Source organism: Tachysurus vachellii, chromosome 2 (genome assembly GCF_030014155.1).
Source record: "Tachysurus vachellii isolate PV-2020 chromosome 2, HZAU_Pvac_v1, whole genome shotgun sequence".
NCBI classification, from domain to species: Eukaryota; Metazoa; Chordata; class Actinopteri; order Siluriformes; family Bagridae; genus Tachysurus; species Tachysurus vachellii.
Window position 1 is genome coordinate 29,129,979 of NC_083461.1, and position 66,561 is coordinate 29,196,539.

The 66,561-nt window shown below is 37.3% G+C and overlaps 3 protein-coding genes across 3 annotated transcripts; all 3 read left to right on the top strand.

The window, feature by feature from the left end:
• The first annotated feature begins 8,259 nt into the window (after positions 1 to 8,259).
• LOC132858152 (mucin-2-like) lies at positions 8,260 to 15,865 on the top strand. Its single transcript, XM_060888378.1, has 8 exons — positions 8,260 to 8,383; positions 9,662 to 9,717; positions 9,885 to 13,727; positions 13,887 to 14,011; positions 14,253 to 14,314; positions 14,420 to 14,538; positions 14,795 to 15,705; positions 15,827 to 15,865. Exons 2-8 carry the CDS (start codon positions 9,678 to 9,680, stop codon positions 15,863 to 15,865), a joined length of 5,139 nt encoding a protein of 1,712 aa, XP_060744361.1. The 5' UTR covers positions 8,260 to 8,383; positions 9,662 to 9,677.
• Positions 15,866 to 17,156: 1,291 nt separating this feature from the next.
• Positions 17,157 to 31,061, top strand: LOC132858159 (mucin-2-like). The gene is made up of 15 exons (XM_060888391.1): positions 17,157 to 17,326; positions 17,518 to 17,648; positions 17,915 to 17,976; positions 18,081 to 18,199; positions 18,477 to 22,355; positions 22,528 to 22,658; positions 23,188 to 23,249; positions 23,361 to 23,485; positions 23,602 to 27,827; positions 28,056 to 28,120; positions 28,236 to 28,411; positions 28,531 to 28,643; positions 29,425 to 29,489; positions 29,603 to 29,787; positions 30,177 to 31,061. The coding sequence occupies exons 2-15, from the start codon at positions 17,550 to 17,552 to the stop codon at positions 30,266 to 30,268; spliced, it is 9,399 nt and encodes a 3,132-aa protein (XP_060744374.1). The 5' UTR covers positions 17,157 to 17,326; positions 17,518 to 17,549; the 3' UTR covers positions 30,269 to 31,061.
• A 19,964-nt stretch (positions 31,062 to 51,025) lies between these two features.
• On the top strand, positions 51,026 to 59,915 carry LOC132841721 (mucin-2-like). The gene is made up of 9 exons (XM_060864195.1): positions 51,026 to 51,151; positions 52,192 to 52,251; positions 52,381 to 56,411; positions 56,630 to 56,694; positions 56,976 to 57,151; positions 57,328 to 57,440; positions 58,269 to 58,333; positions 58,452 to 58,627; positions 59,168 to 59,915. Exons 2-9 carry the CDS (start codon positions 52,215 to 52,217, stop codon positions 59,257 to 59,259), a joined length of 4,755 nt encoding a protein of 1,584 aa, XP_060720178.1. The 5' UTR covers positions 51,026 to 51,151; positions 52,192 to 52,214; the 3' UTR covers positions 59,260 to 59,915.
• The last annotated feature ends 6,646 nt before the right edge of the window (positions 59,916 to 66,561 follow it).

Here is a 66,561-nt window from a genome sequence, read left to right on the forward strand (position 1 = left end):
CTTAAGATACTTTTATATGTAGACAGAGTTTCGGTCTGCCGCTTTTGTTTTTAGTTCCTTTAGCGTGACAGTTTCAATGGAGTTCCTCAGGGATTCAAAGAACACTGCTATTAATATGTATAAATGCTATTGTATGTGATAGTGCAATGTGCAAGGCAACGATGTTTTAACTAAAATGGTGGCATTATTAGTATTATAGTAAGGTTCTTTTTTCAATTCTTCTTTTTCGCCTTCTTATCTAGAATTGTCATCAGTAATGCATGGAATCTGAAGAAAACAGCTTTGCTTATAATATATGTACTTGTTTACTTTATTTATTTTACTTAATTACTTACTTTCTTACTTACATACTTCTATAGTTGAGCAGGTAAGGATTGCGTAAGAGTTACCTAAAGCATTTCTGATAAAATATGACACAAAATGGTATTAAAAATATATATGCTGTGACGTCTTCCGATGAGTCGCAAAGCGTTAAAAATGCTGTAAAACCGCCTCACTGAAAATGCCCAAGAGTGAACTAGCATTATGAATATTACTAGCTGAACTACGACATTAACATTAATACTATATCACTGTTAAATGATTGAATCTGAATTGTCCGATAGTGTTGTTATATTTTCTGTAACAGGATGCCATAATAGTATCTATAGTTACAAGCCTTTGTCAAGGACTGATATAGAAGACGAATGATATAATCTAAGCCTAATAATAACTATTTGATATTTATTAATGGTGCTTGCAAAGCAACATTAATACTATTGTGCCCGGACAAAACTTCGGCGTGTAACTTGTCCCGCATCTTTTGTCCTAGACCCATGAATGATGTGTCAAATCGACCGGCTCATTGAGGAGAGGTGTGCTATTACTTTTATAAGCGACCCGAGTACCGGTACGTCCGCTACCGGGTCTCAAATTGGCCTTTTTTCCCATAAACTCCCATTATAAATTTTGGAGGTTTATAACTTGGCAAGCTTTCGAACTATCTACACCAAACTCAGCCAGCTCCTTTAGGGTGATACTCTGAACAAAGTTTTAAATTGGTGTACCGACTGGCCTTCCGGTTGCGCCGCAGCCCCGCCCCCAAAATATGCAAAATCAAAAAACTTTTTAAAACATGGACATGTGACATATCAATACACTCACAACAATAAGGGGAACTTCCTCACGTGTATTTTGATGACGTCATGTGATGTGACGTGATGTCACTTGAAAATACAAAATTAGCACAACATGGACATGTGACATATCAAAACACTCAGCACAATGAGGAAAACTTCCTCAAGAGTATTCAGATGACGTCACATGCTTATCTCGACTAGCCTCTGGGATTTGCCACGTGCAAGCACCATTCACATTTTCTTCAGGAAATGTACGTTCTAGTTTTAGGATGTTATTTAACAATGAAATATGTAATCCTTGATTTAATACATTTGTTTGTACTCTTTGCACTTTGCAACAGTCAGTACTTTTCCCTCCACAGGAAAGTCTTCACAACAGAGGAATTTGTGTAGCCAGTCTCAGGCTAACCGCTGCTACCCTTATCCTCGTTGTGTTCAAAGAAGGCTCAGGACGCTTTCGCTCAGTTCACCAGAGAAGGTTTATTAACGCCTTGGCTACTCATTAACACTCCTGTGGATTAATGTCGATAAAGAAAATTAATCACTCGTGGGCACCTTGTGACAATGTGTCCCTCTCTCCGGTACATGCAATACAGACTGAAGAGGTCTGCTGCTCAATGAAAAGTGCCGTCCGCGTAACACCGAGAGTGTCAAAACAAAAGTCTCCCAACAGCAAACACCAAAATGAATATTTAATACCCAATGTCAGTTGGGTATTAAATACCCAATAGGTAAAATAGGTGAAATAGGTGATCTAAATAGGTGTCAATGTCAGTATGAGTGTCAGTTGGAGCTTGTATATATGTCTCTGTGTCACAGTCAAGTTTAACGTCAAGAGATATTGAACTGGATAGTTTCTCTGCGATTTGCTCAGGGTCTTACTTGCAAACGCGATTGGGCGAGCTCGTTTTTCGTCTGCAGGCACTTGGGATAATACAGCTCCCAAACCATCAATACTGCCAGTATTAAGGGTCGAGAAAAGTCGGGGTGGGCTAATACCACACTTTGTAATAGGCTCTCCTTTAAGCTACGTAATGCATAATCACATTCCATAGTCCAATCTGTGGGCTTAAGTTTCCTGTACGTTCCTGCTTTAACATCACCCTTGTTTCCCCTCTTCCTCCTTTGCCCAGCTGTGAGAGCAAAAAGTGGCTTTGCCAAGGAAGAACATCCAGGAATGAAATGTTGGTAATAGAAGATCATACCAAGGACTGATTTAATCCTCCGCACTGATGGGGTGCATCTGTCGCCCTCCATCAGTTCGAACTTGGACAATTTCGAGATGACTTCAACTTTATCAGGATCTACAGAAACTCCATTCCTGTCTATGATGTGACCCAGGAACTTTACAGAGGATCTCATCAGGTGGCATTTCTTAGGGCTTAACTTAAGATTGTACTGCCTCAGACGACTAAACACAACCTCCAGCCTTTCTAATGCTTCCGACTCACTTGGAGCAAACACCAACAGGTCGTCAAGGTAGCACAACAAACTGCTGAAGTTCAAGTCTCCGAAGATGCTGACCATCATTCTCATAAAGGAGGCGGGGCTATTACATAGTCCTTGCGGCATCCTGTTATATTCGTGCAGCCCTACTGGAGTTGTGAACGCAGTATATTTTTTGTCCTCTTCAGCCATAGGGTTGTTATAAAATCCTGATGTCAGGTCCATGGTGCTGAAGAGTGTATTCCCGCCTAGAGCAGCTAAACTGGTGTGGAAGTGGGTGTGCATCCTTTATTGTTCTTGCATTTAACCATCTGAAATCTGTGCATACTCTAAGACTGCCATCCTTCTTCCACACTAGGACTAACGGGGAAGCATACTCACTTACAGACTTCCTAATTATCCCCTGTTCTTCCATCTTGGACAAAACTTGCCGTAGCTTTTGGTAATGTGCAGGTGGCACTCGTCGATAAGGGAGTCTGAAAGGACGCTCATCCATCAGCCGAATGCGGTGAACGAACCCTTTTACTTCTCCACAGTCCAATGTGTGTTTGGAAAACACGTCATGATATCTCTCCAATAACTGCACTAACTTCTCCTTTGCCTCATGGCTGATGGAGCAAGACCGGAGATTAAGATCGTTAAGATCGGAGAGGCCAACAGTTTCCATCCTTTGTTTGAAGTCAACTGATGAATTAGGTATACTCTGACTCTCTTTTACAACCATTTCAGCATGACTCAGCCCTTGTAAAAGTTCAAAATCCTCCACTGCGACACATGGGAAAACATCTGCTAATTTGCGATTTCTCCTTAGAGTGACTGGCTTGTCAGAGATGTTGGTGACTTTTACAGGAACCCAGTGATCACCCCATAATGGCGTGATAACTCGTCCAACCATGACGTCTCGGGATACAGACTTTGAAGTCGTTGGTTCAACTACAACTGTGCTCCCTGGTGACATTGGAACATCTTTGGGCAATCTCCCCCAGACGAGGTGCTCTTGCCTTGCTAGGAGAGTGACTCATTGCTGTAGCTTAATAGTTCCCACCTTATTTGGTGGCTCTGAACCTTTCCAGCGACATGTGTTGGCCATGACATCCAGGAAATGCTCACAATTTGCCATTGGCATGATTAGTAACAAGTCTCCAGTAGTCACTGATACTTTTCATATGATGTGCAAGGAATTTGATTACATTTGTGCCAATGATCAAATCATCCCGCTGGCCGGGTACAACGAGAATGGGTACTAAGCAGCTTTCTCCATAAATTTTCAATTCAACTTCGTACATACATTTGGGTTTTGTAACCTTCCCGCCACATCCTACTAAGATGACTTCCTCCTGAAGCGGAGTGGGTGTAGACAGCACATTTTCACATAACATCCTCTTCTCTGTTTCTTCACTAAAATTGCAGGCCATGGAACCTGTATCTAGCATTCCCTTCAATGGAAACATGCTATTTACACTAACTGGTGCATAGAACAACTCATCGAATGCCTCAACTGCCTGAATATTTTGTGCTATCACCTTGGTCCCAATGGGGGCCTGTGTGCATGCGCTTTCATAGAAATGTGTAAGATTAATACTCTCTAGGGGTTTTTTGCCTACACACTCACGCATCCCCCTTCCAAACGTGAGCCATCTAGTTTAAAGTTGATGGGCCGCGGAATGCTGCCGGACTAGGCCTGGGCCTGTCACTTGTACAATCTTGTACTATGCCCTGGTTGAAAGCATGCAAAACACAGATGCTCTCGTCGGCAATGTGCCACGGTGGAGTGTTCGTGAGATCCACACACTCTACAGAACTTGCTCTGTGGCGGACGAATAGGCATTTGGACATTTTGGACATCTGTGGCTGACGAATAGGCATTTGGACAAAGCACGGTCAAGAAGGCTAATCAAAGTTCTCATGCAATTGTCGTCACTCTGTGCAGTACTGACTTTGCTACAATCACCTGGCTCTATAGGAGGGTCAACATCCACTTCATCGCTCTCATAGGACATCTGAACGTGAGCAGTGGCATGTCTGGGAGCATTATGATGTTTCAGTTTGGTTGACATCTCCTTTAAATCTTTCTGGTAGCGGTCAAGCTGCTCCTGGATTTCCTGTGCGGTCCATTTTTCTGGGGATTTAAAACGGAACACCGCAGCAAGATTTGAATCGGGGCAGTACTTCACAAACATCATAGCCACTTCTTGACATGGGTCCTCTGACTAAATCTTTAGCTTTACCCATCAATCTGCTTAAAATCTCTTGATGATGTTCTTCTAATGGTATGCCTCTCTTTCGCAAATATGTATCCATCAGCTCCTCCCACTCACGAACTCCAAGCTTGTCTGATGAATCACCACGGTAAACTGGTGGCTCTTTTGCATCGGATTGCATGACTAACCTCACTCCAGTCAAGTTAAGTGAGGGTATGTCTGAGGATGTATTACTGGTACTCAACCCTTGTGTTTGTGCACCTCTACTCTCATTTACCCCATTACTAGCCTCTTTTTGGGAAGCTAACATTGTCTGTCCTACTTGTTGAGCGATATGTGCTATCAAACCTGCCAATTTGGATCATTTATATCTGGGGCAAAGTATCATCTAAAGGCAAAGTATCAGCTGCCGGATTGGAGCCATAACTGGTTACACGTGTGGAGCATAAGACAGGAGATGCTCCTTTAGTTCTACTCCCCTTAACAATTGGAGTAAGTGGAACTTCACCGAAAACCCTAACCCTACCCCTTCCAAAACCCGAGCCAGTCATGGTGTCATTTACATCAATTTCGTCTGCTTTTAAACTAAATGCCATGTTCAGAATCAAACAAACAAAAAAAATATATAACTTGATAAATTTTTAGATACAATTATCACGTTAGAAATATCTATAACTCTGAGACAAAGAATAACTAATGTGAGAGAATGCTTCAGTCAATATTATCCAAAATCAAGAAGCTCAAATGTCCATTTATATTATCACAGTTCTCCACTAAGAAACAAGTGAACCTTAATTCAGCATCCTTCGGTGACCCAGCTGATGTAGTTCCTGAAGCAAATCTTCATCCGGGTCACGGTACCAATGTAGCCGGTCTCAGGCTAACTGCTGCTACCCTTATCCGCGTTGTGTTCAAAGAAGGCTCAGGACGCTTTCGCTCAGTTCACCAGAGAAGGTTTATTAACGCAATGGCCACTCATTAACACTCCTGTGGATTAATGTCGATAAAGAAAATTAATCACTCGTGGGCACCTTGTGACAATGTATCCCTCTCTCCAGTACATGCAATACAGACTGAAGAGGTCTGCTGCTCAATGAAAAGTGCCGTCCGCGTAACACCGAGAGTGTCAAAACAAAAGTCTCCCAACAGCAAACACCAAAATGAATATTTAATACCCAAAAAAAGAAAATGAAAACAATACGGTAATATAATAAGGATTTTTGTGAAAAAAAAGAAAATAATGTATTACATTTATAACTCGTTACATTTGCACTGATTTCCTTGCAAGATGACAAGATGAATTTATTTTGCTGCCTTCTACGTACTGTACTGGAACATTCTGGCACGTCACATAACAGAAGAGAAATCTGTTGCCTAGTTACGCACAATGTGAAAGTAAAGTAAATCCTAATTGCATTTGAACTTTTCTTCAGTTGTTATGGCTTAGATAATTTTTATATTATTTAATTTACTCTTCCCTTGATGTATTTTTGCACTCAAAAAATACGGATTGCACTCAATTTTATTTACTCTACCCTAACCTTCTCAAAACTCATCCTCCCTCCCCCTAGGTATTATGGGAAATATTGGCTGTAAATGCATCTAAGGATAAACACATAGTAGACCTGTGGGACATTTCAACATACTACATTTCATGATACATTAATTCTAATCTTGGTTGCTATTTAGGAAGAATTGTATTGAACTGTGATGCAGCACTTGTCCTTTTTTAACTTTATGACCGAAAAAAGGCTAATAAGGGCTAATAATTTAGGTATACAGTTGTACAATTATATGCTATAACAAGTGATTAATAGGAACTATATTATTTCACAGATGTTCTTCAAGATTAACTCAATTTATAAATGGAATAAAATACATGGTTTCTCATTATGTCATTAACAAATTTCAACTGTAAGCAAATTGCTTATGATAAATACTCCAGGTTGGCTGAATCACTCAAGCATTTTAATTTAAGCATTTTTTTTACTATTATTAAAAGCCTTTCCTGTGGGACATATTCTGTCCCCAAGTGAGTAATTCATTTAAAACATTAAAGATTCATCAAACTCATAAAATTAGCTTGGGCTCAGAAACAAAGACCCACTAAATCACAGGTTATATAAGTATTTATTTGCATACATGGTGAAATATTTAGATGTACTGACGTATGACTTAGTCAAACCAGCATGTTTATCACCACACCTATCAGTCGCTGCATGTACTAAGGATAGAATGCAAATAGGTGTTTAATCAATTTTTTTCAATTAATGTAATGCCAGATCCACCTAACCCCAATAAGGAGCAAGTACGCAGATTTGAAAAAAGTTATTTGAGGAAAAAAAACTTTTTCAGTTCTGATAGTCAGGTTTTTTTACAGACTGCCCATCTGATGTCACATGCACAGAGAATTGTACAAATTTTATTGTTATATCAGTAATTTCAGTGGTCATTTCATTACCACGATCAACATGAAAACACATACCTACATGCAAATTATTAAGAATCAAAACAAACTGTACCTACCCTATTGTTTCTTGCTCACATGCTTCAGGCAAAAAATTGAGCTAATAATAGTCATGTAGAACATTGCTCAATACAACAACAATGGTGGAAAAGAAAACAACAGAAACCAAAATGTATCAGTGATGGATATCATGGCCTCCACAGGTAATCATCTGTTATCATCACAGATAATCTTATTTCTTTCCTTTATAAAATAATGCAATCCTGTTACAGCTTACAGTGAGATTCACTAATGAATCAAAGAAAATTCTCATTCTCATAGGCACAAAAAATACATTCATTTATTATTAGTTAAAATAAAACATTTTATAAAAGCTGGAAAAACCTGTTTAAAGTTTTCCGCCATCTTTTTCACCACCTTCATGCTTCAAACAGTCGCCTCAGTCAATTCAGGCTTGCTCATAGGGGATAAATACAAACATGTTTAAATATATCTAATATAAATCTTTTAATTAATTAATTAATTATTTTGTATTTATTAATCTTTATGTTAACTTTTTGTTTTATGTTCATGTTCTCTTTGAGACACTGTCCAAATCTAAAAATGAATGCAATATTGATGGGTATAAAACTTAGATAAAATTCTTAGATAAAATCGTTTTAGATTCTTAGATAAAATCCTTTTAAAAAAGGTATCAGAGAATTCTTAAAAAATGCCCTGGAAGATTATCATTTGGAATGCTTTTTAGTTTGTGACAAAATCTCATTTGCAGCAAAGTTGGAAGCTAGTGCTTTTGTTCAGTCTACTTGAATAAGACAACAGAGGAATGCAGTTTCCAAAGGTGATTTCAAACAATACAAAAAGCAAACATGAAAGTGTCAGTATGTGTGCAACATGGTGAAAGGTATCATGATGACAGGCATCATTCCTTAATCTGCATCATCGGTGGAAAAAAAGGTTATTCACCGTCATGACCCAGAGCCTATAAATTCGCAGTCAAGACATACATTACTTTAGAAGGCTATATATTGGGACTATGACAATGACCTGAAAGAGGGAACTTTAATTTCTAATCCCTTTATAATAGAACTGTGCCTTATCTATTACTGAATTTACAGAGAGACTATTACTAAAGATTACAGAGCAACTGGGTGAGTCTGACTTATACTGATCATTTATACTCATCATAGATAAATGTAAAACAAGTATATAATTTTTATTATTTATTGTATTATCACATACTGTTTCACATACTGTTGTAGACCTATACATTTAATCTTATTTTCGCTCTCTAATATTTTGGGGTAAAAACTGATCAGCCAAAAAACAACATGTGCCAAAAACCAAAAGCAAACATATCAAAAATAACTCCTGCTTAGATTTATATCTAATTTAAAAAAAAGGAAAAAGATATTTTATCCTGTATCAATTTAAACTATGCAAAAAAAGTGGGTAAACTTGTGAGAAAAGTATTTATTTTCTATTTCTTGCTTTCTTTCTTTCTTTCTTTCTTTCTTTCTTTCTTTCTTTCTTACTCCTTAACTTTCTTCTTTTTCTTTACATTTTAAAACACAAATTTCATTTTAATATTGCTATCTTATGAGCATGTTGCAAGAAAATCCATTTCGACAAGTCCCTTCACTACCAGCAAAAGAAATACTAAACATGGAATGAGATGCTCGACCAGCACATGTAGGTGTGATGGTTAGGCTTTCCAAACCTTTGGCCATTCACTGTATCTGAAAATTGTCAAAATATGAGCATGTATAGGGTTTTCCAGCACTGTTACTAAAATGCACTATACAATGTTTTCTGGATCTGCAGATTTTTTTTTTTACTAGTACAATAGAATCACAATTAAGGCTCACATGTGTAGCAGAAAAAAAAAGAACAAACCAACCAAACTTGTTTAGATGTGGAAATAAGTTTAGTGTTCTGAGAATCTGAGAGATTTAAAAAAACTCTTCAATTTAAATTGCTGTCCCATTAAATAAATTTAACGTAAATTGTATTGTTAATATACTCAGTTATTTAAATATATGATATGTTTTTATATGTCAAATTTTATGCATATTTTAGTCTAAATCTGCTATTTCCTTATTACTAATCAGATTTAACTTTAAGTAATGCTGATATATATCTTTATAACTAAGGGCAGGGAGTTTCTAAAGCATTGTGAAAAACTTCCCAGACTGGTTTATATGTTTAACCTTTTGAAGAAGAAAAGGGTTCAAGAGGTTTCAGGAAATACTAAGACAATAGATACCAATGTATAAAACTCTGATGAATGAAGACTATGAAAGGAATGTTACTATGTGACTGAGAGGGAAAAATGTGACAGGGAAAAAATGTTAAAATAATCATTTTATTCAGTTTTATAAAAATCACATTAATGATGTATAGTAATAATAATACAATTTTATTTAAAGGTATTATTTGAAAGCAATGAGGATGAAGAGAAAAGAACTGATTATGTTGATGATAGGTAAGTTGATCGGCCGTCATTCACCTACCATTGATTATTGCAGATTTTGTATGATAAATAACATCACAAACAAGAACAAAAACAACAACAATCAACAAAAACAATTATTATTAACAATGATAATAATAATAATAATAATAATAATAATAATAAAGCTTGTACTATAGGTATCATTCTGAGAGCTGTAAGTGGACAAAGCACAGTCTACACATCAGAATCCACAGATGTCACATCTTCTGCATCACCGACTTCTGATGGAACAACTGCAGGAACAACACAAGGAACCCCAACTAGTCTTAGTGAAACATCAGAATCCACAATTGTCACATCTTTAACATCACCAACTACTTCTGTGGGAACAACTGCAGGAACAACACTGGGAACCCCAACTAGTCTTAGTGAAACATCAGAATCCACAGTTGTCACATCTTCTGCATCACCAACGTCTGATGGAACAACTGCAGGAACAACACTAGGAACCCCAACTAGTCTTAGTGAAACATCAGAATCCACAGTTGTCACATCTTCTGCATCACCAACTTCTGATGGAACAACTGCAGGAACAACACTGGAAACCACAACTAGTCTTGTTGAAACTTTAGAATCCACAATTATCACATCTTCAACATCACCAACTTCTTCTGTGACAACAACTACAGGAATAACACCTGGGACCACAACTAGTCTTGTTGAATCATCAGAATCCACAGTTGTAACATCTTCAACATCACCATCTTCTCCTGCTGCAACAACTGCAGGAACAACAATGGAAACCACAACTAGTATTATTGAAACATCAGAATCTACAGTTGTAACGTCTTCAACATCAGCAACTTCTTCTGTGATAACAACTAGCGGAACAACACCTTTGACCACAACTAGTCTTGTTGAAACATCAGAATCCACAGTTGTCACATCTACAACATCACCAACTTCTTCTGTGACAACAACTACAGGAACAACGCCTGGGACAACAACTAGTCTTGTTGAAACATCAGAATCCACAGTTGTCACATCTTCAACATCACCATCTTCTCCTGCTGCAACAACTGCAGGAACAACAATGGAAACCACAACTAGTATTATTGAAACATCAGAATCTTCAGTTGTCACGTCTTCAACATCACCAACTTCTTCTGTGACAACAACTAGCGGAACAACACCTGGGACCACAACTAGTCTTGTTGAAACATCAGAATCCACAGTTGTCACATCAACATCACCAACTTCTCCTGCTGCAACAACTGCAGAAACAACACTGGGAACCACAACTAGTCTTGTTGAAACTTCAGAATCCACAATTGTCACATCTTCAACATCACCAACTTCTCCTGCTGCAACAACTGCAGGAACAACAATGGAAACCACAACTAGTATTATTGAAACATCAGAATCCACAGTTGTCACATCTTCTGCATCACCAACGTCTGATGGAACAACTGCAGGAACAACACTGGGAACCCCAACTAGTCTTAGTGAAACATCAGAATCCACAGTTGTCACATCTTCTGCATCACCAACTTCTGATGGAACAACTGCAGGAACAAAACTGGAAACCACAACTAGTCTTGTTGAAACTTTAGAATCCACAATTATCACATCTTCAACATCACCAACTTCTTCTGTGACAACAAATACAGGAACAACACCTGGGACAACAACTAGTCTTGTTGAAACATCAGAATCCACAGCTGTCACATCTTCAACATCACCATTTTCTCCCAGTGCAACAACTGCAGGAACAACAATGGAAACCACAACTAGTATTATTGAAACATCAGAATCTACAGTTGTCACGTCTTCAACATCACCAACTTCTTCTGTGACAACAACTACAGGAACAACACCTGGGACCACAACTAGTCTTGTTGAAACATCAGAATCCACAGTTGTCACATCTTCAACATCACCATCTTCTCCTGCTGCAACAACTGCAGAAACAACAATGGAAACCACAACTAGTATTATTGAAACATCAGAATCTTCAGTTGTCACGTCTTCAACATCACCAACTTCTTCTGTGACAACAACTAGCGGAACAACACCTGGGACCACAACTAGTCTTGTTGAAACATCAGAATCCACAGTTGTCACATCAACATCACCAACTTCTCCTGCTGCAACAACTGCAGAAACAACACTGGGAACCACAACTAGTCTTGTTGAAACTTCAGAATCCACAATTGTCACATCTTCAACATCACCAACTTCTCCTGCTGCAACAACTGCAGGAACAACAATGGAAACCACAACTAGTATTATTGAAACATCAGAATCTTCAGTTGTCACGTCTTCAACATCACCAACTTCTTCTGTGACAACAACTAGCGGAACAACACCTGGGACAACAACTAGTCTTGTTGAAACATCAGAATCCACAGTTGTCACATCTTCAACATCACCAACTTCTTCTGTGACAACAACTACAGGAACAACGCCTGGGACAACAACTAGTCTTGTTGAAACATCAGAATCCACAGTTGTCACATCTTCAACATCACCATCTTCTCCTGCTGCAACAACTGCAGGAACAACAATGGAAACCACAACTAGTATTATTGAAACATCAGAATCTTCAGTTGTCACGTCTTCAACATCACCAACTTCTTCTGTGACAACAACTAGCGGAACAACACCTGGGACCACAACTAGTCTTGTTGAAACATCAGAATCCACAGTTGTCACATCAACATCACCAACTTCTCCTGCTGCAACAACTGCAGAAACAACACTGGGAACCACAACTAGTCTTGTTGAAACTTCAGAATCCACAATTGTCACATCTTCAACATCACCAACTTCTCCTGCTGCAACAACTGCAGGAACAACAATGGAAACCACAACTAGTATTATTGAAACATCAGAATCTACAGTTGTAACGTCTTCAACATCAGCAACTTCTTCTGTGATAACAACTAGCGGAACAACACCTTTGACCACAACTAGTCTTGTTGAAACATCAGAATCCACAGTTGTCACATCAACATCACCAACTTCTGATGGAACAACTGCAGGAACAACACTGGGAACCCCAACTAGTCTTAGTGAAACATCAGAATCCACAGTTGTCACATCTTCTGCATCACCATCTTCTGATGGAACAACTGCAGGAACAACACTGGAAACCACAACTAGTCTTGTTGAAACTTTAGAATCCACAATTATCACATCTTCAACATCACCAACTTCTTCTGTGACAACAACTGCAGGAACTACAGTTGTCATGTCTTCAACATCACCAACTTCTTCTGTGACAACAACTAGCGGAACAACACCTGGGACCACAACTAGTCTTGTTGAAACATCAGAATCCACAGTTGTCACATCTTCAACATCACCAACTTCTTCTGCGACAACAACTACAGAAACAACACTTGGAATCACAACTAGTCTTATTGAAACATCAGAATCCATAGTTATCATGTCTTCAACATCACCAACTTCTCCTGCTGCAACAACTGCAGAAACAACACTGGAAACCACAACTAGTCTTGTTGAAACTTTAGAATCCACAATTATCACATCTTCAACATCACCAACTTCTCCTGCTGCAACAACTGCAGGAACAACAATGGAAACCACAACTAGTATTATTGAAACATCAGAATCTACAGTTGTAACGTCTTCAACATCAGCAACTTCTTCTGTGATAACAACTAGCGGAACAACACCTTTGACCACAACTAGTCTTGTTGAAACATCAGAATCCACAGTTGTCACATCAACATCACCAACTTCTCCTGCTGCAACAACTGCAGAAACAACACTGGGAACCACAACTAGTCTTGTTGAAACTTCAGAATCCACAATTGTCATATCTTCAACATCACCAACTTCTTCTGCAACGACAACTACAGGAACAACACCTAGGACCACAACTAGTGTTATTGAAACAACAGAATCCACAGTCATTGCATCTTCAACATCATCAATGTCTTCTGCTGCAACAACTGCAGGAACAACACTGGGAACCACAACAAGTTCTGCCTTGGTAACATCAACCACTGCAGGTACTGTCACAATCTTTTACTTCAGGTATCACAATGGAAACATTCTTCAGATTCTTCAAGTATTTTACTCATCATACACCTTAAACTTTTCATGTGACTATAAAAATAACATTGCTGTGAAATTTATATGTGGTTTTCTATCTAACCTTTTTTTTATAGGTGCCCCAGCTGAGTCAGATGTTACAATGCAAATTAGCTTTACCACAGCAGAACCATTTAATGACAACTTACTAAACAAAGGTTCACCCGAGTTCACTGAGCGTGCAAATAAGATCATAGTTGAGGTCTGTATAATATATAACCTATAATTTCAGTGCTACAATATATTGCTTTCTAATTATTTCATGTTACTATATTTCAGCTCAAATAAAATATGTTTATATAAAGAAAAGTTCCAAATGCTTTATCCATACATTGTTATATCTTCAGATTAGTGGCAGTGATTTTGCACCTGTTGTAATCCCTGATAAGGACCGTGCTTTATTATTTGTTACATTAATATTAATTATGGCATTTATTTTTCAGTTTGGACAAATTTTTCAAGCGATATTCCAGACATTCAGGAAGCTGACAGTAATTGGTTTCAGGTGTGTATCAAGTTCACTCATGTGCCATTTATGTTAAATGTAATTTATGAGTGAATGTAACATGGACAGTAAATAACATTTTCAGATCTGTTTTTGTCTACATAGATCTGGATCAACTGTTTCAAATGTTGGAGTAACATTCAATGGCAGTCTGCCTAATGATTCTTTAGTCACTGAGACAATGGTGAATGCAAATACAAGCTTTGTAATAACAAACATCAGCGGTAAGCAGTGGGGGAAAAAACATTATTTTACATTTGAATGTCAAAGTTGTGATTTAAGCTCTTGAATTGTAAACAGGGGATGCCTTAGTGTATGGATTATGATCATAGCATTTAAATAATAGTCAGTTTGCATATGTGACTCACATAGTGGTGACTGTAAAGCTGTTTTATCCCAAAAATCCATTTTATCTGAAAAAAAATCTTTTATATACATACATACGTATCATTTGTTTTCTCTTAATTACAATAATTGCAGTTTCAACTGAATCACCAGAAATGACCTCAACACAGATTACAACAACTACAGCAACAGATATCACAACAGACTTTTCATCTAGCACTGGCTCTACTACAGCTGCTACCTCAGAAACTTCAACAAGTGCTACTACACTGTTGTCTACAATACAAAGTTCAACAAGTGTAAGATCAACAAGTGTAAGATCTGAAACAGAATCCACCACAGCTATCAGACAAGAAACCTCAACTGATGTTCCATCAGAAGCAGCATCTAGCACTCTTTCAGTACCAACTACAGTAACCATACCAGAAACCTCCACAACTGTTACAACAGAAGCAGCATCTAGCACTCCTTCAGTACCAACTACAGTCATCACAACAGAAACCTCTACAACTGTTACAACAGAAGCAGGATCTAGCACTCCTTCATTACCAACTACAGTAATCACAACAGAAACCTCTACAACTGTTACAACAGAAGCAGCATCTAGCACTCCTTCAGTACCAACTACAGTAATCATACCAGAAACCTCCACAACTGTAACAACAGAAGCAGCATCTAGTACTCCTTCAGTACCAACTACAATAATCATACCAGAAACCTCCGCAATTGTTACAATAGAAGCAGCATCTAGCACTCTTTCAGTACCAACTACAGTAATCACATCAGAGACCTCCACAACTGTTACAACAGAAGCAGCATCTAGCACTCCTTCAGTAACAACTACAGTAATCATACCAGAAACCTCCACAACTGTTACAACAGAAGCAGCATCTAGCACTCCTTCAGTAACTACAGTAACCATACCAGAAACCTCCACAACTGTTACAACAGAAGCAGCATCTAGCACTCCTTCAGTACCAATTACAGTCATCACAACAGAAACCTCCACAACTGTTACAACAGAAGCAGCATCTAGCACTCCTTCAGTATCAACTACAGTAATCATACCAGAAACCTCCACAACTGTTACAACAGAAGCAGCATCTAGCACTCCTTCAGTACCAACTACAGTAATCATACCAGAAACCTCCACAATTGTTACAACAGAAGGAGCATCTAGCACTCTTTCAGTACCAACTACAGTAATCATACCAGAAACCTCCACAATTGTTACAACAGAAGCAGCATCTAGCACTCTTTCAGTACCAACTACAGTAATCACACCAGAAACCTTCACAACTGTTACAACAGAAGCAGCATCTAGCACTCCTTCAGTAACAACTACAGTAACCATACCAGAAACCTCCACAACTGTTACAACAGAAGCAGCATCTAGCACTCCTTCAGTAACAACTACAGTAATCACATCAGAAACCTCCACAACTGTTACAACAGAAGCAGCATCTAGCACTCCTTCAGTACCAACTACAGTAACCATACCAGAAACCTCCACAACTGTTACAACAGAAGCAGCATCTAGCACTCCTTCAGTACCAACTACAGTAATCATACCAGAAACCTCCACAACTGTTACAACAGAAGCAGCATCTAGCACTCTTTCAGTACCAACTACAGTAATCATACCAGAAACCTCAACAACTGTTACAACAGAAGCAGCATCTAGCACTCCTTCAGTACCAACTACAGTCATCACAACAGAAACTCCTACAACTGTTACAACAGAAGCAGCATCTAGCACTCCTTCAGTAACAACTACAGTAATCACATCAGAAACCTCCACAACTGTTACAACAGAAGCAGCATCTAGCACTCCTTCAGTACCAACTACAGTCATCACAACAGAAACCTCTACAACTGTTACAACAGAAGCAGCATCTAGCACTCCTTCAGTAACAACTACAGTAATCATACCAGAAACCTCCACAACTGTTACAACAGAAGCAGCATCTAGCACTTCTTCAGTACCAACTACAGTAATTATACCAGAAACCTCTACAACTGTTACAACAGAAGCAGCATCTAGCACTCCTTCAGTAACAACTACAGTAACCATACCAGAAACCTCCACAACTGTTACAACAGAAGCAGCATCTAGCACTCCTTCAGTACCAACTACAGTAATCATACCAGAAACCTCCACAACTGTTACAACAGAAGCAGCATCTAGCACTCCTTCAGTAACAACTACAGTAACCATACCAGAAACCTCCACAACTGTTACAACAGAAGCAGCATCTAGCACTCCTTCAGTACCAACTACAGTAATCATACCAGAAACCTCCACAATTGTTACAACAGAAGCAGCATCTAGCACTCTTTCAGTACCAACTACAGTAATCATACCAGAAACCTCAACAACTGTTACAACAGAAGCAGCATCTAGCACTCCTTCAGTACCAACTACAGTCATCACAACAGAAACTCCTACAACTGTTACAACAGAAGCAGCATCTAGCAGTCCTTCAGTACCAACTACAGTAATCACACAAGAAACCTCCACAACTGTTACAACAGAAGCAGCATCTAGCACTCCTTCAGTACCAAATACAGTAATCACAACAGAGTCCTCTACAACTGTTACAACAGAAGCAGCATCTAGCACTATTTCAGGACCAACTACAGAAGTCACCCCTGAAACATCAACAGGTATATCTACTTCAGGTATCACAAAGGAAACATTGTCAATAGTCTTCAAGTATTTTAGTTCACCAAGTTCACTAAGTATGTAACTTAGACTGCTTGTAACTTAGACTGCTTGTGTGACTATGAAATATTAAACATTGATCTGTTGTAATGACAACATTATCTGTCATTTTCTATCTAACCTTTTTTCACAGATGCCACTACAAGCTTTAGTTCAGGTCTTACAATGCAAATTAGGTTTATCACAACAGAAACATTTGATGGTGACTTATTAATCCCATCTTCAGCAGCCTACAATAACCGCTCAACTCGTATAAAATCTGAGGTCTGTACAATATATAATCTCTAGTTTCAGTGCTGGACTATATTGCTTTCTCATTATGTAAATGTGCACTTTGATGATCATAATCACATTCATACCATTTATCTTGTCCAACAAAAAGGGAATATTTTATATAAACAAATCCTAAGTTCTTTGTGCATATATGTTTATATCTTTAGAGTAGCAGTGTTTTTGCAGCTGTTACAAGCTCTGATAAAGACCTTAATTGATTTTTTACTGTGATATTAATTATGGCATTTATTATTCAGTTTGAACCAGTTCTTAGGTACAGATTCAGTAACTTCAAGATGCTGACAGCAATTGGTTACAGGTGTGTACCAAGTTCACTCAGCATTTCTGTAAAATGTCATTTACAGTTTTTCATACATAACTTGGCAAAAAATAACATTTTCAGATGTGTTTTTGTTTACATAGTCGTGGGTCAACTGTTTCAGATGTTGAATTAACATTCAATGGCAGTCTTCCTAATGATTCTTCAGTCACTGAGACAATGCTGAATGCAAATACAAGCTTCCTGATTACGAACATCAGCGGTAAGCAGTGGGGGAAAAAACATTATTTTACATTTGAATGTCAAAGCTGTCATCTAAGCTACTGAATTGTAAAAGAGGATGGCTTTATTATATGCATTATGATCATAGCATTCAAATAATAGTCTGTCTGGATATATGACCCACTTACAGTTACTGTATAGTGGTTACTGTCTACATAAAGCTGTTCTATCCCAAAAATGTATTTAAAAAAAATAATATTTTACATAACTACATAGCTTTCTTAATGAAATCTGTTTCCTTTTTTTCTTAATTACAGTAATTGTATCTTCAACTGAATCACCAGCAATAACTTCAACGCAGGTTGCAACAACCGCAGCTACAACAGATATAACAACAGAAGTTTCATCTAGCACTGGCTCTACTACAGCTGCTGCATCAGTAACATTAACAAGTGCTACTACACTATTGTCTACAGAGAGTACAATACAAAGTTCAACAAGTGTAAAATCTGAAACAGAATCCACCACAGCTACCACACTGGAAAGCTCATCTGGTGTCACATCAGAAGTAGCATCTAGCACTCTTTCAATAACAACTACAGGCGTCACAACAGAAACTTCCATAGTTGTTACATCAGCACCAGCATCTAGCACTCTTTCAATACAAACTACAGGCATTACAATAGAAACATTGCCTGGTGTCACATCAGAACCAGCATCTAGCACTCTTTCAATAACAACTACAGTAATCACACCAGAAACCTCCACAGTTGTTACAACAGAAGCAGCATCTAGCACTCCTTCAGTATCAACTACAGTAATCATACCAGAAACCTCCACAACTGCTACAACAGAAGCAGCATCTAGCACTCCTTCAGTACCAACTACAGTAATCATACCAGAAACCTCCACAATTGTTACAACAGAAGGAGCATCTAGCACTCTTTCAGTACCAACTACAGTAATCATACCAGAAACCTCCACAATTGTTACAACAGAAGCAGCATCTAGCACTCTTTCAGTACCAACTACAGTAATCACACCAGAAACCTTCACAACTGTTACAACAGAAGCAGCATCTAGCACTTCTTCAGTACCAACTACAGTAATCACACCAGAAACCTCCACAACTGTTACAACAGAAGCAGCATCTAGCACTTCTTCAGTACCAACTACAGTAATCACACCAGAAACCTCCACAACTGTTACATCAGAAGCAGCATCTAGCACTCTTTCAGTACCAACTACAGTAATCATACCAGAAACCTCCACAACTGTTACATCAGAAGCAGCATTTAGCACTCCTTCAGTAACAACTACAGTAATCATACCAGAAACCTCCACAACTGTTATAACAGAAGCAGCATCTAGCACTTCTTCAGTACCAACTACAGTAATCACACCAGAAACCTCCACAACTGTTACAACAGAAGCAGCATCTAGCACTTCTTCAGTACCAACTACAGTAATCACACCAGAAACCTCCACAACTGTTACATCAGAAGCAGCATCTAGCACTCTTTCAGTACCAACTACAGTAACCATACCAGAAACCTCCACAACTGTTACAACAGAAGCAGCATCTAGCACTCCTTCAGTACCAACTACAGTAATCACACCAGAAACCTTCACAACTGTTACAACAGAAGCAGCATCTAGCACTTCTTCAGTACCAACTACAGTAATCACACCAGAAACCTCCACAACTGTTACAACAGAAGCAGCATCTAGCACTTCTTCAGTACCAACTACAGTAATCACACCAGAAACCTCCACAACTGTTACATCAGAAGCAGCATCTAGCACTCTTTCAGTACCAACTACAGTAATCATACCAGAAACCTCCACAACTGTTACATCAGAAGCAGCATTTAGCACTCCTTCAATAACAACTACAGTAATCATACCAGAAACCTCCACAACTGTTACAACAGAAGCAGCATCTAGCACTCCTTCAGTACCAACTACAGTAATCATACCAGAAACTTCCACAACTGTTACAACAGAAGCAGCATCTAGCACTCCTTCAGTACCAACTACAGTCATCACAACAGAAACCTCTACTACTGTTACAACAGAAGCAGCATCTAGCACTCTTTCAGTACCAACTACAGTAATCATACCAGAAACCTCCACAATTGTTACAACAGAAGTAGCATCTAGCACTCTTTCAGTACCAACTACAGTAATCATACCAGAAACCTCCACAACTGTTACAACAGAAGCAGCATCTAGCACTCTTTCAGTACCAACTACAGTAATCACAACAGAAACCTCCACAACTGTTACAACAGAAGCAGCATCTAGCACGTCTTCAGTACCAACTACAGTAATCACACCAGAAACCTCCACAACTGTTACATCAGAAGCAGCATCTAGCACTCTTTCAGTACCAACTACAGTAATCATACCAGAAACCTCCACAACTGTTACATCAGAAGCAGCATTTAGCACTCCTTCAGTAACAACTACAGTAATCATACCAGAAACCTCCACAACTGTTATAACAGAAGCAGCATCTAGCACTTCTTCAGTACCAACTACAGTAATCACACCAGAAACCTCCACAACTGTTACAACAGAAGCAGCATCTAGCACTTCTTCAGTACCAACTACAGTAATCACACCAGAAACCTCCACAACTGTTACATCAGAAGCAGCATCTAGCACTCTTTCAGTACCAACTACAGTAACCATACCAGAAACCTCCACAACTGTTACAACAGAAGCAGCATCTAGCACTCCTTCAGTACCAACTACAGTAATCATACCAGAAACTTCCACAACTGTTACAACAGAAGCAGCATCTAGCACTCCTTCAGTACCAACTACAGTCATCACAACAGAAACCTCTACTACTGTTACAACAGAAGCAGCATCTAGCACTCTTTCAGTACCAACTACAGTAATCATACCAGAAACCTCCACAATTGTTACAACAGAAGTAGCATCTAGCACTCTTTCAGTACCAACTACAGTAATCATACCAGAAACCTCCACAACTGTTACAACAGAAGCAGCATCTAGCACTCTTTCAGTACCAACTACAGTAATCACAACAGAAACCTCCACAACTGTTACAACAGAAGCAGCATCTAGCACTCCTTCAGTCCCAACTACAGTAATCACACCAGAAACCTCCACAACTGTTACAACAGAAGCAGCATCTAGCACTTCTTCAGTACCAACTACAGTAATCACACCAGAAACCTCCACAACTGTTACATCAGAAGCAGCATTTAGCACTCCTTCAGTAACAACTACAGTAATCATACCAGAAACCTCCACAATTGTTACAACAGAAGGAGCATCTAGCACTCTTTCAGTACCAACTACAGTAATCACATCCGAAACCTCTACAACTGTTACAACAGAAGCAGCATCTAGCACTCCTTCAGTACCAACTACAGTAATCACACCAGAAACCTCCACAACTGTTACATCAGAAGCAGCATCTAGCACTCTTTCAGTACCAACTACAGTAATCATACCAGAAACCTCCACAACTGTTACAACAGAAGCAGCATCTAACACTCCTTCAGTACCAACTACAGTAATCACATTAGAAACCTCTACAACTGTTATAACAGAAGCAGTATCTAGCACTCCTTCAGTACCAACTACAGTAATCATACCAGAAACCTCCACAACTGTTACAACAGAATCACCAGCAATAACTTCAAGACAGAGTGCATCTGCAGCCACAATAGACATCACAACAGATGTTTCAGCTAGCACTGGCTCTACTTCAGCTGGTCCATCAGAAACATCAACAATCGCTACTACCCTGTTGTCTACAGACAGTACAACAGTAGTTACACCAGAAACCTCGCCTAATGTTCCATCACAACCATCATCTAGCACTCTTTCAATACCAACTACAAGCATCACACCAGAAATCTCAACTGTTGTTACATCAGAACCATCATCTAGCACTCTTTTAATACCAACTACAGGCATCACACCAGAAACCTCAACTATTTTTACCTCACAAACCTCACCTGTTTTTACATCAGTACCAGCCTCTAGCACTCTTTCCATACCAACTACAGTAATCACACCAGAAGCTTCAACTGTTGTCACATCAGAACCAGCATCTAGCACTCTTTCAATACCGACTACAAGCATCACACCAGAAACATCACCAGTAGTCACATCGCAATCGGTGCCAATTTCTCCTTCCACAACAACTACAGGTACTACACTGGAATATGGTCTAGCATTACATTGTTTTATTAAACAAATCTTATATACTAGCATTCCTAAACCTAATATGTATTTTACAATTAAATTTATTTTTTTTGCTTTCATGTATACTTTTTCCTTATATATTTACTTTTAGATACTTTTGCCTATCTGTTTTTACAGATCTATCTACAACATCAAGTGCACCTGATATTCGGTACATTAGCTTTACCACAAATGATACATTTTTTACTGAGCTTTCAAACCAGTCTTCACCTGCCTTTGCTGCCAGAGAAGCCGATGTCAATTCAAAGGTATGTCTTATGTATAAAATTGTAAGTGTATTTGATCTGTACATATATTAATTTAACATTCAAGTTAAAAATTATTATATAATATAATATCTATTCCATCTTTTCTCTAAAATAATTTATAATAATAGGTTATTTTGTAAACTAAATTTAACGATATGTAGTTGTCAAGCATATTTTTGGGTATGAAACAACTGAATGTCTACAACATATTGAGATTTTCATGATTTTTAAATGAGCAATATTATACATAACCAGTACTTTGTAAGGGTGCTGTATAAGTAAATGATGTATATAAGATCAGTGGACCACAATCTTAGCATGTCAAATCAGCACAGTCATTGGTTTGGTTATTATGTAATCTTTTCATAAAAACAAATATGTTAAGTGCCTTTTGGAAGTTCTAAAATCCTTGTGGCAGTAATTTGGAGAATTGATGTTGATTGTGATTCTTTAAGGAATCGATGGCCTGTAAGGGTTTGCTATCATATAGTTTCTAACAATAATTGCTTTGGCATTCATTTCTTTATAGATTGGAACAGTCTTCAGGATAAAATATGGTAACTTCCGAAATCTAAAGGTGCTTAGCTGCAGGTATGTAATGATCTTGTTTCTGGCTATAGATTTCTTTAATATTCTATATGACTTTTGCATAAGCCATGTGTAACTAATAAATTGTTTGCTTTTATTTGCTTGTCTGGATAGGCCTGGATCAATCATCACAGATATGATTTTAAAGTTTACATATTTTGAGGGTCTTCCCACTAATGATAATATCACTATGACACTAGAAACAGCAGATACAGGTTTTAACATTACAAATGCTTTTGGTAAGTATGAATCACATGTTTGTTTACATAATTTTTTTACATAAAGTTGCATTCAAATGAATATTTTCAGTGTAAAGTCTTTAATAAGATAGCTCAAAACATATTTACTTCTGTAGTAACTACAACAACCACCACAGTAGCACAACCAACAAACGATACTGCCACCACAGCAGCACAACCAACAAACAATACTAGCACCACAGCAGCACAACCAATGAACGATACTAGCACCACAGCAGCACAACCAACGAATGATACTAGCACCACAGCAGCACAACCAACAAATGCTACAACAACCACCACAGTAGCACAACCAACAAACGATACTGCCACCACAGCAGCACAACCAACGAACGATACTAGCACCACAGCAGCACAACCAACAAATGCTACAACAACAACCACAGTAGCACAACCAACAAACGATACTGCCACCACAGCAGCACAACCAACAAATGCTACAACAACCACCACAGTAGAACAACCAACGAACGATACTGCCACCACAGCAGCACAACCAACGAACGATACTAGCACCACAGCAGCACAACCAACGAACGATACTAGCACCACAGCAGCACAACCAACAAATGCTACAACAACCACCACAGTAGCACAACCAACAAATGATACAACCAGAGCAGCACAACCAACGAACGATACTGCCACCACAGCATCACCACCAACAAATGCTACAACAACCACCACAGTAGCACAACCAACAAACGATACTGCCACCACAGCAGCACAACCAACAAACGATACTAGCACCACAGCAGCACAACCAACAAATGATACTAGCACCACAGCAGCACAACCAACAAATGCTACAACAACCACCACAGTAGCACAACCAACAAACGATACTGCCACCACAGCAGCACAACCAACAAACGATACTAGCACCACAGCAGCACAACCAACAAACGATACTGCCACCACAGCAGCACAACCAACGAATGATACTAGCACCACAGCAGCACAACCAACAAATGCTACAACAACCACCACAGTAGCACAACCAACAAATGATTCTGCCACCACAGCAGCACAACCAACAAACGATACTAGCACCACAGCAGCACAACCAATGAACAATACTAGCACCACAGCAGCACAACCAACGAACGATACTAACACCACAGCAGCACAACCAACAAATGCTACAACAACCACCACAGTAGAACAACCAACGAACGATACTGCCACCACAGCAGCACAACCAACGAACGATACTAGCACCACAGCAGCACAAACAACAAATGCTAGAACAACCACCACAGTAGCACAACCAACAAATGATACAACCACAGCAGCACAACCAACGAACGATACTGCCACCACAGCAGCACCACCAACAAATGCTACAACAACCACCACAGTAGCACAACCAACAAACGATACTACCACCACAGCAGCACAACCAACAAATGATACTGCCACCACAGCAGCACAACCAACAAACGGTACTAGCACCACAGCAGCACAACCAACGAACGATACTAGCACCACAGCAGCACAACCAATGAACGATACTACCACCACAGCAGCACAACCAACAAATGCTACAACATCCACCACATTTGTACAACCAACAAACGATACTGCCACCACAGCAGCACCACCAACAAATGCTACAACAACCTCCACAGTAGCACAACCAACAAACGATACTACCACCACAGCAGCACAACCAACAAACGGTACTAGCACCACAGCAGCACAACCAACGAACGATACTAGCACCACAGCAGCACAACCAACGAACGATACTAGCACCACAGCAGCACAACCAACGAACGATACTAGCACCACAGCAGCACAACCAACGAATGATACTAGCACCACAGCAGCACAACCAACAAATGCTACAACAACAACCACAGTAGCACAACCAACGAACGATACTGCCACCACAGCAGCACCACCAACAAATGCTACAACAACCACAGCAGCACAACCAACAAACGATACTGCCACCACAGCAGCACCACCAACGAACGATACTAGCACCACAGCAGCACAACCAACAAACAATGCTAGCACCACAGCAGCACAACCAACAAACGATACTAGCACCACAGCAGCACAACCAACAAATGCTACAACAACCACCACAGTAGAACAACCAACGAACGATACTGCCACCACAGCAGCACCACCAACAAATGCTACAACCAGAGCAGCACAACCAACGAACGATACTGCCACCACAGCATCACCACCAACAAATGCTACAACAACCACCACAGTAGCACAACCAACAAATGATACTACCACCACAGCAGCACAACCAACAAACGATACTGCCACCACAGCAGCACAACCAACAAACGATACTAGCACCACAGCAGCACAACCAACAAACAATACTAGCACCACAGCAGCACAACCAACGAACGATACTAGCACCACAGCAGCACAACCAACAAATGATACTAGCACCACAGCAGCACAACCAACAAATGCTACAACAACAACCACAGTAGCACAACCAACGAACGATACTGCCACCACAGCAGCACCACCAACGAATGCTACAACAACCACCACAGCAGCACAACCAACAAACGATACTGCCTCCACAGCAGCACAACCAACAAATGCTACAACAACCAGCACGGTAGCACAACCAAGAAACGATACTACCACCACAGCAGCACAACCAACAAACGATACTGCCACCACAGCAGCACAACCAATGAACAATACTAGCACCACATCAGCACAACCAACGAACTCTACTACCACCACATCAGCACAACCAACGTACGATACTAGCACCACAGCCGCACAACCAACAAATGCTACAGCGACCACAGCTCCACAACCAACAAATGCTACAACAACCACAACAGCAGCACAACCAACAAATGCTACAGCAACCACAACAGCAGCACAACCAACGAACACTACTACCACTACAGCAGCACAACCAACGAACGCTACTGCCACCACAGCAGCACAACCAACAAATGCTACAACAACCACCACAGCAGCACAACCAAAAAATGATACTACCACCACAGCAGCACAACCAACAAACGCTACTTCCACCACAGCAGCACAACCAACAAATGCTACTACCACCACAGCAGCACAACCAACGAACTCTACTACCACCACAGCAGCACAACCACCGTACGATACTAGCACCACAGCGGCACAACCAACAAACGCTACAGCCACCACAGTGGCACAACCAACAAATGCTACAACAACCACCACAGTAGCACAACCGACAAACACTACTACCACTACAGCAGCACAACCAACAAATGCTACAACAACCACAACAGCAGCACAACCAACAAATGCTACAGCAACCACAACAGCAGCACAACCAACAAACGCTACTACCACCACAGCGGCACAACCAACAAACGCTACTACCACCACAACAACAACACAACAAACTAATGCTACTACAGCCACCACAGCAGCACAACCAACAAATGCTACAACAACCACCACAGTAGCACAACCAACGAACACTACTACCACTACAGCAGCACAACCAACAAACGCTACTACCACTACAGCGGCACAACCAACAAACTATACTACCACCACAGCGGGACAACTAACAAACGCTACTACCACCACAGCAGCACAACCAACAAATGCTACTACAGCCACCACTGCAGCACAACCATCAAATGCTACAACAACCACCACAGTAGCACAACCAACAAACACTACTACAACTAGAGCAGCACAACCAACAAATGCTACAACAACCACAACAGCAGCACAACCAACAAATGCTTCTACCACCATAACAACAGCACAACCAACAAATGCTACAACAACCACAACAGCAGCACAACCAACAAATGCTACAACAACCACAACAGCAGCACAAACAACAAATGCTACAACCACCACAACAGCAGCACAACCAACAAATGCTACAACCACCACAGTAGCACAACCAACAAACAATACTACCACTACAGCAGCACAACCAACAAATGCTACAGCAACCACAACAGCAGCACAACCAACAAACACTACTACCACCATAACAACAGCACAACCAACAAATGCTACAACAACCACAACAGCAGCACAGCCAACAAATGCTACTACCACCACAACAAAAGCACAACCAACAAATGCTACTACCACCACAACACTTACAACAACCACTACGACTTCAAAATCAACAACCACTACAACACCAAAACCACCAACCACTACCGCCACAACAACAGCAGTAACAGCAACAGTTGCACCAAAGGTTGAGATGAATGTTGGCCTCCAGTATCCTTATGTTTCACAACTCAGTGATCGAAACAGTAATGAATTTCGACAGCTGGCTTTCACTCTGATACAAGTGGTAAGTGGGAGACCATCCACTGAATGTTAACTATTCAGTACAAACACAATATATGTGACATTAATACATTTAATAACTGTGGTAAAATCTAAGATCTAAAATGTAATATTTGTAAGACAAATTTACAAAAAACTTTTATTACTCATTATTAATTTTATTATATAGAAAATCAGTAAAGTTCTAATGGTAGTAATAATAATAAAAATCCCTATTTTGTTTTATTTGTAGTTGGAGGTAATCTATAGAAATCTATACGGATCTAGGTTCAAGTTCATCATTGTCATAGCCTTCAGGTGAGACTTATTACTTAAAATGTATAATTTACATAATTCACATATTTTTTTTTTTACATAAGCTGCTGTTAAGAAATTGCAGGAATTTGATATTAACAAAGAATTTTTCCCACAGCCCTATGAAGAAACGTGCAGTTAATAATACGGAAGCAGAAGTCCAGCTGGTATTCAATGAGAACAGCACAATACCCATCCCAACTGGTGAAGAAGTAGTGACTGTTCTGAAAAATATTGCAGACAATAACAACACATTTGCTGTGACATTTGATGCCAATGCAATCACTCTCCTCAGTGAGTATATGAATGTATATTATGAAACATACATAAATACATATAAATATAAAAAACACTGTATTTATACCTATATTGCTTCAGATATTTTCATTCATATCCTATATTTCTCTCTTTAGATGAGCCATACAGTGTCGGTGTGCGATTCCGAACAAATGGCACTTTTGTAAATGATTTCTCAAAAATAAATTCAGATTTATTCAGAAACAGAACAATCATGATTAAAAATGGAGTAAGTATGAAATCAGCACACATTGCATTAACGGCTGAGCTTTTTAGACAAATGCAGAATCAGTGCCTTTCACAAATACAAGCATAAAATGCAGAAATACAAATATGTACCTTTAATATTCACAGTAATGCAGACACAATGAGCATAACAAATTCCACAAAAAAATGAATACAAAATAAGATTTGCATTATTACTTTGTATGTGTAAACCTGTCATGTTTATTTGTGAGCAGCCACAATTATGTTTGTTAATGGTGACACTCATGACAGCTTCATAATTTGATGAACTATGACTGAGGCCTGAAGGCCTGAAATTTTATAAATGCAGGATAACTATATGATAATTATTATAATTACACTTACCTGTACAAATGAAAGACAAATCACTATAATTACACAGAAATAATCTACACCACAATCATTTTACCTGGTCCATTTGTGCCACCCCTGCATTTGTTTGTACATTTTGATTTCTGATTATATATATTATTTCTCTTTGCACATAAGCTTGAATTTTGTGACAGCTATTGATGCTGTTTTACCTTAATATACTTTTATTCATGTTTAGTATTGTTCTATGTAAAAAACAATATATAGGTATTTAGCTTTTCCTTTTATAAAGGTGTATTATGTGATATTTTTTAAAATGTTATAAAGATTAGGTTTCTGTTGATGAGTAAATGAATCTGAAAAAGATTTTTATTTTTTGGATTGCTGGATGTTTTATGTTATTTTTCAGTTTCTATTGTACCTTTAACCACATGTTTCTGACCTGTTTGCAGCTTACCCCATATTTCATTGCTGACTTCCCTACTACATTCAGCATCTTAACCATGTCAAACTACAGGTATTTAAACTATGTGCATTTCGTGCATCAACTCCCAGTCATGTTGACATTTATAACCAAATGTCATTTTGCACCATGCATTTTAATAAAACACTTTATCTTTTCCAATCCAGCAACGGAACTGATCGTTCTTTAAGAGCAGCTAATGATTCAATTCTAAACTTTATGGACTTGGCTTTTGCCAGATCAGGTGGAAATCCTAACATTACGCAAATTGCGCAAACTATAATTCGAGCAGCCAAAAATGACAGCCTTCCATTCAAGATCTACCTCACGGATATCATAGTGAATGGCACGGGTGAGTACTACATACCTGTACTTTGTAAGCAATAAAACCTTTGTGCAATAATATAATAATCTAATAACCAGTGACAAGGTGGCATGATGCAAAGCATATCCATTAAAAAAAAATAGCATTAGAATTATTAGAACAAGCACATTATATAGAGATGTTATTTGAATCAGAGGCAACTGTTTGAACTTGTTTTATAGAAAATTAATCAACACCTTCTGAATCAATCAGAATCAAGAGGCCAACCTATAATGATTTGTAACACATTTTGTGCAAATTATTTTAATTGTGTTAAAGCTCCAATGATAAATCACTGAATCATAGTATACTGTCCAAATTTGTCATTAAAAACCCATAAATCAACATTTTAACAAGTTTATATTTTATTCTGACAGTATTTTCATCGAGCGATGTCAGCAGCAAGATCAGTGTGCTCATGGCATGCTTCATGGTGGCTGTGTCGCTTCTGTTCACAAGGTTCAGCTGATGCTAAACCACATCCTCCTCTCATGAGAACCTCCTCTCCTCTCAATGAGAACCATCACCAGGTTTTATGTTCTATGCAATATACTGTATATGAAATAAATATACATGCTTTTGTATTATAGGGTTTGGTTAGTACTTATATTATGAATTTCTATAAAAGTTGGTGATGGGCATTTTCTAAATAATTCTATATAAATCCTGCCGGCAAACATGAAGGAATTTCTTTGTCATACAAAAACATGAAAAGCTAAAATGGCAGCAACACTATTACAATTTGTGTAGTATTTTAGATCTAATTTATCATTTTTTTTGTCCTTCATGCCATTAACTATATCTGAAATACGTGTTATGGGTTTTTGCAAACTAGTATTTTAAATTTAAATTAATCACATAATACTGATTCCTGTTAAACACAGGATGCCTACAATAGATAGTAAGTGTTTTAACACATTTGAATACCGGTTTATCAGTGTTTAATCTGGCATGCTTCCCAGCAAATAAAAAATTGTATTTTCACATGTTCTGTAAATCAGCAGCTAATAGACTAAAACTGTTATTATTTATGTTTGAATTATCTGAACTTATGCACTTTTTTGTTCATGAATTATTCCCTAATGCACTCAGCACTATGTATTTATTTACTAAATTCAGTATCTAGCTCCAAGGACTATGTATTTATTGAGATATTTAAAATATTAAACTATGTATATGCTATAATATGCATTAATTGTAGAACTTCATATTTATAAATGTACAACTCAGTGTTCAATAAACTTATGGGAAGCTGCACCACATTTTTTATTGTTAAGATTTATTGTTAAACGTTTCATTAATGTTATTAGGCTTCAGGAAAGGATTCAACAGTATTACAATTCCATTATATAATTCTCAGGCATAGAATTAGTCTGTCTTTTTCTGAGACTCGTATCTCAGAGATAACCTACTCTTAGATAGATAGCATGAGGGACAAAGCATTTCCGGCAAGAATAGTGAGTTACAGTTGGTGTTAAAATAATGCTATTTCGAAATGACATTATACAATTACACAAAATAGCAGACAAGGTTTCAAATCAAAACCTTTAATTAGCTGCTTTTCGTTAGCCCAAAATATATTCATGCCACCGTATCTTTTAAACTGATTTTTATCAGTTACGTGAAGGTTAGGGTCCTTTTGTGAATTCAATTTCTTTGAAATTATATAAAAAAATAAATAATAATAATTTTATAACAAAATAATACAATTTTAATAAGAATTTCAGAACCAAAATTTTGCAAACCTCAGAAACATGACCCATAAACAGAATGAAGACAATGTGGCAGCTACAACTAAAAGACAGAAAACTGCTTTCCGTTGTATAAATGTAAATTTAGCATAAATACTTAAAACGTTACTGAAACATAAAAACATAATTTGTGTCTTTTCCATAAAAATCTTAAGATGCCATCTAGTGGCATAAAAATGACTATATCTAAATTCACTTCCTGAATTTTTAAACTTAAAATTTATTCTTTTTAAGTTTGCTGTTGTTGTAAATTATTGTTACATTTAAAAAATCTATATATTTATAGATATTTATTTATAATGGTCGCAGTTGTTAACTGATTATTAGTTTTGAACTCTATGCACACAGACAGTGTCTTCTCACTTTCACTAATAAACCAGTATAAAATGAATAAATTCATGTCAGCTTTCGCAATCTAATTAATGCCTGAGCCATACAGAAAAGTTATTAATCTTTCCATTTTACAATGTCTCCTTAAACACAGTATAAACACAAGATGGCGGCATCTCCATAAAAATAGACCACTAGATCTACGGAAATTCGAGGGCTTTCCGTGTACAGTATATAGTCTTTATATATATATATATATACGTGTATATATATATATATATATATATATATATATATATATATATATATATATATATATATATATATATATATATATATATACGTATATATATATATACTTTTATGTGAAATATGTACAGATTTCTATATTGTTTGAAAAATTTAAATTAGGATTGCGTTATAACTGATATTGTAATTATTAGCTTTAAAACCTGTAAATATTGAAATTATTTTTATGTAAGCTGTTAAACAACCTAATTTATTTAATGAACTATGGTAATGTAGTAGCACTTACATTCAACACAGAGAATGGCACTAACCACTTCCTTCTAGCAGCTGTTATGGAAACACTTGCCTTACACCTTCACAGTTAGGGGTTTGGTTCCCATCTCCACCCTGAGTGTGAGTTTGCATGTTCTCCTTGTGCTTTGGGGGTTTCCTCTGGGTTCTCTGGTTTCCTCCCCCAGTCCAAAGACATGCATTGTAGGCGGATTGGCATCTTTTAATTGTCCATAGTATGTAAATGGTTTTGTTAGTGTGTGTGACTGTGACCTGCAAGGAAATGCCATTCCATCCATGGTGTCCTCACCTAGTTCCCTGAGTCCCATGGGATAGACTCCAATGCTCCACTTGACCATGTGCTGGATAAGCACTACAGAATATGGATGGATGGATGGATTGGGAAATATGTATATGGATTAAGATCTGGGGAACTCTCCATCATGTCATGTGCAATGTAGCAGGGCACATGTTCCTGCTAAAAGAGACCACTGCCATTAGGAATAACCATTGTTATGAAGGGATGTACTTGGTCTGCAACAATGTGGCAGTCGGTGGCAAAGTGTAACATTCACATGAATATTGGGGCTCGACGTTTCTGAGCAGAACATTGCTCAGCAAATCTCACTTCCTGGACGCTGGCTTGTCATCTTGCATCCTGGAGACATTTCTTTGCAAGGTAAGAGATGCATTTATATACACACGCACCCAGTTGTTTACATGAGTTAAAAGTACACATGATTCATCTGAATAGGCCATGTTCTTCCATTTCTATCTTGTCCTGCTCTAATGCATGTGTGTTTTTTTATTGCTGTGTGTTGTGACTGTGGAATTTTAAGCTTATTCTTTGTTTTTTAGTCATTTTATAAATTGTTCTTATCTGTGTAAGATTTTATGTTGTTTTGGTAACATGAATTACTAAATGTTTGAGATTAATGTACAGATATTTTAATATAGATAATTATATTTAATTTAGATATTAATATTTTAGATATAGACTAAATAGTCTAAATTATATTTTAGCTGTTGCTGGTAGTGTTGCCATAGTTACCAAATACACATTATTTATTTTTATCCTGTTTTCCTGGTTTGAAAATCTGAATATGAGTTACTGTCCTCGTGAGGTACCTGCATGTCAACATATTTTGCCGGCAAACATAAATAGAAAACATGTTGATCACATGAGCTTTGACGTTGGATGTGTTAAATTTAGCCTTTTCAAGAATCAAAACTGCCCTACCCTTTATGTAATAAAAGCCTTTCTGTTAAACAAACAAAGGAATGCAATCAAAGTTTTTTCAAAACCAGTTCGAAGGTATTGTGCAATAAATTTTTTCATGCTAAATGTAGTTTCAGTTTGATGTTATGTTGAAAAAAAGGACAACACGGTGTGGTACAAAACTCTAATTAGTGTGGTTTTCATGTGATTCATGCGGCTGCAATTAATTATTGTTAAACGCTTATCCACTCAACAATTGTTGTTATAATAAGCTTCACTTTTCTGGGAAGGCTTTCCAATAGATTTTGGTGTGTGACTGTGGGGATTTGTGTTCTTTTAGCCAGTGAGGTCAGGTACTAATGTCAGCTAAGGAGATCTTTGTGCACCATAGCATTGTCATACATGACATAAACATGTTTGCACCTCTTAGTTTCACTGAAAGGTTGTTGCGACAACCTACAAAGACAAAACATAGGGAAGCCTGAGATATGAGTGTGATGGTCAAGTGAGATGATGATGGTGTCCCCTAATGTTTGGCTATGTAGAATTCTCTAAAAATGGTTACATACAACAGCCTGTTCTGAACAACTGGTAAAAACACGAGTTTGTCATTTTTATCCAGGCAAAAACTGTTATATACACTCAGATGCCAATATAGAATATAGAAGACAGGATAAAACCTTAGATAACGGCACCACTCAGAAACCCTGATTATCATGCTTTCACATTAAGTATCATGAAACAGCAAGAACCAAATGATCTATCTATCTATCTATCTATCTATCTATCTATCTATCTATCTATATATATATATATATATATATATATATATATATATATATATATATATATATATATATATAACTTTTGGTATACAAGCTTTTGTATTCTAGCATTAGTGATGTTTCTTGGGAACAGCCAAAGTTTTAGAAAGGTTTGTCTGTGAAGATTCTCAGTCATCCAGCTGCAGTTATTTGGATGTTGTCAACTGGACTTTGATATAGATAAAAACGTTTCACTACTCATCTGAGGAAAGTTGGCAGTATTCCACAAATTTGTATCCTCCAGGTTCGAGGATTCTCCCCTCCCTGGCTGGATAGCTTTGTTAAGGGAACAAGGAGAATGTGAGGGGAGTTGTTAGACGTAAGGGAGACTCATTAGAATATTATGACCCCAAAGAAGGAGAGTAGGGAGAGAATGTATTGAAGTATTATGGGTAACAATCAGAGAATCTAAGTGTGGATTTGGGTTCTTAGGTGTGGCTTTCCAGGTGAGATGGTTGAGCAGCACGAAGGAGCAGAATAAAAAAATAATTGTGCCTAAGACCTCCACCTCTATTGAGAGAATGATTTTTCTCAAGACATAGATCATTTCCTTCACTCATCTCTCAAACCATCTGTCTTCTCTGTCCAAGATGTATACCTTATCATCCTCAGATGTGTGTCCTTTTTTTGTCATTCAGATGAAGATTCACATCTTATTCTGGTCCAGGGGTTTTGCAGAGGTGGAGGTCTTAGGAACAACCTGTCTCCTATTTTTCATGCTGCAAAAACAGTGAATTAAAAATCACTGACACCTGTCACATACATGCATTTTTGGGTTCTAGAACAATCAACGGTTTTGAGTCATGCTTTGGATAAAGATCCACCCTGAAGAGGAATGTAACAAAGGAACAAATGAGTAACTCGTTCTAGATCCACAGGTTTCTAGCAGTTTTTTCTAGCAGAAACCTGTTGCAAACTTTAAATTTGATTTCAAGTCTATTTATTACTACACATTACTTGGAGATCTACTTTGGGCTTAACACAATGATACCTTCTGTAAGTGTAGATCATCCACCCCAGGGTTGTGTTGTGCATTCTGAGATGTCTTTTCTGCTTGTCATGGTAGTAATAATGGGTTTGTGAGTTATCACAGTGTTATCTCTAACCAGTCTGCCTAGTGCATAGCATTTTCCACCTGCACAGCTGCCTATTACTGTATATGATTTACACACCCAGTGTATTATCTGTTGTGTGTGAAAATCTCAGTAAATTAGTTTTATCTGACAACCATGCCACAGTCAAAGTCACTGAGATAAAATGTTTCTGATTCTGATGTTGATTTGAACGTTCAAAATGAAGCTCTTGCTCTGTATCTGCATGATTTCATGCACTAAGCTACTGTTTCCTAATTGTCTAGTATAATATTATTATATTATAATAATAATATACTAAATAATGATATCATAGAACTATTATTATCATGACTATTATACTTTTTAACTGTTATTCTACATCTATTTATCATTTTATTATGTAACCTTCCTAGTAAAGTAAACAGAATGTTTGGTAATTTACAACATTTTGCCGGTACTGTTGAATGCAAACTGTAGGATCTGTAAAGCTGCTTGTGCTGAAAAGCTGCATGCCATCTCAGTGTATCAACCACAAGAGCACAGAAGCTCTGTCTAAGCTAAGACAACTTCCTGTGTTGTAAGAAATATTAATGTTTGTTGACTAAAATATTTCAGAATGAGGTGCCTGTGCTAAAGTAAGGCTTTGATAGCTTCGTGTAGCATAGTTTGTCTAGCTTTTGTCGTCAATGTCTCATGGTGTCTTTTGTCACTATTATTCATTTTTGTTTCAGGGTTATCTAGTTTGTCTCCTTAAACAAAGGATCAGATAATTAAGAAGTGAAAACATGACTACGCACATGCACACAAACACACCCACAAATTTTTAAAATTCAACATCAATTTTTTGTAATGTAGTATTATTGTAACATGAGTTTTGTTTTGGAGAAACTATTAATATTACATAGTTGAATTTTTTAGAAGTCTGTATACTGTACACTTTGACCATGTAAAGCATTGAATAATTTTTTAACACATGGTGTTTTTTCACTTTAACGTTTGAAGGAAGTAAGTAAGTATTTTATCCAGCAAAATGCATGTATTTTTACAAACTATTACTGTAAAAATAACAGGATAGATTTTTATTACTTTTTACAGCATTTTGATGTTTCGGATTTTTTTTTATCTATAGTTTATCTAATTAAGGTTGCTATTTAACAGAAGGCCTAACATGCAAATCTGAATGAATAAAATACCATCTTCTGACCTGGTATGCTTCCTTGCTAAACCTGTTTGCTAGTCAGTTAACATATCAGTCTATTTTTAAATAGCAGAAGCATTCTTGTTTAAAAGTAACACAGAAAGTTGTCTTTCTTTTGGATTTTCAGATGGTCCTAAAAGAGATGACTTCCAAATGATAATCGTTTTCCGATGTTCCCAGAATTCCAACTGGCAACTCTTACAACTTTTCAACATTACTCTTCTCTGTGTTAGTAATTTCTTTCTGATGTTTAGGTGCCATGATCATGTCTGTGATGCTACTTCACTTTATCAGAGTTGTTTTCACAGGCAAACTGTTTTTTTTTTTTTGGTGGTGACGCATGTGAATCCTTCGCATGTTGTAACTTAGAAGAAGTACAGAGAAGGCAGAGATTTTTCAAAATAATGGTAGACATCATTCAGACTCATCTGAATCACAAAGTCCTATGAGACCCTGACATAGTCACTGAGTAAAAGGATGTAAGGTGATGTTAGCTGTTATTTATGCTCATGATGTGTCAGTCAGCTGTATGGTCTGGTCTTTATCAGCAATCAGGTCTGTGCTGAACTCAGAGTTTACGAAGAACCATTAGTTCCTTAGGAGCTCTCAATTGCACTATTATGAACTGTTGTAGAAAAAACATTATTTACATTTACACTATTTACTTTAGAGTGTCACCAAATTGAGGATGGGTTCCCTTGTGAGCCTGGTTCCTCTAAAGGTTTCTTCCTCATATCATCTCAGGGAGTTTTTCCTCACCACCACTCATTAGGGATAGGGATAAATTTTGAGTTAATCTTTTTTTTTTAAATTAATTTTAAACTTTAATTGTATATATTCACTTATTTATTTTTATTCTTATTTCTTCTTCTTCTTCTTCTTCTTCTTCTTATTATTATTATTATTATTATATATTTATTTATTTTTCTCTCTCTTCTGTTTCCATACTTCTGTAAAGCTGCTTTGAGACAATGGGAAATTGTAAAATGTGCTATACAAATAAATTGAATTGAATTGAATTGAATTGAATGTTCAACATTATTTGAATGAGAAGCAAATGAAGCAAATTTTTAGGAATGACTGTTGTGTTGTGAATGTGTTTTTTTTTTCATCTTGACCGTGCAAGAGGATTGTATTTTTTCTCAGCTCCTGAGCAATTTTGTTGTACAATTTTGTTGTAATTTAGTTTAGTTTTTTGATATGAGCCATAAGGTTTGTGCTTAATAAACAGTAATAAAACCCTGTCAAATCATAATAAAAAAAAATCTGAATTGAGCAATATGGCTTGTGAAAGTATCCAAAGATGCATGCTGACAATATTTATATTTTTTGGAAATGACAAGCAACATGGTTTGGCAACAACAGTCAGGAATGAGGGCTGACAGTACTGTTGTTTTTTTGACACTTTGTGTGTTTCTTCCCCAATAGTTCGATTGGTGTTTTAAATGCATAAAGATTATACACATGACGTAGCTGGAGCTGGAAGAAAGCTTTCGGAAAAATTTTTTTATTCATAAGAGCTTGCAAACTTATAAAACAGGAATGTAAACCCAAGCGCAAGCAGAACATGGTGAACAAAAAGTATTTAAAGACTAAGGAATTGAATCTATGAAACAACATCACAACTTTAAAAATAAAAATAACCTGGTGATGATCACTGGGAGAAAGGGACGTTGGTATGGTTTTCCGCCTCCACTGTAGCACGTTTTACCAAATTTATCCATGGAATGGAAAACAAAATGCTTAAAAATGACACAAATAATCAAGAGTGAAAACAGATATGATCATGAGCCAGTAAAGGATCACCATGTCTCAGACTCACTTTAAAACCTGTAGCATGCTTTGCTATTCTTTCATCCTGAAAAGAAAATCATCTGAAAAAACTTTTTTGTGAGTGGAAATCCCTTCTAAACCGTCTGGCACGCATTCATTCTAGACAATAGACATTTTAACCTATGTGTAGTATCTTATTTTTGTATTTGAATTGTAATGTATGTCTCATGTATTTTTTTCCCTTTATTTCCTTATAACGTTAGAATTTATGTCATGGGACGAATCACAGAGTAAGAATGACTTTGTTCCTTGTGTAACTTGTTTCCTGTACATATGACAATAAAATCATGAGTCATGCTGCACTTTATATCTGTACAGTGTGAACCCTTTTCTTTGTTTTTCCACCCTGTCTGTATTTACTTTACTTCTCTTCAACTTCTTCTTGGTTGATGCTTCCTTGGCATCCTGTTACACTGTACACATATGTTTATCTTTATCATGATAATGAAGTTGACGTGACTTTTTCTGCTTACAGGTGGAACTGACTAATAAAAAAAGAGCACAGCCTAAAGCAATGTTCATGCTTAGGATTTTAACCAAAGTGGTAATTTTACAATGCACAATTTATGTCAAAAGTTTCAAAATTTTTGCTCTTTCTATAGATTCCATACCTTTTTTTTTTTATACATTTTTAGATGCATATTTGAGATGCAAGACACCAAAAAATGTGGCCCCACAGGAGAAACCTGGTTTGAGGATCTCTGCATTGAAGCAACTCAGAAAACAGCATTTCATACATGTTTTTAATTTTTGTAGCAATGTTTAAACCAGCTGACCTCAAGAAACATTTTATCCCAAAGACATTCACGTACATTTTCAAAGTTCACTCCAGTTCATATCTCAGAGAATATTGTCGAGAATGCAGGATTTACAAAAAATGACTTCCACCTTAATTTTTTCCTTTGCTCTCAAATGTCTGTTTATAGTAACATACAGTATACAGTATAATAAAAATCATAATTTTATACAGTATTCACTGTTGTACTAATGGCACATGTACAATGACATGATATAAGTTGCCTGTAAAATTCAGTTATCAAAGAGATAGGTATATTATTATTATTATTATTATTATTATTATTATTATTATTATTATTATGGAGACGTAGGAATATAAACTCTTGACAAACAGCACTTTATTATGCAGCACACACCCCAAAATTACATGGTTTAATTTAAAATATTTTTAATTGATTGTGACAACTTTTTAGTAAGAAATTATCTGCTCATGCCTTGCATGTCTGTAATTCAGGAACATTTATGTAGAGGGATAATAGGGGGGTTATTAAGGGTTGCATACAAGTTCTTATAAGTAGCTAACATTCTTACAAGTACAAGAACAAATTACTTAATGTACATTAATATGTGTGGGAAAAAACAGGTACATAATTATAAACTAAGTCAGAGCTCACAACTTAAGTCCAAAGCATATGTAAGTATTTACACAGGGAAAGTTGCGTGTATTCTGAGATTATGCACGTTTAAGTTAATTAACACCTAATTCATTCTAATTCTAATTCACTGTGCAATTTTTTACAACGCAGCTTTACAAATATAAATTCATATACTGTACATAACAATATGTGGGATATGCTAGCCTAATGGTTAAAGTGTTGGACTACTGCCCGGAAGGTCATGAGTTTGAATCCCAGGTCCACCAAGCTGCCACTGCTGGGCACCTGAGCAAGGCCCTTAACACTCAGTTGTATAAATTGTAAGTCACTCTTGATAAGGGTGTCTGCTAAATGCCGTAATTGTAAATATCTTATTTAGGTATTTAATATTGGCCTAAAATTGCATTACATACTTTTCTGAAGTGTATTACAGACCAAAGATGAGTGTAATGCCTGTAACATCAATATCTCTAGTGTTGTGTACACAATTTCAGTATAACTCCTCACTTCACCAAAGTTACTCAACTCTCCTGAAGCTCTCTCGATACTTAAAGGTATGTAAAATATCTCTTACCGATTCATTTTGAGTAATTGCAGCCTCATACAAAATGTGTATATTTACTAGAGCATTTTGTATTTAGCTCGTAAACTTTGCAGCAGCTTTCCTGACAGTGTTTGGGGCTCAGACACACTTTCTCAGTTTAAATGTAGATTAAAAACATATCTGTTTAGCATACACATAACACATTCCATAACCTTGTGTTCCAGTAAATCTGATCAAATGCACATTATTATCTAAAGCTGGTTAATATCATGTACAGCAGCTACGCTAATTCCTCTCCACTTGCTTCTTATTTTCTACCCATCCCGAGGCATCCAGAAATGTTCCAGCTCCAGTTGTGTTCCGCATCATGAAGATTTCGGACATTCAAAGAGATGCCAACGTGTGGTCTTGAGAACAATAACTTCCTAATCAATATTCAACTTGTTAACAATATACAATATCAATAGTCAACAATATACAATATCAATAATCAAGCGTATTTCCCCTGGAGTTCTTAGTTGAGCCAATCAAAAAAAGAGGCTACACATTAGCCAATCAGAAAATAGCACTATTGTATCTGGGTAAGATTTAATGTAACAACAAATAAAAAAAACATTCATTAGTGAGGGTATTTTCGATGGTCGGTTTGAACAGAACCTCAACACGAAACAGCTTGTCTCTGGATGGGACATTGTCCTCAATCATGACCCTAAAAATGGCTGGGCTTGATCCAAACTGTTTTAAATGGGAGCAACATTACAAATGATAAAGGAGTCCAAAAAGGCAACAAACACTTACAATAAACAACACCAGTCATAATCTGTATTAGTATCTAGTCAGCCAATATAAGTATTTAGTCAGCCACCAATTGTGCAAGTTCTTCCATTTAAAAGGATGAGAGAGGCCTGTAATTTTCATCATAGGTACACTTCAACTATGAGAGACAAAATGAGAAAAAGAAATCCAGAAAATCACATTGTCTGATTTTTAAAGAATTTATTTGCAAATTATGGTGTAAAATAAGTATTTGGCCAATAACAAAAGTTCATCTCAACACTTTATTATATACCCTTTGTTGGCAATGACAGAGGTCAAATGTTTTCTGTAAGTCTCCACAAGGTTTTTACACACTGTTGCTGGTAGTTTGGCCTATTCCTCCATGCAGATCTCCTCTAGAGAAGTGATGTTTTGGGGCTGTTGCTGGGCAACAAGGATTTTCAACTCCCTCCAAAGAATTTCTATGGGGTTGAGATCTGGAGACTGGCTAAGCCACTCCAGGATCTTGAAATGCTTCTTACGAAGCCACTCTTACGTTGCCCGGGTGGTGTGTTTGGGATCATTGTCATGCTGAAAGACCCAGCCACATTTCATCTTCAATGCCCTTGCTGATGGAAGGAGGTTTTCACTCAAAATCTCACGATACATGGCCCTATTCATTCTTTCCTTTACACGGATCAGTCGTCTTGGTCCCTTTGCAGAAAAACAGCCCCAAAGCATGATGTTTCCACCCCCATGCTTCAGAGTAGATTTGGGGTTCTTTGGATGCAACTCAGCATTCTTTCTCCTCCAAACACGACAAGTTGAGTTTTTACCAAAAAGTTCTATTTTGGTTTCATCTGACCACATGACCTTCTCCCAATCCTCTTCTGGATCATCCAAATGCTCTCTAGCAAACTTCAGACGCTCCTGGACATGTACTGGCTTAAGCAGGGGGACACGTCTGGCACTGCAGGATTTGAGTCCCTGGCGGCGTAGTGTGTTACTGATGGTAGCCTTTGTTACTTTGGTCCCAGCTCTCTGCAGGTCAATAGGTCTCCCCGTGTGGTTCTGGGATTTTTGCTCACCGTTCTTATGATCATTTTGACCCCACGGGGTGAGATCTTGCATGGAGCCCCAGATCAAGGGAGATTATCAGTGGTCTTGTATGTCTTCCATTTTCTAATAATTGCTCCCACAGTTGATTTCTTCACACCAAGCTGCTTACCTATTGCAGATTCAGTCTTCCCAGCCTGTTGCAGGTCTACAATTTTGTTTCTGGTGTCCTTTGACAGCTCTTTGGTCTTGACCATAGTGGAGGCTGGAGTCTGACTGTTTGGGGTTGTGGACAGATGTCTTTTATACTGATAACGAGTTCAAGCAGGTGGCATTAATATAGGTAACGAGTGGAAGACAGAGGAGCCTCTTAAAGAATTCATTAAAATTCCTGTATTCTTTCCCTCATTATGTCTCTCATAGTTGAAGTGTACCTATGATGAAAATTACAGGCCTCTCTCATCTTTTTAATTGGGAGAACTTGCACAATTGGTGGCTTACTAACTACTTTTTTGTCCCACTGTATGTAGTTAATTACTCGAAATGACTCATCCATATTATGACTCATCCATAGCCAATTAGTGAAAGTATTGTAACAACACTGTGCCTGAAATGACGTTTGTTGTCAGTGCTGCAATATTTTATAGCTTATAACTCTGGGAATTGTTTTAATATTTACCACCAGACACTACAAGGGAATAGGATCATTATATAAACCAACAGATATCACAGTAAACGTTTGGCCTTCTGAACTTTAGAACCAAGTACATTTATTTACGGAAATGAGGTGACAATTAAATAGATATGCATACATTTACATACTAAATCAAACCAAAAATTGAATTATTAAGAATTATATTTATTATTTCACTGTGAAAACTTTCAGGGCTTTATTGTAAAATTATTTAATAAAAATAAATGTCAATGGTCTAAAATTTAAATATTTCTTTTTGATTTTTTTTTCAGTATAATATCAAAGTGCAGCATAAATGAACTTTATGGGATATGCCTTTGTAATATCCATCTAATTATGTATATGCATAAATATATGAGATAATTTTGGTTCCAAATATAGAATATTTTCAATTTAAATTTATTATATATTTTGTTAACAAGCAATAATAGTCTGGATAAGTCATTAAATGTCTTAGTTTATACAATACTGTGTTCTTTGTATTTGCTACTGTACTTCACCTAAAATCAGACACATTAATTTTCACTTAGTTCCCATTGGAATAACAATGATATGTTTTTAAATTACATTATTTTAGTGCATTTACAGCCAAAAACATACAATTAAGATTGCCAAATAGTAATTGGACCAAACCTTTAAACAGTCTGAGAAGGGTTTATATCTATAATATTGGCAAAAATGTTAAATAAATATCCTGGTCATAAATGATCAGACTAAATAAATTTGGTCCCAGGATTCATCTCTGTCAGACAAGGTGTGAACTGTATATACAATGTCAGTTGGATTTGTTGTTAGGGAGGAACAAAACAAAGAAATATTTATAGTTCACACAGCAAAACTAAACAATGAAACAAAGCCTTGTATAAGCTAAACCCAGCCGCATTTTCATTATTTATACATAAAGTACACACCTATAAAAGGTGAATTGATAACTTGTGTAAACCAAGTCAGTAGTATGTCTTTGACCCACATTCACATTCATTTTACAATATAAGGATTACAAACATGTTCCACTCTAATAAGTTTGTAATGGTGAAAATTATAAATATTTAAATACATTCTTTAACATTAACCTTACATTACAGTAGGTCTGTAGTTTATTCAGCACTGTGCTCTTTGTGGTGTATTGTTTGCTGTTTGTTGACACTGCTTTTTATTAAGCTCCACCTAAATTCGAACCCATACACTTTCACTACATTGTCATTGTAGTCGCTGTTGGCTTTGAATGTACACACCTCATACCCAAATACAATCCTTTCCTCAGTCCTTTTCCACGATGTAACCACACAAAGCAAATGCATTTGATGATTGCACATGCCCACAGATGTATGACAGTAAAATTTTTACTTTTCTGGGACTATTTTTATTATCTTCAGGTTTCCAGTCACCCTCTCACATCTGTCCTGGTTTGCTCTGGTTACTGATTGCTGAGATTCAAAACATATCCCTGTGTTGATTAAGTTTTGGTTCTATGGTTTCCTTGCATATCCGTAACACTAGTAGAAGGTGGATCAGTTGACTAAGATTTCCCATAAATGTTAAGGAGGGCGTGCACTCCGTAGCGCACATCTCACTCAGTAGATAATGCCCAGTTTCCTCCTGACTACAATAAAGCTCTTTATATGACTGACTGACTGAATAATTGAATGAAGAACTGAATTAGTTTTAACAAATCCTTTATCAAATTAAGGACTCAATTCTCACTTACTAACTTGTTTCATACTTCATTTTTAAACGTCCATTCTGTAAGACTGGTTATGACACCTATGCAGGATTTCAAAAATACTTTCTTTTATCATGAATTGGTTCATTAAATTAAGTTTAGACATAAAGACCTGTGTCTTTTTTTTACTAAGCACCTAAATGAGCACTAAATCTCTAGTTATTGGTGTATCCGCAGCTTTATGAACATCATATAACAACTAAGAATTGTGCATAGCACTTGAATAAGCTTGTAATAAACTGTGTTTAAGTTTATTTAAGGTTCATTGAAACACATTTGCTTATGTATTTGGTGTTTTATTTTAAAACCCACAAACTCCTTTAAGTTTTTTTGTACACTTTTGCAGCCCATTACAATTAATATATATGTCCTTGGATACATTTATAATAGGATAAGTTTGTTCCTCATGTCATCTGAAGGTTTTTCCTTGTTATTGACAGCTCAGCTTTGTTATTTAAGGATCTAAATCTATGTTTAAATTTCTGTCATGCTGCCAATGACTGTCTGTTCAATGTCAATGTCTGTTTTAAAAAGAGCTATTCAACTAAAATGAAAGTATTTAAATAGTAGTTGAATAGATCTTTCAACTCAGTTCAGACTGGATTTCAGACTACCTATTTACTGTAGGTACAGGAACACTGTGAAGATACATAGTGATGGTTTTAACAGCTCTTAATCAGATCAGCAGTGCGTTGGGAAAGAAGGAAGCATATTTTTCTTGCTCAGATTTCACCTATTTCACCTGATAGTTCACAACAATGTGGTATTTTTATGAAACCAAATCCAGAGTTATCTGCACCTTGGTTAAGTTTCATGATTTAATACCTGTGAAAGTAGAACATTCTGTTCTTGGTGGGCCTGCAGTCCAGAAAATTCAATCATCTTCGCAACTACTAAATGATAAAGTATGAGGAATGATGAAGTATAGTATGAGAATCTTTATTAAATTTTCAGTCTTTGGCAAATAAAAGCAGCACTGAGAAACATGAGTATAGACATTTCTCACTTGGCTGGTTCAGCCTCATACTACTGCCTGTGTGAAAGTTTGTAGTGTGCTGTATATACTGTATATATTTTTCTATAGAGAAACTCTTAGATCGCGGCAGAATTTCAACTTCCAGCATGATGGTGCGGCCATGAAGCAATGCCTTCAGAGAGAGTTCAACATTTTGGAATAGCACAGTTAGATCTAAATCCTATCAAAAACCTTTGAGTGGGAAGAGTGTGAAAAAAATGTATTTATTTAAAGCTGTATTTAATGTTCTTGTACATTTTGTTTCTATTTATTGTTCACAGCTTTGTTGTTTGCTATTTGTGACATGATACATCCTGGTTCAATTATTTTACTGGCAAGTTGGTCACCAAACTGGCTTTAAGAATTTGTGACGTACACAAGGTTTTTTTTTTTCATGTTGACACCAAAGACATTAATTATTGTGTTGAAATGTGTGATGATAGAATCAGGCCAGATAGCAACAAGTTAGTGTTTCAGTGAAGCATACCAGTGTCTTGGGAACAGAAAAAGTGTGTTTTGTAAATCCAAAACATTTTCATTCAGATTTCTATTGATTTTTGAAACCCATTCAAAATTAACTTTTCACATTACTGCATGTCTGTTCTCTTATTACTATACAGTCCCCTATTAAACTAATAGACAGAAGAAATTATCCTCTTTTTGCTGTAGACTGAAGCCATTTGGGTTTAAGATCAAAAAGTTAAATATAAGAAGAAAGATCAGTTAAGCCTTTATTATACTTTTATTTATATATAGAAATATTAAACAATGTTGAACATAGGACATTTTAAATCAGACCACCCAATTCTTATCTGAGCAAAAATATTTTCCTGTTAGATTGATTGTTTAAACAATAAATAGCTCTTGTTTCATCTGTGAGTACTGCATTTGTTGTTAAAAATGAGAAGCCAACATAAAGAACAGAGAGCTTTCTTTGGGAGAAAGACAAGCCAATTTAAGGCATTACTTAAACAAGATGCATAGCCAATACAACAATGTTGAATAACTTGAAAGAAACCACAGAAAAAAAATCAAGCAGAGGAAGCAGTAGCAGCTGAGGACAGAAGATTTGTTAGGAACTATGTGTTAGGAAACAGGTGCCTTCAACAGGGGCAAAAACCAGACCCATGCAGGGATAGCAAAAAACAGACAGGGATTTATTAAGAAAATCACAAGACCAACAGACACAGAAAAACTGTAGGGGAAAAAATGAGCAACAAAAAACAAAACAAGATACAAGAAAACCAAAACCAATCTAGAAAACATGAGTTAAAAAAAGATGAGGCCTCAGCAAAAGCACAAACAAAACAGGTATAAATAGGAGGGTAAATAGCAAGAAATGAGGAACAGGTCTGCATGGCTCGGAACAGGATATGGATCTGGTGGATGAAACCAACAAGAGAACCCACACAGAAGCGCAGGGAACAAGATATAAACAATCATGACACTATGAGGGAAAAAGTCAAAAACAACAGTCAGTAACATCTCCACATCCTTCACATGGCAGGGGAAAAAGTACTTTAAATGCACTTTTGAAGATGATTTTAAGAGCAGAAATATAGTGGCTAGAAATATTAAATATCAAACTTGAATTCACAAGAAAATACAGAAATGAGCCATGAAATTTCTGAACATTAAACTCTAGTAAAGTATTGGAAAATGTGGAAAAAGAAAGAATCTGCTCATGAACCAAAAAATACATGCTCATCTGTGAAACATGGTGGTGGCAGTGTCATGTCTTGGGCTTGCATGGCTACTTCTAAAACAGGTCCACTTATCTTTATTGATTAAGTTAACATGAACATTTTGTCTGCCAGTTTACAGAGAGATGCATCCAATCTCATCAGAAGTGAAAATGAAGAAGACTCTATAATTTAAAGATTTCTGATTACAATCTGAGTTGAGGATAATATTTTTTCATGGTGGTTCACAGCTTTCTAACAACTTAACTGAAGTGTGACATCTAATTTGTGAAGTTTTATTATCTTTATTATCTTCTGACAGTACTGTTTTAACCTCTCTGGTCAACTGCCTACTTCATTAACATCATCTCTGCTTTATCTGCTTATGATTAAAGCATTTTCATGTTGTGTACACAACTTCGGTTGTGTAAAATGTGCTTTAGAAATAAAATAATTCAACAGAAGAATGCAATTCAATCCCACTAAACAAGAAACAGCAAGCTGCCACTAGGTCTACAAAATGAAAGGGGTACTTGAATTGAATTAATTTTATAATGCGTATAATCAAGACTTCCTCCAATGTTTTGACATCATAGAAACTTATTTTAGAAACTTAATTTCATATATACAACAAATGTCAAGTTGGTCACCACACCCGTCAGCAACTACATGTATTTACGTAAGAATAAAAATTGCTGATTAAAGTATATTGAAAACGAATGTCAAATCTACCAACTCCCAAAGAGGAGTGATGAGTATTAACAAATAGCACAATAAGGAGCTATGTACGGTGGCCAAGAAGTGCAAAACAATTTAAAAGATCCGAAAACACATTAACAAATCCGAAAACACATTAACAAATCTGAAAACACATTAACAAATCCGAAAACACATTAACAAATCCGAAAACAAATTAACAAATCTGAAAACACATTAATAAATCCGAAAACACATTAACAAATCCGAAAACACATTAACAAATCCGAAAACAAATTATCAAATCCGAAAACAAATTAACAAATTCGAAAACACATTAACATAGTATAGTTTGTGAATGGAAACCATCATCGGATGAGACACCTTTCATTCACCTGTATATCTTTAATGACAGGTGTCTTGTCCAATGATCGGTAAGTTTCCATTCACAAACTATACCTACCTCTTCCGGGTTGTCTGAATCGGTGCACGAAACACAACAAATCCGAAAACACATTAACAAATCCGAAAACACATTAACAAATCCGAAAAAACAACGACATTTCAGACAACCCGGAAGAAGTTGGTATAGTTTGTGATTGGACAAGACACCTGTCACTCAAGGTATACATGAAGTTCAACAGTCTACCGCAGGGAAAAGTTGGAATGGATGGATGGAATGGATTACTGTGGCTTAATTCTGTTATTTTCTTATATTTAAACGGAGAACTTTACACATTGCACATAAGATTCCATACCTCTATATCTTGAGTGACAGGTGTCTTGTCCAATGATCGGTAAGTTTCCATTAAAAAACGATACACACTACCGTTTCCGGGTTGTCTGACTTGACCTTGTGTTTTCGGATTTGTTAATGTGTTTTCGGATTTGTTAATTTGTTTTCAGATTTGTTAATGTGTTTTCAGATTTGTTAGTTTGTTTTCGCATTTGTTAATGTGTTTTCGGGTTTGTTAATGTGTTTTCGGATTTGTTAGTTTGTTTTCGGATTTGCTAATGTGTTTTCGGATTTGTTCATTTGTTTTCGGATTTGTTAATGTGTTCTCGGATTTGTTAATGTGTTTTCGGATTTGTTCATTTGTTTTCGGATTTGTTAATGTGTTCTCGGATTTGTTAATGTGTTTTCGGATTTGTTAATTTGTTTTCAGATTTGTTAATGTGTTTTCAGATTTGTTAGTTTGTTTTCGCATTTGTTAATGTGTTTTCGGATTTGTTAATGTGTTTTCGGATTTGTTCATTTGTTTTCGGGTTTTGTTAATGTGTTTTCGGATTTGTTCATTTGTTTTCGGGTTTTTAATGTGTTTTCGGATTTGTTAATTTGTTTTGCACTTCTCGGCCACGTAGCTATGTTTCTGATCTATGTTTCACTATGTTTCTGAAAACAGGAGCCCTATTTAACATAAAATTAAGTAAACCAGTGAGGAATGTGGAAAAAATAGAAACACGCGCATTACATGTGCTGTGAATCATAACATGACGTTGTGCGTAAATGTGTCAATTATACATGGGCACCATGCGATTTCTAACATTTATAAAATCGCTTCAACTTTCTGTCATTGCATATGTGTTGATGAGGGAAAAAACATCACACTCAGTTTCTCATTTGAATAATTTAATTCTTCTAATTAATCTATTAGTCACTAGCACATTTCTGTCTGTTCCAGGTAATGCAGACTTGTTAGAACTATACACAAGTGCTTCATGAGCAGTTTTATATACTCAATTTTAAAAAACACAAAAATCAGTTCTAATACATTCTAAATAAATCAGGTAATTATGGTTCTGTAAAAAAATGAATTCAATTAACCTACCTTCTCTACCCTGACAGTTATTTGCTTATTTGTCAGTAGTCAGATGCTAATACTAAGAAGTTCAATTATTAGTCATGTATCACGTAGCTCAAAGCAAGAAACATGAAGAACAGAAAACAAATGCGTCAGTGATGGATAACAAACCCATGCCCTGTCTTACGGCTTTAGACTTCAGAATGCAAACAAAAAAATTTTCATGTCAAAGCAAAAATATCACAGATGACATACATTTATTAAACAAGGAAAGAGCACACACTAAAATAGAAAATTAATTCATTTTATCATCAGTGTCTGTAAAAACATTTTTCAGCGCATAAAATATAGAAATCACATACACATTAAACCAAATATGAATAAATTGTCAATTTTAATACATTTCATGTTCAACTCTCCATGGAGTGAACCTGGAACTTTAATATCCTCCTTTATGTCACCCACCTAGTATTATTAAAATATACACAGCATATTTAAATATATAAATAATTAAGGCTAATGACAACCTTTTCTCTTGTTACTATCTATACAACAAAAGCTGATACATTATCCAAGCCATTTAGGATTTCTGTATTTTAGCACCAAACAATAAATCTGTGATGAAAAACAGTGGTGAAATTTTAGAGATTCTATAATAAGTATTGTTGTACAGCCTCTTTTGCATATATTTTAGAAGCCTGCAAACGCCACATACATTATTTGTACTTCAAAACATTATTTATTTTATATACATTATATACTTCAAAATGATGTACTTCAGGATTATTTACTTTAGATATCTCTGGAATTGAAATATCAGCTGTTGATTTTCAGCTTTGTTTCAAAAATTTGTAATTGAATTATACTTCTATATAAGGCTTAGGATTATAAGGCTTATGATGCATGCTCAAAGTTTGAAGCTTTCTCTCTCTGAACTTGTATAACAGTGGAATGCAGTCTTTAACGTTAATTCCAGACAAGAATGAGAACAAGCCTGAAAGTGTCATTAAGTCATGTGTGACAATGTGAAAGCTGATGACAAGTATCATCTCCTGATCAGTATCACAGAAAAACAAAGAAAAAATGGGTTTATTCATCCTGGCAACTCACAGCCTATAAAAACCACAAACCAAGACAAGCATTGCCTTAGTTTCCTGAATACTGTGACTATGATTCTGACCGGAAACTAAGGACTTTTTATAACACTCTAACTGAACACTTACAAAGATTACAAATCATCTGGGTGAGTTTAATATCTTGCATAGAAATTAGTGAAGGAAGTAATAATGTATTCATATCTATGAAATAATGATCAAATTTATAATAAATAATCAGGTTATTAGATGGACGCCTGAGATGCACGCACAGGCTCCCTGTGACCCGAGGTAGTTCGGATAAGCGGTAGAAAATGAGAGAGAGAGAGAGGGATTATTAGTTATAAATTGTCTGTATATGACTGACTTTAAGAAAATATTTTGTCATCTGTTTAAATGTTATTTGCTTTTTTGCTCTTGTTTTATCAATCAGGTACAAGTCTAGATATAATACTACTGTTAAATGTGATTGAGATTTTTAATAAGCAAAAGCACACCTAAATTGAAAATTCTTTTAATTCTTTTGGATGTTGTGATATAATTTGCATTCTATGTGTGCTGTTAACCAGATTAAAAAAAAACAAAACATTTCATTGTCTGTGAATGCATATGTATATATACACATACGTGTATATATACATATGCATTCACAGACAATGAAATGTTTTGTTTTTTTTAATCTGGTTAACAGCACACATAGATGAAAAACAGCACACTTAGATGAAAAATATTTAGTAATCTCTGGAAATCCATTGAGACCTGGCACTATTATGTTCTAGAAAGAATTAAGTAAAGGTTTTTCTTTCATTTTCTTTCATTTTCACATAAGACATCATTTTTTCATTCTCAACCTGATATTAAATGTTAACAGTTCAGTTAAAAATGTCTTGCCATATTTTCTTGAAAATATCTTTACACATGAATGCAGGCAGGTGTTTCAGCATTGTGAAAACATCCCAGACTGGTTTAGGCATTAAAACTTTAGAAGAAGTGAATGTGAGAGAAAAAAAAACACTGGTATATAAAAATGATTAATAGTCTGTGATATTGCTTACCAATGTATAAAGCTCTATTGAATGCAGATGAAGAATATTGTGTAATGTAATACAATAGAACACAAAGTGGTCCAACATTTTAAAACGTTTTGATTTCTGAAAATTGTATAATATTTCGTGTAATATTATTTAAGGGTGTTATTGGGAAACATTCAGGATGAAGAGAAAAGAACTGAGAATCGTGTTCATACTGAGTAAGTTCTTATCCTAGGCTGTGAATAATTTTCACTGTTATTATTTCACCCATAATTCCTTACAGCAGATTTTGAATAATAATAATAATAATAATAATAATAATAATAATAATAATAATCATTCTATAGGTATCATTCTGAGATCTGTAACTGGACAAACCACAAATGACACATCTACAACACCAGCACCTACGAACGCTACAGCTACTACACAAGCAAATGCTACTACTGGTAATGTAACAGTTTGGACAGCATCTACAACACCAGCACCTACAAACGCTACAGCTACTACACCAACAAATACTACTGCTGATAATATAACAGTTTCGACAGCATCTACACCACCAGCACCTACAAACGCTACAGCTACTACACAAGCAAATGCTACTACTGGCACTGTAACAGTTTCGACAGAATCTACAACACCAGCACCTACGAACGCTACAGCTACTACGCAAGCAAATGCTACTACTGGTAATGTAACAGTTTCGACAGCATCTACAACACCAGCACCTACAAACGCTACAGCTACTACACAAGCAAATGCTACTACTGGTAATGTAACAGTTTCGACAGCATCTACAACACCAGCATCTGTAAACGCTACAGCTACTACACAAGCAAATGCTACTGCTGGTAATATAACAATTTCGACAGCATCTACAACACCAGCACCTGTAAACGCTACAGCTACTACACAAGCAAATGCTACTACTGGTAGTGTAACAGTTTTGACAGCATCTACAACACCAACACCTACAAACGCTACAGCTAATACACAAGCAAATGCTACTGCTAGTAATGTAACAGTTTTGACAGAATCTACAACACCAGCACCTACGAACGCTACAGCTACTACACAAGTAAATGCTACTACTGGTAATGTAACAGTTTCGACAGCATCTACAACACCAGCAACTGCAAACGCTACAGTTACTACACAAGCAAATGCTACTGCCGGTAATGTAACAGTTTCGACAGCATCTACAACACCAGCACCTGTAAACGCTACAGCAACTACAGAAGCAAATGCTACTGCCGGTAATATAACAATTTCGACAGCATCTACAACACCAGCACCTACAAACGCTACAGCTACTACACAAGCAAATGCTACTGCCGGTAATGTAACAGTTTCGACAGCATCTACAACACCAGCACCTACAAACGCTACAGCTACTACACAAGCAAATGCTACTGCCAGTAATTTAACAGTTTCGACAGCATCTACAACACCAGCACCTCCAAACGCTACAGCTACTACACAAGCAAATGCTACTGCCAGCAATATAACAGTTTTGACAGCATCTACAACACCAGCATCTGTAAACGCTACAGCTACTACACAAGCAAATGCTACTGCCGGTAATATAACAATTTCGACAGCATCTACAACACCAGCACCTACAAACGCTACAGCTACTACACAAGCAAATGCTACTGCTGGTAATGTAACAGTTTCGACAGCATCTACAACACCAGCACCTACAAACGCTACAGCTACTACACAAGCAAATGCTACTGCCGGTAATTTAACAGTTTCGACAGCATCTACAACACCAGGAACTGTAAACGCTACAGCTACTACACAAGCAAATGCTACTGCCGGTAATGTAACAGTTTCAACAGCATCTACAACACCAGCACCTACAAACGCTACAGCTAATACACAAGCAAATGCTACTACTGTTAATGTAACAGTTTCGACAGAATCTACAACACCAGCACCTACAAACGCTACAGCTTCTACACAAGCAAATGCTACTGCTGGTAATGTAACAGTTTCGACAGCATCTACAACACCAGCACCTACATACGCTACAGCTACTACACAAGCAAATGCTACTGCCGGTAATGTAACAGTTTCGACAGCATCTACAACACCAGCACCTACAAACGCTACAGCTACTACACAAGCAAATGCTACTGCCGGTAATTTAACAGTTTCGACAGCATCTACAACACCAGCACCTACAAACGCTACAGCTACTACACAAGCAAATGCTACTGCCGGTAATTTAACAGTTTCGACAGCATCTACAACACCAGCACCTACAAACGCTACAGCTACTACACAAGCAAATGCTACTGCCGGTAATATAACAGTTTTGACAGCATCTACAACACCAGCATCTGTAAACGCTACAGCTACTACACAAGCAAATGCAACTGCCGGTAATATAACAATTTCGACAGCATCTACAACACCAGCACCTACAAACGCTACAGCTACTACACAAGCAAATGTTACTGCCGGTAATGTAACAGTTTCGACAGCATCTACAACACCAGCACCTACAAACGCTACAGCTACTACACAAGCAAATGTTACTGCCGGTAATGTAACAGTTTCGACAGCATCTACAACACCAGCACCTACAAACGCTACAGCTACTACACAAGCAAATGTTACTGCCGGTAATGTAACAGTTTCGACAGCATCTACAACACCAGCACCTACAAACGCTACAGCTACTACACAAGCAAATGCTACTGCCGGTAATTTAACAGTTTCGACAGCATCTACAACACCAGCACCTACAAACGCTACAGCTACTACACAAGCAAATGCTACTGCCGGTAATGTAACAGTTTCGACAGCATCTACAACACCAGCACCTACAAACGCTACAGCTACTACACAAGCAAATGCTACTGCCGGTAATTTAACAGTTTCGACAGCATCTACAACACCAGCACCTACAAACGCTACAGCTACTACACAAGCAAATGCTACTGCCGGTAATATAACAGTTTTGACAGCATCTACAACACCAGCATCTGTAAACGCTACAGCTACTACACAAGCAAATGCAACTGCCGGTAATATAACAATTTCGACAGCATCTACAACACCAGCACCTACAAACGCTACAGCTACTACACAAGCAAATGCTACTGCCGGTAAAGTAACAGTTTCGACAGAATCTACAACACCAGCACCTACAAACGCTACAGCTACTACACAAGCAAATGCTACTGCCGGTAATTTAACAGTTTCGACAGCATCTACAACACCAGCATCTGTAAACACTACAGCTACTACACAAGCAAATGCTACTGCTGGTAATATAACAATTTCGAGAGCATCTACAACACCAGCAACTGTAAACGCTACAGCTACTACACAAGAAAATGCTACTGCCGGTAATATAACAGTTTCGACAGCATCTACAACACCAGCACCTACAAACGCTACAGCTACTACACAAGCAAATGCTACTGCCGGTAATTTAACAGTTTCGACAGCATCTACAACACCAGCACCTACAAACGCTACAGCTACTACACAAGCAAATGCTACTGCCGGTAATTTAACAGTTTCGACAGCATCTACAACACCAGCACCTACAAATGCTACAGCTACTACACAAGCAAATGCTACTGCCGGTAATATAACAATTTCGAGAGCATCTACAACACCAGCACCTGTAAACGCTACAGCTACTACACAAGCAAATGCTACTGCTGGTAATTTAACAGTTTCGACAGCATCTACAACACCAGCACCTACAAACACTACAGCTACTACACAAGCAAATGCTACTGCTGGTAATTTAACAGTTTCGACAGCATCTACAACACCAGCACCTACAAACACTACAGCTACTACACAAGCAAATGCTACTGCTGGTAATTTAACAGTTTCGACAGCATCTACAACTCCAGCACCTACAAACGTTACAGCTACTACACAAGCAATTGCTACTGCTGGTAATATAACAGTTTCTACAGCATCTACAACACCAGCACCTACAAACGCTACAGCTACTACACAAACAAATGCTACTGCTGGTAATACAACAGTTTTGACAGCATCTACAACACCAGCACCTACAAACGCTACAGCTACTACACAAGCAATTGCTACTGCCGGTAATATAACAGTTTCGACAGCAACTACTCCGATAAAATCAACAAACTCTACAAATACTTCAACAGTAACTACTACTTCCAGCTCCCCAATAACAACAACAGTGGTGACAACAGCAAAAACAACAACAACAACAACAACAACAACAACAACAACAGCAGCTGTAACACTTCGTCCACAGCCAACTGTCGACCTGAGTGTTGGTCTCAAGACTGAGTATACTACACAATTAAGTGATCCAACTACTCCTGAATTTAAATCTTTGGCTGCACAGGTGACTCAACTGGTACGTGTCAGACCATCCACTGGAATATTATGTAATTATGTGAAATAATTCATGAAATTATCAGAAAAGAAAACTACATTTCACAATTGTGGTCAAAACTAAGATCTAAAAAGATGTTTTGTTAGATAAATTTACAAAATATTTGTCTATTGACTGAACAGAGACAGTAATAAAAAGCTCTAATTGTAGGATAATAATAAATATCTTCTTTTTTGCAGTTGAATCAAATCTATACAATTCTCTTTGGCTCTAAGTACCGCGGCTGCAGAGTCAAAGCTTTCAGGTGAGACCCATTTCAAATTTACAATTAACACATTTTCGTAAATGCATATTACATGTTTCATACATTGTAGATAAGAAATTATGTTTCTATACCGAGATACATTGTTTAAAAATTTAAAACAGTAATCTTTTTCTGTTTAAAAGAGTAATTTATTCATGTTATTCCAACCCTAAGACAAATTCAAAGTTAAAGTTTGTTAGAAAAATTATCATATTAAAAATAATCTAAAGAATTTTATACAACACAAGAATGTAATATTAATAATGATTTTTTTCCTGCAGACCTCAACCTATACGTGCTGTACAAAATACCGATGCAGATGTTGAGCTGATATTCGACGAGAACTCCACAACTCCCATCCCATCTGGACAAGCAGCAGCAACTGCTCTGAAGGAGGCTGTAGATAATAACAGTACTTTGAGTGCACAAATTGATTCCAGCGCAATCACTGTCCTTAGTGAGTATAACCTTAAAAAATAATAATTCCCAGATGAGTGGAGGTTATTATAACAAACAAGGGGGTAAAGGGAGAATTTTAATAAAAAAATGTCAAATGACAAATTAAAACACTGTATTTGCACCATGTTTGTACTTCCAAATATTTGCATTCATACCCTATATTTCTCTTTTCAGATCAGCCAATTGATGTGATTGTGCTTTTCGTAACAAATGGCACTTTTACAGCAGCTCTCTCAAATACTAGTTCAGATTCATTCACAACCAGAACATTAATGATTAAAAATGGAGTAAGTATGAAATTAGTACCCCTTGGTTTAATTGATGATCTTGTGAAAATGCGAAATTAGTCGCTTTCACAAATACAGCATAAAATGCAGAAATACAGATATAGACTAATAGTCACAGTAAGTTCCACTAATATAAATCACTCAAATTTGGGATTCAATCACTAAAATGCACATTAGAGACATTTTTATCTATAGCAAACTTGTCAAGTATGTCAAGATTGTATTGTGTTCTTTCAGGTCTGCAGGAACCTATAATCTAAAGGTAACAAGCTATAAGACTACACCGTCATAGGACATTTTTATTTATAGCAAACTTGTCATGTATGTCAAGAATAATATATAAAAAATATCTATATAAAAAGTTTTGTTTTATATTCAGATATTTTTTATATTATTCTTGACATACCTGACAAGTTTGCTATAAATAAAAATGTCCTATGACGGTGTAGTCTGATAGCTTGTTAACTTTAGACTACAGGTTCCTGCAGACCTGAAAGAACACAATACACAATAATCTGCAGTGTTTTTATTTCAAATTGTACTAGAGTTGTACATGGTCCTGTTGTGCCTGCCGCCCTGTATTTATTTGCAGAATGTATTTTTCTAATTATGTATACACTATATACATTTCAGCAATTTGCACACATGCTTGTATATGTGAAAGCTATTGATGTTGTTTTCCCTTTATTTATATATATATATATATATATATATATATATATATATATATATATATATATATATATATATATATATATAATTTATGTTTATCATGATTTTAATAGTAGAAAACTTTCCCTTGTTAATCAACTGTTGACTTCTTTGCAGCTTAACCCTTTTTTCACTCAAGACTTCCCAAATTCATTCAGTCTCTTAAGCATGTTAAACTACAGGTACTTAAAAGTTTATTTTAAGCATTTTGCCTCATAAACCATCCATATTCATATTATAAAACCAAATTTCAATACACACAGTTCTCTTTTCTAACTTACTTTATCTTTGTATAACCAGCACAGGAACGTTTAAAGCAGCTAATGATTCAATTCTGAACAGCATGGACTTGGCTTTTAACAGCTCTGCTGGAAATCCCAACACCACCCAAATTGCTGAAACTATGTTTCGAGCAGCCAAAAGTGGCACCCTTCCTTTTCAGATCTCCATCACCAGTATCACAGTGAATGGCACGGGTATGTAGTAAATACATATTTTATGTAGTAAGAAATATCCTTGCTTGGAATAAAACACTTAGGGATATTCAATAATATAATATCCTGTGACAGGGTGTTGTAGCATGACCCTGTACAAAGCAGAGTAACTGTTATTACACGCTATTACATTACCGGAATTTTGCCAGAGACTGGCAGCTAAAAGTATGTTTTTAATTATGGGGATTATGTGGAGCACTCGCCAGACATGTTCATGAGTAAGCCGATTCAAAAACAATAACCTATTAGTCAGAATGTCAGATTTAATTGATGACTTCTGACCGATCAGCATTGAGAACTCGGAAGAACTTTGATACATTGGGGAAATGTTATTTCAGTGTTTAAAGTTCAAATTATAAATCACTGTATCATGGTATACTGTCCAACCGATAAGTCATCATGGTCCTGGTCCTGAGCATTAGAGAACACACCTTTCATTTATATTTAACAACTGATCATTCTATATTGTTGTTACCATAGTGCCTTTTGTTGTAACAAGTCATTTCTGTTTTATTTCAACAGTATTTAATTCGGGTGATGTCAGCAGCAAGATCAGTGTGCTCATGGCGTGCTTCATGGTGGCTGTGTCGCTTCTGTTAACACGGTCCAGCTGATGCTAAACCACATCCTCTTCTCAGAATGAGAACCCTGACCAAGTTTGACTCTCCTGTTCCCTCAATGAATCATGCGAATATACCGAGCTAATATTTTAAATAATGTGTATGCGTAAAAAGTACAATAGGAAGAGCATTATAAGAATCTGCCAACCTGTATGAATGTGCAATGATATGGATTGGACAGAACTTGTAGCTTTAATTATTTTGAATGTATTGTAACATATTCTTTGTATTTGATTGTCAATTACTCAATCCTGGAGTCGAATTTACAGTGATGGAATTGTATTTATCAAATGGAAACTATTCTATGATAGATCTAAGTTAACATTAGTAAGTACTGTATATTTGAGAAATGCACATGCAAAAACATTATCTATCAAACATCCTTTAGTGATGCATGTGACATTAAATGCACGCTTTGGCTTAAAATACTTTTCAAAGTATTACAGGTTTCTGCAAATGATTAAACATAATCCAGACGATTTCTGAAATTATGTTTTAGTCAAAATTACTTGAGCATAAATGAAATAACACATAAATGAACTGTTCTGTAAAACACAGAATTGTGGTTTGACTGGATTTAATACGTGTCTTAACCTGAGTTCTTTCCTAATATACAAAGCAATAAAGGAGAAAATATATTTATACTGTAAGTTCTATAAACTGGTGCAAAAATTCCTGCTGTATACAAAAAATTTTTTGTTCTTTTGTAAGGAGCTTATCACTATATATATATATATATAAATATATATATATATATATATATATATATATATATATACATATATATATATATATATATATATATATATATATATATATATATATATATATATTTACTGCAGTGGGTATCTAGGTATTTCTATATTTTCTGTTTTTCTTAAAATAAGATTCATGGTGTATTGTGCTTGCATTGAACGCAGCACTTTATATAATAAATGCATAAATCAGTTTCAAATAAACTCATGAGAATCTAAACTACTGGCTCTTTTTTAATGTCAATTATCTTCTCTCATATAATCACTGCTTAGATAGTCATTATTCCTTTATGCAGCTTTTTCCTCCTGCTCCTGTATGTCCTAACCAAACCAGACTATCCAGTATTTGTAATAATCCAGTCTAATCATTTTAATTGTGGTTATTTTTCAGGTTCTGACTGGCATAGTTTATCAACCATTAGTGGTTTTCATTTTTAAAGCACACATTCATGGTGATGGACAAAAGGAATTTTACATTTGTGCATCCATAAAATATAAAATGTTCGAAGGGAATGTTATGATTTAAACTGGTTAAAAATATATCATAAAAGTATTATAAATCAGAATCATAAATTGAATCTGAATCAAGAACTGAAAATCATAAGTTGAATCAGAATCATAACCAGAATCAGTATCATAAACAGAATCAATACAATAAACTGAATCTAAATCATACCTTGAATCAGTATCATAAACAGAATGAATATAATAAACAGACTAAGTATCATAACCAGAATCAGTGTCATAAACAGACTCAGAATCATCATACAGTATGTGCCCACAAACGTATGTCAGCTCTCTGCGACAGCTTGCTTATGATTTTTAAATTTGTCCAGTCTAATTATTTGGGACTCTCCTGCTCAGTATTTGATTCTTTCCTAATTAATTCACTGGCAAATTACATATCATTAGTTATGCACATGACAAGTAAACTTACAGAGACTGAATAATATTTTCAGAAAAAAATAGTTTCGTAGTCTTAAACCCCAAATCAGCTCTGAAATGTGAAATGAAACCTTTTTTGAATTTCACTTTAATTTTTTGTTGGAGGCTTTTAGGATCATTTTAAACTCTCTGTTGGTTCTTCTTGGTAGTACTTCATCTTATTTAAATTAGACACTGATTATACAGTTCTTTGTGCTCATAACTACACTAACGCAATCTCATCAGGGGTGAAAATGAAGAAGACTAAATCTGTATTTAAAGATTTCTGATTACAATCTGAGTTGAGGATAATATTTTTTCATGGTGGTTCACAGCTTTCTAACAAGTTAACTGAAGTGTGACATTTGGTTTATGAACAATCTAGTTTGTGAGATTTTATTATCTTTATTATCTTATAAATCTATTACTTTATTATCTTTATTATCAATTACAGTACTGTTTTAACCTCTCTGTTCAACTTCATTAGCATCATCTCTGCTTATGATTAAAGAATTTTCATGTTGCGGTTAAATATTGTTATGCTTTCTTAGAGTTAACAAAATAGAAATGTTGAACAAAACCTGTTTCTTTATATTTTTTAATCTCAAATTCATACAGCAACATCAGACAGATTTTCTTGAAAGTGGCAATTATGCCCCCTTTCCACCAGAAAGAACCAGATGCTGGTTCAGAGCTAGTGCTGGTGCTGGTTCAGAGCTAGTGCTGGTGCTGGTTCAAAGCTGGTTCCACTGGTGATCCTTCTAAGAACTGGTTTGCTTTTCCATGTGATAGAGAGCCGTCACAGAGCCAAGTTGTAAGCAACGTGGGGATAAAAACAGACACAACTGCAGGATAGCGTAAAAATAAACAGGATTTATTAAATAAAAACATTAAACAAGACAAGATGCAGACAATACCAGACCAGACCAGACCAGACAAAAGACGAAAACCACTAATGGTTGATAAACTATGCCAGTCAGAAACTGAAAAATAACCACAATTAAAATGATTAGACTGGATTATTACAAATACTGGATAGTCACATGTTAAACTGGTTTGGTTAGGACATACAGGAGCAGGAGGAAAAAGCTGCATAAAGGAATAATGACTATCTAAGCAGTGATTATATGAGAGAAGATAATTGACATTAAAAAAGAGCCAGTAGTTTAGATTCTCATGAGTTTATTCCATGCTGCCATAGGCAACACGGCACAGTTAAATAGACAGGACAATGAACAAATGAGGAACAGGTGTGCAGAGATGGGGAGGAGTAAACAAGGGCGGGGCAGACATGTGACAGGGAACATAAGCAAGAGCACGTGGCCAAAGTACGGGCTGAGTACCTCCTCAAGGTGCGGCTCCCGACGAGCCAATCCCGTATCCATTGCAATATCCGAGGGGACCATGATCACAACGAGATCCAAGAGGGGGGAGCAAGGCACATGGCGAGGTACATGGGGGGAGCAAGGCACATGGCAAGGCAGGTGGGGGGAACAAGGCACATGGCGAGGCAGGTGGGGGGAGCAAGGCACACGGTGGCACAGCCAGAGAGGGCCAAGCGACATCCACAGCTGAGCTGAAGGGCCGAGCGATGTCCACAGCCGAGCTGAAGGGCCTAGCAACGTCCACAGCCGAGCTGAAGGGCCAAGTGTCGTCCTCAGCCGAGCTGAAAGGCCGAGCGACGTCCACAGCCGAGCTGAAGGGCCGAGCGACATCCACAGCCGAGCTGAAGGCCCGAGCACAACCCCTCTACATGAGTCCAGAAAACCAGAAAGGGGGGAGGGCGGGAAAAGTCCTCCACCATGGGGAAAAAAAATACAAAAACATACAGGCCTGCAACACCCCCCAGGGACAGGAAGAGGGGCGGCGTCCTCCACGGGAAAACCAGGAAGTGGAGAGAGGACACCGAGAAAAACAAAAACAAATCTCGGGCTGGTGACATGGACCGCAACCAGGAAGTGAGGCGGCCCCCCAGTGGAATACCGGAAGTGGAGCGGCGTCCCTCACGGATCAAAAATGCGGATCAATGTCACACAAAACAACAAAATGCAGGGCAGAAAACAGTCCGAAAAAATAAAAATAAAATGCTCCCACAGAGCCGATACAGGCTGACGCTATCCTGCTGGGTCTTGGTGTGGCGGAATCCTTCTTTCCTCAACGCGGGGATAAAAACAGACCCAACTGCAGGATAGTGTAAAAATAAAGAGGATTTATTAACTAAAAACATGAAACAAAGATGCAGACAATACCAGACCAGACCAGACAAAAGTCGACATCAGAAGACAAGGAACAGTTAAATAGACAGGACAATGAACAAATGAGGAACAGGTGTGCAGAAATGGGGAGGAGTAAACAGACACGTGACAGGGAACATAAACAAGAGCACATGGCCAAAGTCTGGGCTGAGTCCTGACACAAGTCTTACGTCACTGTATACGTAACATATGTAGTATGCAGCAGCAAACACAAACACAACATCAACAATGGTGGATGTTGCTTTACTGTTAATGCTCATGGGTTTGCGAACCTACATTGGCATCCAAACGCGATGAATGCAACGTGTACGTGCAGCTCCATGTAATTTGTATAAACGGAGGTTGTAATCGAGAATAACGGAAAGTACATAACATTATTTTATCATTAACACAGAAAAAAGGTAGCCTTAGCATGTGGCTACCTACTATCATGTTTGCTGATAATTGATCATATTGTGGTAAAGTAAAAGTGTATTAAACATTGGTATACTTAAGGTACATTATCAAAGGCGCTAACAGTAACCCCGCCCCCAGACCCAGACGCAAGCGGTTTTTAAGTCTAGACCAGCAACGTTTCGGTGCTACTTAAAGGTGGGGTGCACGATGTTTGAAAGCCAATGTTGACATTTGAAATCACCAAAACAAACACGCCCCTAACCCAAATGGGTGTCTCCCTTGTTTTGATAGCTCCGCCCCACACATACATACATAACCCGGGCAACTATTATGGCGGAACCTGCTGGGGCAGCTGGTCAAGGGGATATTTTTATCAATAAATGAACACAATGAGTAATACTATAGTAATACAGGTCAAATGTGTTTTTGTAGTACTGTGTGTTGCACCGTGAAAGGTTTAGCTCCGTTTCACGTGAAAGATGTTCAGTTCTCTCCAGCGCTGGAAAGCTGATCCTATATCAGAATTAGAATCAGAAAGAGCTTTATTGCCAGGCATGTTTTCACATGTGACAAATTTGCTTTAGTGTGAGAAGCTCTATAGTGTAACACTGTAACAGAAAGACATATACAATGTAGGCAAAATTGTATGTACACATGTACAGGTTTGAAATGTGCAATTGAAATATACATATACAAATATGGGCAATTTGAATGTACAAATGTGCAAGTGTGAAAATGTGCAATTGAAGTATACAATATATACAATTTGTATGTACAAATGTTCACTTATGAAATGTGCAGTTGAAGTAAACAGTATAGACAATTGTATGTACAGATGTGCAAGTATGAAATGTGCAATTGAAGTATACACAACCTTCCGAAGTATACATAGTACAAATGTGCAAGTGTGAAATGTGCAATGAAGTGTTGTGTGTTCCATGTGTGTTAAGTGTTCATCAGATGGATTGCCTGAGGGAAGAAACTGTTCCTATGTCTGGTTGTTCTGGTGCTCAGGGCTCTGTAGCGTCGACCAGATGGCAACAGTTCAAAGAGGGAGTGTGCTGGATGTGAGGGGTCCAGAGTGATTTTCTTTGCCCTTTTGCTCACTCTGGAGAAGTACAGATCTTGGAGAGTGGGGAGAGTTGTGCCAATGGTTCGCTCAGCAGTCCGGACTACCCCCTGTAGTCTCCTGAGATCAGATTTGGTAGCTGTGCTGAACCAAACAGTAATTGAGGTGCAGAGGATGGATTCAATGATTGCAGTGTAGAACTGTTCCAGCAGATCCTGTGGCAGGTTGAACTTCTTCAGCTGACGAAGGAAGTACAACCTCTGCTGGGCCTTTTTGACAATGGAGTCTATGTGAATGTCCCACTTCAGGTCCTGGGAGATTGTGGTTCTCGGGAATCTGAATGACTCCACTACTGTCACAATGCTGTCCATGATGGTGAGTGGGGGGAGAGCAGGGGGTATCTCCTGAAGCCTACTATCATCTCCACTGTCTTGAGCGTGTTCAGCTCCAGGTTGATAAGGCTGCATCAGACAGCCAGCTGTTCAACCTCCAGTCTGTAAGCAGACTCGTCACTGTCCTGGATGAGGCCGATCAGTGTGGTGTCATCTGCAAACTTCAGGAGCTTGACAGAGGGGTCATTAGAGGTGCAGTCATTCGTGTACAGGGAGACGAGCAGTGGGGAGAGGACACAGCCCTGGGGGGCGCCAGTGCTGATGGTGCGAGTGCTGGATTTTAGTTTTCCCAGTCGCACTAGCTACTGCCTGTCTGTCAGAAAGCTGGTGATCCACTGACAGACAGAGGAGGACACAGAGAGCTGGGTTAATTTGGGCTAGAGGAGTGATGGGATGATGTTGTTAAAGGCAGAGCTGAAGTCCACAAACAGGATCCTCAGATAAGTCCCTGGTCTGTCCAGATGCTGCAGAATATAATGCAGTCCCATATTGACTGCATCATTCACAGACCTGTTTGCTCTGTAGGCAAACTGCAGAGGATCCAGTAAGGGTCCAGTGATGTCCTTCAGATAAGCCAAAACCAGTCTTTCAAATGATTTCATGACCACAGATGTTAGAGCCACAGGTCTGTAGTCATTAAGTCCGGTGATTTTGGGTTTCTTTGGAACAGGAATGATGGTGGAGCTTTTAAAGCATGACGGAACTTCACACAGCTCCAGTGATGTGTTGAAGATCCGTGTGAAGATGGGGGCAGCTGATCAGCACAGGTTTTCAGACAGGCTGGTGAAACGCTGTCTGGGCCTGGTGCCTTTCTTCTCTTGATCTTCCTGAAGACCTGACACAAATCATCTTCACTGAACTGAATTGTAGGTGTGGCTGATTTGGGGGTTACAGGAGGTGAGAATAGGGCTTTTTCAAACCTGCAGTAGAACTCGTTCAGGTCGTCTGCCAGTTGTTGATTCACCACAAAGCGGGGGGATGGTGTCGTGTAGTTGGTGATGACTTTCAGACCTTTCCACATTAGAGGAAAACTGAGTCGGTAGCTTTTCAGAATAATTCCTCTTTGCCACTCTGATCTCCTTTTCCAGTGTGTATTTGGCCTGTTTGTACAAGACTCTATCCCCATTTCTGTGAGCATCCACTTTGGCCTGATGGAGCTGGCTGAGTTTTCAAGTGAACCATGGGTTATCATTAATGTAAGTTAAGTGAGTCTTGGTAGGAATACACAAATCCTCACAGAAACTAATATATGATGTTACAGTCTCTGTGAGCTTGTCCAGGTCGGAGGCTGCAGCTTCAAAAACAGTCCAGTCAGTGAGAGAGAAACAGTCTTGTAAATCCTGCTGTAAAATCCACCGTAAAATCTTTTTACAGTCCTTAATACAGGTTTAGCTGATTTTAGTTTTTGCCTGTAGGTCAGTATGAGATGAACTAAGCAGTGATCAGGGAGTCCCAGAGCTGCCTGTGGGATAGAGTGATATGCATCCTTTATTGTAGTGTAGCAG

Coding starts and splice junctions, on each gene's coding strand:
- LOC132858152 (XM_060888378.1), top strand. CDS start 9,678: ATGAGGATGAAGAGAAAAGAACTGATTATGTTGATGATAG. Junction 9,718..9,884: donor ACTGATTATGTTGATGATAG/GTAAGTTGATCG, acceptor CTTGTACTATAG/GTATCATTCTGAGAGCTGTA. Junction 15,706..15,826: donor CAGCATCTAGCACTCCTTCA/GTATCAACTACA, acceptor TTGTTACAACAG/AAGGAGCATCTAGCACTCTT.
- LOC132858159 (XM_060888391.1), top strand. CDS start 17,550: ATGCAAATTAGGTTTATCACAACAGAAACATTTGATGGTGACTTATTA. Junction 22,659..23,187: donor AAGCCGATGTCAATTCAAAG/GTATGTCTTATG, acceptor ATTTCTTTATAG/ATTGGAACAGTCTTCAGGAT. Junction 23,486..23,601: donor TAACATTACAAATGCTTTTG/GTAAGTATGAAT, acceptor TTACTTCTGTAG/TAACTACAACAACCACCACA.
- LOC132841721 (XM_060864195.1), top strand. CDS start 52,215: ATGAAGAGAAAAGAACTGAGAATCGTGTTCATACTGA. Junction 52,252..52,380: donor GAGAATCGTGTTCATACTGA/GTAAGTTCTTAT, acceptor ATCATTCTATAG/GTATCATTCTGAGATCTGTA. Junction 56,695..56,975: donor TGCAGAGTCAAAGCTTTCAG/GTGAGACCCATT, acceptor TTTTTCCTGCAG/ACCTCAACCTATACGTGCTG.